The 70,069-nt window shown below is 39.0% G+C and overlaps 2 protein-coding genes across 2 annotated transcripts in view; both read left to right on the top strand.

Moving 5' to 3' along the window:
• The first annotated feature begins 17,483 nt into the window (after positions 1-17,483).
• LOC109052085 (mucin-5AC-like) lies at positions 17,484-41,849 on the top strand. The gene is given in 6 exon segments (XM_019069557.2): positions 17,484-17,788; positions 28,144-28,816; positions 29,205-29,286; positions 36,002-36,198; positions 36,398-38,929; positions 38,932-41,849. Coding segments are annotated over 5 exon segments (5,196 nt in total). The 5' UTR covers positions 17,484-17,788; positions 28,144-28,245; the 3' UTR covers positions 40,746-41,849.
• Positions 41,850-60,985: 19,136 nt separating this feature from the next.
• The window catches only part of LOC109102421 (serine/threonine-protein kinase N1-like), a 29,088-nt gene continuing 20,004 nt past the window's right edge, over positions 60,986-70,069 (top strand). The window contains 3 exon segments of the mRNA XM_042734735.1: positions 60,986-61,231; positions 66,981-67,278; positions 68,229-68,374. Of these exon segments, the coding sequence (XP_042590669.1) occupies positions 61,070-61,231; positions 66,981-67,278; positions 68,229-68,374 (606 nt within the window). The 5' untranslated portion in view covers positions 60,986-61,069.

Here is a 70,069-nt window from a genome sequence, read left to right as displayed (position 1 = left end):
AACATAATATGAATAATTAATGAACGATTTGACTGACAGTAATGGTCTTGAGGCAAAGTTGTTGCATTATGAGGGAGATCTTTCAAATGATATCCATATTGCATGGATATGTGAAACTCATAGTGATTACATGAGCCAAAAAAAAAAAAACTCGTTAGCGCCAACTAGTGGCCGATTTCTTTCAAAATTCTTACAGACCTTTCGGGCCATGAGACGAACATGCCCACCAAGTTTCGTTCCCGATCAACCTCCGTTAACCTTGTCTAATAGTTGCTTAAATTTCATTGGCCAATGGCGGGGCCATGTTTTTTGAGATACGCGAATGTCCTCATAAACAATATTGCCCCTTCAGACAAAGAAACTGCATACTAATTTTCAAGTCGAATCGGACCAACCGTTGCCTAGTATAGCTATTTAGGTGATTTTTTTCTGTCTTATAACCGCCCCAAGTGGCAGAGGTGCGCAATTTTTTTTATTTGACCAAAGATTGAGCCTTATACAAACTGTGTACCGAGTTTGATGAAAGATATCTCATTCCGTTCAAGGTTATAGCTAAAATAACATTTTGGCTAACGTTAGCATTAGATGCTTTTTTGGCAGTACTGTTTCGCGTAAGAATCAAAATTTCAACTTTTTTTGATAATTATTGATAGTGAGTGTCCAGAGAATATTTTCTGCAGTGGTGTTGGTTCTGATCGTGGGTGAAAAACCTAGGACTAGTTCGCAAAAGTAGGTTTCAGATATAACTCAATTTTGCGAGGAAACGATGCGCCGTAGACACGCGGAAAAAACCAGCAGAGCAATTTTTTTTGGGCTAACCCAAGGATTGCAATGATGCCATGTTTTTGAGTCTACGACAAACGGTTTACGAGCTACAGCAAAAATGTCTGAATTTTTGTGTTTTTTTGCGCGGTAGCGCCCCCGTTAGGCCGATTGGGCCGGTTCTTTGCGCCTGAGTAGCGAGCAAGACTACTACCTTTTTGACCAAGTTTCAGCTCTCTAGGCCTTACGGTTTGGGCTGCCCGTTCAGTTTTAAGGCGGAAGAATAATAATAATAATAATAATAATAATAATAATAAAAATCCTAACAATTACAATAGGGTTTCAGCACTGCGTGCTTGAACCCCTAATAATAAAAATCCTAACAATTACAATAGGGTTTCAGCACTGCGTGCTTGAACCCCTAATAATAATAATAATAAAAATCTTAACAATTTCAATAGGGTTTCAGCACTGCGTGCTTGAACCCCTAAAAAGTCCAAGATGAAGCGCATGCATCACTTTCAGGTAACTACGTTCATAATCCTGTGAAACTTTTTTTTCCAACTTTTGGAGCTATAGGCAGCGGCGGTTCTACACTGAATTACACCCTGGGCCAAACCTTAACCCAACTGATGGAAATAAATAATAACTTAACTTGTAACAGTTTTGTTTCAAAACACAATATTATGGTTAAATTAGATCCCAAAACAATTGTGTATCATTCACATGTAATCCATTCATATGAAAACATATCAGAGATAAACATCACTGCTAGAGGATGTTGTGTAGATGTTAAAGGGTAAACGACGATGTATTTAAGCTTTCATCATTTACAACTAATCACACAAATTAGACACAAGACATTTATAAGAAATAAGACATTTGGTTATGACATACACTGAAAACAATCAGACAGATGATACAGAAGCTTTTAATGCTGGGTGGTATAAAAATAATATTTCATGCATGCTGTGCTTGCAATTTAGGGCTAAAAAAAAAATGATATTAATGGGGTAAAAAATAATAATTACCCAAACTTTTATGAGGAGAAGACAGAAAAATCCATAACCATGGAATGATCTTCTCATGTGTTCCTGCTGATTTTACTCAAGAGAAATTAGAAACACTGAAGATGATTGAAGACAAAGAAGACTATCTGGGGATGTTCATCTTAATTCTTCTTTATTAAAATTGTGTTTAATAACGGAGGACTTCCTGATGAAGAACTGCATTACAGACTAGCCCACAATATCATTATTTTCTGTGTTAAGTATCCATGTTGCACAGTTGTTCCTTCCAAAAAAAAAATATTGATGATCCTGCAGAGAAAACTCATGCTGTTCACTCTCTTCATCAGTATTTGCTATATGGACTTAAACAATCATGACCCAAAACAGCCTTCAGTCTTCATCAGCTCCTCATAGGCCTTGAGAGCAAAGGAATAAAAATGAGAGAACATTGATTAGAAAAGGCATTTAATAAGAACTGATAATTCAATATGAATACAAATAGCCTACATCAAAAGGAAATATTTTACACTTGCTCCGATTATGAGGTTAAGAACATGGCTTTCTGATGATGGAGTTCTGCACAACCTCTGACGAGTTTTTCCTTATCCAGCGATTTCAACGTTATGCTCAGCTGATGCAAGTATTTACAGTCTTTCCTGCAGTTTGGTGGAGCGCAGGTATCATTTTACCAGCCTTTGTTTGGAACTATTTTTGTTGTCAATCATGTAAAATCAATATCACATTTGCAATCGTGCTAATATTTGGAAGACAATATTCTTGTTTTGCTTAACTATATCCTGTTATAAATATTTTTTAAAAGAAGTCATACAGGGACATTTTTTTGCCCCATAGCTTGAATTTGGGGGTCATTTTTTAAATTAATTTTGGTGGCATTTTTGCCCCAAGCCTCAGTTTAATTTCAGAAATAATGTGTGCATGGCGTGATGGTGGGGGCGGGGCTCTTTTTGGAGTGCAAGCGGTGGCCCCTTCTGTTGCGAGGCCCATTTCAAATTAAAACAGGAGAAGCAAATCAAAGGCCTCTACTGGTCTGAAGTACCAACTCAAGTCAGCATGCGGAGCTTGTGCTATTTCACGTCCTTGAACCTATTGCGTTGGAAGTTCAAGTACTTACAAGAGTTTCCGGCATAAAAACAAAATACTCAAAGAAGCTACTGAGAGCTTGTTTCTGTACATCTAATGGAACAGAGACTCTTACATCTACTGGATTCTTCTCAGATCAAACAAAGAAATGAGTTTCTATTTCATATAACAGAGAATGAAGAGATGAACATCTCCACAAACATACTGGATACAAGAGGTTGTCAGGAAGCACCTCCAATATTTACACAATTTCACTGGTTTTGCAGCCGATGGACAATGATTTCAATTAGAGAATGAAGCACAGCAGGAAGATTTTATTCTTTGAACTTCCATTTATTTTGATTGCCAGGCAGTCGATGCCATTAATTGTCAAGTAGTTTAGTCCTGGTCTGTAAAACAAATGAATGAATTAAAATTACAATGTATCTATAAATATTCACTGCACAATACAGTCAGTAAAGAGCATTAACAATCAACTGATAAGCAAACCAGTATACACTATATATACTGTATATACACTATATACACTCCAGAGCAGTATTCAAGGCTTATTGTATCCCATCATGCATCATGTTGTGGAAAAAAATTGTGAGACTTTTTGCCGAGATCTTGTGAGAGGAAGAAACCTTTTCAGGAACTAAAAGAGCTTTAAATCTTTTAAATCTTTATTTTTCATGTGAAGCTGTTGAACCATATATATTATATATAAAACGTGAATTAAGGCAATGGTAGTTTTTATGGAGTCCACAGAACTTAACTAGATTTCTTACCTTTGTCTGTCCTCCAGAAACAGAAAATCATGTAAACTTCAGTATTATAAATTATATGATAAATGTCCAGCAACCTTTCCAATGAATTCTGTTTAGTTTCCATACGCTGTTTTACAGAAATATCACTTGTATTTATGTGGTCATAGTTCAACAACGAGAGTTATTCATGTCTGTTCTTCAGTAAATGACAATGGTGATTGAGGAGCGTTTTAGTTGTGACACTTTATCAAGTTTAGGCTGTCATAAGGATGAATATACTTTATGATCTTTATATCTTTATACTTGACTTGTCCAGTTGTTGTGAGAAAATCACTTTGAGTCACTAATGGTGCTGACTGTCAGTGTTCGGAGACGAGAGCAACACTTACAGAGACCAAACCAGTTTCTGTTCTGTGTCATTCCTTTGTGTTCATCTTGTGTTTCATGCCTTTTTTGGTCACTCTGTACTTTCATTATCAGGGTTGGACTCTTTGTTTGCAGTGAGTTTTTGATGACATGAGCTGGATCAAATTATATTAACAAATCAAATTACCCAAATACTTCACATACTAACATTGTACTAGATGTGCTTCTTAAAAACCGTACCAATTAACTTTCCCATTGTTGCTGGTTAGCTAATATTACCAGCTAAACAGATTTCCTGCCAGCTAATTTAAATAATAATAATTTTGTATTATATTCATTTTGTGGCAAAAGGTGTAGAATGTAGATGTCAAAGTATAAGTCATATAGCTTGTGTATCCTCAGTTGTACAGTAATGCACAGTTTTAAAAAATCACTAAATTATATGCACTAATCAGTGCCTTTTTATAAAAGAAAAAAAAATGCACTTAAAACACCTGGATGATGCCCTTACTTAACCGGAAAAAATTGTAATTTGTTTTTTTTTTGTATATGTACAGTATATGTATATATAAAAAAAGAGAAACCAGAAGCAACATAATTAATAAACTTCAAAATAAGAGTTTCTGAACAAAAAAAAAATATATATATATATATATATTTTTACAATACTATTATGTCCTGTGTTAGTGTTCATAGACTGTAATACTGTGTGTGAGTGAATGTTCTGCAGTGAAATCACTGAATCATCAATGAACTGACTTTAGCTGGAAAATGACTCTCTTTTATTGTCGTCTTGCATTATTGACAAACTATTTTCCTGTTTGACACTGTAAAGCTGCTTTGACACAATCAGTATTGTATAAAGCGCTATAGAAATGAAGGTGACTTGAGTTGACCTGACTAGTAGAGTAGTGGGGAATGAGAATAAACCAGCTGCTTTGATAATGTTGTGAAATGAGTCGTCCCCTTTTCTTTTGATTTCATTATTCACAAATACTACTACTTACTACTAATCTTTATTCCTATCACTGGTTTTATTGTGTGTATTGGTGAGGTGGCAATATCAATATTGGTACATTGATATTAAAAATGTAAATATTTAAAGTCATTTAAAACCTAAAAGGGGGGGGGGGAGTGATTGCAAATGTAAAAATGTATATTCTTCCTGTAAATGACATAATTACACCAGTAGATGGTGAACAATGTCTGTCTCTTGAGTATGATGAGGAGCTGATTCTCATCCTTCCTCTAACATCAAATCTATGTCCAAATGACAATAATTTAAAGCTCTCTGTAAAGTACTGTGTACTTCCCTCCATTGCAGGGGTGGACTTAGTGAATTGGGGGCCCCAGGCAAATATAGGAATGGGGCCCTATACATTTGCACACATTTACCTAGATCAGCCTTGAAGTTCCTTTTTTGTCGTGAGGCTTGCTGCTCCACAATGGTGCCACATTATTGTGTCCAATGTTTCTAATTTTTTTTATGTACATGTCATAATGGGATTCTTTCATTTACATTTACATTTACATTTATTCATTTAGCAGACACTTTTAATAACTTAGATGTAAGCTCTGAATTCAGTGGAAAAAAATAATCGTGAGATGTTAAGTCAGATTTTGCACAAAAAAAGAGAGTCTGAATTGCCAGACTTTAACTCAGAATTCTGTGGGAAAAAAATTCAAAATGTTGAAATATTAACTCATAATTCTAAGAAAAAAAATCAGAATTGCAAGATATAAACAGTGAGATGTAAACTTGGAACTGTTTATATTTTGTAATTCTGACTTTTTTTTTTTTTTTTTTTTTTTTTTTTGCCAGAAATAAACTCAAAATTGCAAGATACAAATTTTCTGAGAAGAAAAGTCTGAATTCTGAGACATAAACGTGCAAATGTGAGAAAAGTTAGAATTGTCACAATTACTTTTAGTTTTTATTCCGTAGTGGAATCAAAAAATAAAAAAATGAAACAATTGCGAGGTATAAACTCATAATTCTGAAAAAAAAAGTCAATATTACGAGAGAAACTGAAATGTAAACTCAGAATAGTTTATATCTTGCAATTCTGAGAAGTCTGAAGTGTGAGATAAAGTCTCAATTACCTTTCTTATTTTTTTATTTTGTGGTGGAAACAAGCCTGTCAGATATGTAAATGTTGCTGTTTTTGATGGGTTTTCTCTCTGTACGTGTGTGTTTTGTGTTCAGCAACAAACCCAGGACGTGCCGCCGGTGTCTGAACTGCACCGGTTCATCTCCGAATGTACCGACACACCGACCTCTGGAAACTTCCACAGCCCAGAGCCGTCAACGTGCTCGCTCTTCTGCGGCTTCAGCTAGAGAGACTGGGTTCGTGAAGGGGATTCTGGGTAAAGCTTTGTTTCTCTGGCACACGGGAGAGGAAGGAACGGACACTTCTTAGTTTGTTTGGTTGTTTGTTTACAGGTAAAGCTGTTGTAGCTGCACTGATAGAGGCGATCTCAACATGCAGCTTTTAAACGCGTTATGATTAATAAGCTGAATGTGTTTTGCATATTCATGAGAATCTTGGCTTTGTGATCAGGACTTGATGCACTAGACCAGCTAAAGGGAACTGTGCCCTCTAGAGGCGTGTAGGAGTTACAACACACAAAATAACAGAAAAACAACATTATATTTCAGGTAAATCTCAAAACCAAATGTGCAGGTGACATTTCACCTAAACAAAAATTGAGAAATTATATTTTGCTTAAAGAAAATAAAGCCTTTTTTATTACTATTATGATGTTTAGCATTGGGTTAAAATATGACCTGCACATTGAGGTTGAGATTTAGTGAGTTACAGCACACAAACACAAATGAAAATATATGCATTATATTTCAGGTGCTTTGGAGAATCTCACAACAAAATGTCCAGGTCACATTTCATCCTAAAATTGAAAATAATAATAATAATAATAATAATAATAATAATAATAATAATTTATTTATCTATTTATTTATTAATTTAAAAAATGCTTAAAGAAAATGAATTCTGTTTTAGCAACATATTATGTTTTGCTTTATGATATTATTTTCATGACAGTTAAAATGTATTTTTTTGTGTGTTTATCATCTAATTCATATTACTGTAGTACAGTAAAAGCTATTGGAATTATTTTTTTTTTGTTTAAATCTGCATAAATTTTAAATGCAGATTCAACAAATACGACATATAAATACTTTGAGAAAAAAAAAATCATAAAAATAATGTCACAATGCAACAAAAACAGGGTTTGTTTTCTTATATGCAAAGCAATATTATTTGTTTCTGATTTATTTTAGGTTGATATACGATCTGCACATTTTCCGGCAACATTTAACCCTAAAAGCGAAGGCAGGAAATTAATTATATTTTGCTTGAAGAAAAGTAAGCCTTTTTAGGACCGTTATAAAGTTTGCTTTGTGAGATTATTTTCATGACAATTAAATATTTTAATTGTAATTAATACTACTGTATTACAGTAAAATTTATTTTTCATTTTAAATCTGCTTACATTTAAGATGCAGATTCAGAGTATAATAATTTCCCGACATATAAATAATTTGACAGAAAATGTGTTTGTCATCAAAATAATGTCACAATTTAACAAATATTAATTTTAATTTATAATAAAAATACTGCAAAAAAATGCAGTTTGTTTTCTTATATGCTAAAATATTTCTTGTTTCTCATTCATTTAGAAATGAGACCTGCACATTTTCTTGACTGATTTCATGAGATTTGCCTGATTATTTTTATTCCATTTATATGCATTCATACTGATGAGTTTATATCTCCCAATTTTGACTTTTTTTCCCTCCGATTTCTGAAATTACATCTCCCAATTAGGACTTTATTTTTTTATTTATTTTTTTCCTCACATTTCTGAGTTTACGTCTTGCAATCCTGAGTTTGCATCTCTTGGGGAAAAAACTTGCAATTGCAAGATTTAAACGTGCAATTCTGAGAAAAAGGCCAGAATTGTGATATTACCTTTTTAATATTTTTACTCTGTGGCAGAGATGAGCTTCCATTTCCCTGGCTGAGACTTGCTGATCTACAATGTAGATAAAGTGCATGCACTGACACTGATTGTCCAGTAGATGGCGCAGTGAACATCATGAGATGGCTCTGCTGTGCTTCATTTACTAAATGTCTGGAGAGAGAAAAGAGACTACATTTGTAGGAGGAGCTGTGAATCTAGAGCCAGACTACTGAAGAAAACAGACACAATAAAAATGACATTGATAAATGAAAGCTGGCAAACCATTCGAATGCCTCTACGCTTCAGTCACAACACAAGCGCCAAGAACACATTTCAAATAGAGACACAAACTGAAGGCAAAGCCAACTGTGAAGAAACCTTCACAACATCAGCACAAGAACACCAGTAACCAAACCTTCTCATGGTGGGAATAATGAGATTTAAGATGCTGTGGACGAGTGATGTCATCAGATGTGTCAGTGGGACACAAGCGTCGTCCGGTTCTCTTAACGCTCACATGCATTATTCAGTGCAGGATGCAGCCACAGGAAGCACAATCGACCGTCAGATGGACTGATAGACTGAAGACTCGAGCCCAAAGGAGACAAGAGAGCGCAGTTCCTCCGTGTCCTGCGTTAAAGGTGGCCTCTTACCTGTCAGTCTGTCACCTGAGGCCTGAATATTTAATGTATACGCCATTTGTTCCAGGCGTTTTGCTGTGCTCATGTGGAGTGAAATTGAGGAGGCTTTTAAAAGCAGGTGAAGGATCTTGACTAAAATGGACCAAAAAGTGAGCCGAGTGAAAAAAAACAATCCAGTTTTCTCAGTATTCACACTGTCCTTGGCCCTAAAAAGAGTGAAAGTGAATTGAGTGAGAATGCATTAATGCATTAATAACTATTGTGTATAGTGAAAGCTCATTTAAAACAATAAATATAAAATAACGTTTTCCTTTGTATTTACAGTACATAAGCCTTCTCAGAAATGAATTGTATCTAATGTACTGAGACATCATGATGTAATTAACGCAGCGCTATCATGTTATTTAATCATTGTATTTCGTGCTGTTGGAGGCTGTTTCGGGCGTGATGCGTGCACGAGCGTGCTCTTCATTAGCGTTCATAAGCTGAATGTTAATCAGGTGCAGTGCCGGCATGTTCCTGTCTCCAGGGTAACCGCGCTGCCGCTCGCACGTGCCAACTCATCGGTGTGTGTGTGCGCGCGCGCGGAATGCTGAACGCTAGATTTGCATGTGCTGACATCTCCACCCGTGCAGAAGAGGCTGTGGGGTTTGTGTGTGTGTGTGTGTGTGTGTGTGTGTGTGCGCGTGCGTGCATGAATGCCGACACACTCATCTGCGTGCTTGCTTTGAGTGTGTTTCTGGTATTTTTCAGAGTGTTTTGCGTTTCAGAGAGGTGCTTCTTTTTGTTTTATTGCTCGAGGACGGCATGCAATGTTGTTAGGACTTTTCTCTGTGATATATATTGAGTTGCCTGAATATTAGGACTAGCATGGAATAGAGCAACAGTGACCAAACACCTTTTCCATACCCGGCTTGGTTCAAGAAGTATTATGTTGTCTTCTCCGTAAGCATTTGGAAGAAGAAGAAAAAATAAATAAATAAACAGAAAGTTCTCATTGTGAACCAGAGTCATGAACCAACCCAGCCAGGTCAGAGATGAATCACTGAGTAAAGATTTTGAAACAAAAAGACAAATATGTACACTTAAAATGATTTATGAACGTTGCAATATAAAACTTTTTATTTAAGGCCCGTTTACACCATGATCGATCTCTGTAGGTACTAGCAATGCATGGTGACCTTTTGTTTTAATCCTTCATCAGTGGAAACAAAATGGCTGTGAATGACATTGTCCCTCTGTGTTGTTATCATTATAGTTGTGCTGTGGTCTCCAATAGATCAACATAATGACTGAATAATTATACAATAATTATTTCTGCCAGAATTATTAACAACCAACATGTTAGTAATAAGCGCTATTCGGACGTTAATTGTTTTTCATGTGAATGTCTGTAAAAATACATTTACATTGCACCTCAGTGATAAAAAGTAATTTGGATGGCGATTTATTCACATTGGAGATCTTTAATAAACATAAAAAAATCTAAAAGGTGTGTATTGAAGAAAAATAATGACAAATGTCATAGAAACAAAAAAGCATGTTGAATTGCACTAATTGAAAAAAAAAAATAATGCATTGTATTAACAGTACTTGATTTTTAATGCCTTGTATTTTCATGGTTTGCACTTTAAGGGTCTGAAATTTAACATAGTTGTTTATTTAAACTGAATATTTCAATTCAATACATTTCGGCCTCCAGTGATTGTGAAAATACAATAATCGAGATAGACAATTATTGCACCCCTTTCCAGTGATGTGCTTTTGCTCCTCCATAAAAGCCCAATTTCACGTGCAAATCAGTAAAAACATAACTAATGTGGCTTTTTCGCAAAATGGGACATGCTTGATTTATCAGTTTGTTTATTATTCATGTTATTAAAAGCATGAAAGAGAACTTGTGCTGTTCCTCAGGAGGCTTTCTGTGCATGCGCTCAGAAACTGAACAGAAGATGGACATGTCAACTTTTAGCTTAAGGTGCGTACCTAAATGGTCAAATACATGCAAAAATGTGTCAAAATGGTGATTATTCACGTATAATAAGAAAACATAAACAGTTTAGGATGGAAATACGTGCACAACAGTAAATTGGATCCGTGGGCCTCTTAAAGTGACAGCAGCCTAATATCCCTGCTGCTGACTGTGTGCTTAATATTAATCAAACAACAAAAGACAGAGAAAATCACTCACTGCTCTTGACTGAAGGCCTTTTTTTTAGCTTTCATAAGAAACAAAGAAAGTTTAATTCTTACAGTGAAGACTATGCTATTTTATTTTACATTCAGTTATTCAAGGCTGTTATCTGAATACAGCATTGAATAACTACCAATTACCGTCCGAATCGGGCTTAAGTATTAAACAAAAAAATTGTGAAAAAATGCTGGTAATGCTTAACTCGCGCTCATAGTTTTGATTACAATAAATCACATCTGGTTGAATAGGGATGATTGCATACCCTGATAGCACATCACGGAGATGTCTATTTGACGTCTGTTATTTACATCTGCAAGACGTATTTTTTAGTGTGTTGCTCATCTGCAGTACATCTATAGGACGTTTCTTATCAGATGTCAAATAGACGTTTAAGTCGTGACATTTAAGTCCATTTAGTTTAGAAGATGTCTTTAAGATGTTTATGATTTACAATGTATGTAAAACTTGCGTCTGAAAGATGTCTATCAGATGTTTGTACACAGCAGATGCTTTCCAGATGAAGCGATCTTTAACAGACATCTAACAGATGTACGTGTGCTATCTGGGTATAGCCACAGAAATTCAGAATCAGAAGAGCTTTGTTACCAAGTATGTTTACACACACAAGGAATTTGACTTGACGACAGGAGCTTCCAGTGTAGAAGAAAGTACAACATAGTGCAGACATACATAGGAATAACACAGTAGGGATGTAATATAACCTTAATATAAAAAATCAAATCAAAAATTAAATAATGTACTATATATACAGCAATAGAAGTATAGAAGAAAAAAAAGATAATTGTTTAGATAAATGTACAGGTATGTTATTAGTGTGCAGATATGCTATTTACAAAGTGTGCAGTTTAATATAAATATGTCAGATAACTATGTTAGCTGTGATGGACGTTGTAAGATTAATTGTTCAGGTTGAATAAAGCCTGCGGGGAAAAAGCTGTTTTTGTGCCTGGCTGTTCTGGTGGTCAGTGCTCTGTAGCGCCGACCAGAAGGCAACAGCTGGAAGAGAGAGTGGGCTGGGTGTGAGGGGTCCAAGGTGATTTTTTTAGCACTTTTCCTCACTCTGGAGATGTAAAGATCTTGGGGGCTGGGCAGAGGGGCACCACTGATCCTTTCAGCAGTACTGACTGTCCGTTGTAGTCTCTTGATGTCTGATTTGGTAGCTGAACCAAACCAGACAGTTATGGATGAACACAGGACAGACTCAATGATGGCAGAGTAGAACTGTTTCAGCAGCTCCTGTGGAAGGTTGAATTTTCTTGGCGAAGGAAGTACAACCTCTGCTGGGCCTTTTTTGCAGTGTCCCACTTCAGGTCCTGAGAGATGGTGGTCCCCAGGAACCTGAATGACTCCACTGCAGTCACAGTGCTGTTCATTGATGGTGAGTGGGGGGAGAGCAGGGGGGTTTCTCCTGAAGTCCACGATCATCTCCACAGTTTTGAGAGTGTTGAGCTCCAGGTTGTTAAGACTGCACCAGAAAGCCAGCTGCTCAACCTCCTGTCTGTAAGCAGACTCGTCTCCGTCCTTAATGATGCTGATGACTGTAGTGTCGTCTGCAAACTTCAGGAGCTTGACAGAGGGGTCCTTTGAAGTGCAGTCATTCGTGTAGAGAGAGAAGATCAGTGGGGAGAGCACACATCTCTGGGGGATGCCAGTGCTGATGGTGATAGTCCTGGATGTGAGTTTGCCCAGCCTCACTAGCTGCTGCCTGTCTGTCAGGAAGCTGGTGATCCACTGACAGATGGAGGTGGGCACGAAAAGCTGTGTGAGTTTGTCAGAGAGAAGGTCAAGCATGATGGTATTAAAGGCCGAACTGAAGTCCACATATAAGATCCTTGCGTAATTCCCAGGTCTGTCGAGGTGTTGCAGGATGTAATGCAATTCCATGTGGACTGCATCCACAAAAGTAGGCAAAGAGGATCCAGCAAGGGTCCAGTGATGTCCTTCAGGTAGGCCAGGACCAGTCTCTCAAGTGACTTCATGACCACAGACGTGAGAGCGACAGGTCTGTAGTCGTTAAGTCCAGTGATTTTGGGCTTTTTGGGAACCGGAATGATGGTGGAGTGTTTAAAGCAGCAGGAAACTTCACACAGCTCCAATGATCTGTTGAAGATCTGTGTGAAGATGGGGGCCAGTTGGTCAGCACAGACTTTTAAACAGGTAGGTGAAACACCATCTGGGCCTGAAGCTTTTCTAGATTTCTGCTTCCTGAAGACCCGGTTCACGTCATCTACACAGACCTTAAGCACAGGTTGAATGGTGGGGGAGGGAGGGAGGGGGATTGCAGGGGTGGTAAGTGAATGTGTGAAATGCAGATCGGAGCAGATGGGGGGTGGTTGACTATCCTTTTCAAATCTGCAGTAAAACACATTCAGATCGTCAGCCAGTTGTTGATTCTCCACAAACTGTGGTTAAATGTGATTAAATTAAAATATTTAATCACATTTGAAGCTCAAATCAAATCTGAAATTTCCACATTTGCATACGGTCATAACGCCACACAGCTCCGGTAATACTCTACATTGAAAACGAATGACTTCTGGTCTGTTTAACCTGAAAATGTCTGATTTATTAATATAAGAGGTATGATTATTCATCTGTGTCAAATCTTTTGTTAAGTTATGACGCTTTGACTGTCGGGTAGAAGTCTGCTGCGGAGCTTGTGTCGTTGTTGGGTTTTGAGTGTTGGGCATTGAGGGTGCAAAGGGGGCACTCACGAGCACCCTTCTGAAAGCTAAAATGATGAATGGGACACCCTATGGTCTCATGGACTTAATGAACATGCGCACGCGGTGGCCATTGTAAGACCGCAAGTGCACATGAAGTGTGCCATTTGGGACAGGGCCCCTGTACCCAAAATCGCCCCCTATACCCTGAAATAGGGCACTGTTTGAAGGGACAGCCATTTTAAGTGGTGTCAGAAACCTTAGTGGACATTATTGAGTGCACTCATTCAATCCCACAATGCACAGCAATAACAAGTTTACAACTTATGTATGCTCAACCGTAAGAGAATACCCATAATGCACTGTGAGAGTCACGCTCCGAATAAATTCCTACGCCTTTCCAGAAGATGGCTCCCGCAGCTGAATCATCCATCATTCATTAATTTTACAAAGTGCTTGTCCACGGTGTACTGCCTAATACAATAAAGGTATAAATTCATTGCAAATTGATTATTAAATTGTTTAATTAGGTTTTATACATAATTTCCATGACAGAGTTCATGATAAATACTACTGGAGCTGCCAGTTTCAAATGATTATTAACCTGTTGAGTGCTAGGTCCAACATATGGGATTTTTATTTCCGTTCACCTGGAAGTACGGTCCCACATATAGGATTTAGTACGTTCGGTGACGTCACATAACCACCAAATTCAAACTGCTTTTTTTAGCACTTTGGCTAACGCCAAGACGGCTGCACTTGTCATATAATCACAACTATGCAGTGTTTTCAACCACATAATGTTTATTTTGGGTTTCAGACATTTAAATACACGTAAGTGCTAGTAAAACAATAAATTTAGAGTTTGTAAAATATACATGGATGTCTAAGGAAGCAGCAATAACAATCTATTCAAATATAATTTGGCGACGTGTTCCATTCATATCAGATATACATAGAGTAAGTAACTATAAAGTTTACACTTTTCTTCTCCCAGTTCACCAGCCACTTACTTTCTTGTATTTCAGGATAAATTGTTTAATTTATGTGCTATACATCCGACTGATGAGACTCTCTGAACTGCAGTGCGAACAAACATGGCAGCGCCCATCTCATGTTATCACCAAGATTATTTATATAGGTTTTTAAAAGACAAAAGACACAGACTTACACGTATTTGTGTAACGAAATATCAGATAGTTGATGACATGGTAAGCAAGTTTGAATATTTTCATTCACTCCATCTAGTGAACTGTATTAGTGGCATAATGTAGGGAATAGTGAATGAGGGTATAGGGGGCGATTTCGGATTCGGAAGATGGTGGACAATATCTTTGATATTTGCATATGATTGTTGCATTTCACCCCCTAGTGGTAGTCGCGCAGAACTTTCCCATTGGGCTAATCAACATAAATAATGATTAAGTAAATATAAAATAATTATTTGTCATAATTATTCATAATTCATGTTAACAGAATAACATTAAAGTGGGAAAATACTGGTAATTCTCACCTCATGGTCAAAGGCTGCTTTAGAATTAGAACAATTAATCAAACTTTATAGTTTTATATTTATAATTATCGTTATCATTCTTGGTGTGAAAAGGCATTCACAGTCATTGTTTGATTTAAAGTAATACATTTTTAATTTGCTGTGAATTTAATGAGGATTCAGCTATTAAACAACTGACTGTGACTTCAGAACGTTTATTTGTTATCACACTGTTTATATGCCAAAGTCAGTTAATTTGTGTAGAAAACAAATAGGATTTTACTGCTTTACTGCTTAGCTTCTGCTCTGAAGTTTCTGAATCTGGGCTGTTTTTGTTTTAGGGAGTGTTTGTTCCTGTTATGTTTCTAGCTCAGGCTTGTGTTTTTGTGCGAGTGCCAGTGTTTTGCCCAGCTACAGGGTTGAGCACTGGCATTGGGGAAAAAACAATCAAATAAATAGCATAGGAAGTGAGTGACGGCTCAAATGCCCAGCCCCTTCCTGCCGGTTCTGCACCGTCCCCTACCGCAAGTGTCAGGATATTTCCTCCCTTTGTGTGCACTCCTGAAGGGGGCCAAAACGTCTGTCAGCCAACACACTCACGTTTGAGCACTCGGAGGTCTGGACTCTCTAAAACATCACCCTTTATTTTGCCTGGATGCTCTGCTGTTGCTAAGCATAAGGTCATCGCACCACTCCAAAAGCTCTATGATATCATAGTTGAGTCAAAGTGAAGGTTCTATCAATCTGCAAAAAAAACCAAGCCTGGTTCTTGGCACCTGTTTGCGCAATAAATATTCTGTAATATTTCTATGTGGGTGTGTACAGGAGCCTGTTGAGATTGACATGTGACTGTATTAAAATCAGGAGGCTGGAACTTAAACAGAAAAATAGAGAAAACATGAGCTAATACAGTACCAGGGGTGGGAATTGCCATAGACATCTCTATTCAGTAATGCAATGATATTGTTGCCGATGCAACTGATGTAAAAACTGAGTGAGAGAGGACAGGTTTATACTGATAGGTCTGTGCGACCGTGATCTATTAGAGAGACTCATGGTAGAAACTGCAGAGAATAAATATAACAGGAGTTTTTTGTATGCTTTGCTGCTCAGAGATGCATGGGCTTCTGCTAGAGGAACATTTACATGCAGCTTTGTTTGTCTGAAAAGGAGAGCGCTCGCGAGACGAGAGGCAGACAGACATGTCGAAAGCCCACCCTGTGTCCCGCCGTCTCCACAGTGCTGGAGAGAAAGGAAGACAAAGACTTGTATGAGAGCAGCAGCAGTCTAGAGGCTTCTCCAGCGTGTCTGGGAAAACTGGCTTACAAGCACACGCTACTAAAACACATGCAGATAGGACAAATATGTATCTTACATGCTTATGAACATGCATGCAAACCGTCCACTATATGGAGCAGTTTAATGTGCTCACAGGTGTCTTTAAGCTGTAAGCCAAATAAACCTGTCTAAAATCTGATCCGAAATGTCCTTTGTGTTCAAATACACCTCTGAATGCAAAACTTTTTTGATTTACTATTTCACCCCCGATCCTATTGAGGTTTTAAATATTATCTGTATTGGCATGTGCTTCTCAATGGGTAGGTTGCAAATCGAAAAATATTGTTCAAGGAGAGTAAAAAAAATCCCAAGTGTTAATAATAAAATGTGGTTAACAATATTTTCATACATAGTAATGAAAGCAAAGTAAACAGCTGTGTCAGCTTTTTAAAAGGAGGCGAAAATGCTGCCAAAATAGATCAGTTGTCAGTTTTCTATTTAGATTATATCTTTTAAATAATTCTGAATATTGCAGAGCCAAATTTTGCACTGGTCACCATATTATATACAAGGTGTAATCCGTGCCCTGCAGTAAAACCAGCTGTCTGCTAAACTCAGTGCTATTTTAATATCATTCACATACTATTATAGTTTTCATAATGTTATAATATAGTTTCATAATAGATATATTTTTAGCAATATTTTACATTTTTAATGTGTATTTGTTTTCAGTTTTATTTTTTAAAAGTTGAAATATATTTGGTATGTTTTAGTCGTTTTTATTGCTTTAATATGTCATGATAGGTTTTATTCATTTTTATTAGTTTTAATTGTAATAATTTTAATACTTCAACTTAAACTAAACGAAAATTAATTATTTATTATATATTATATATTATTTATTTATTAATTATTTCAGTTAAAGTTTATTTCAAGAAACAAAAATGTTGAGTGTTTAAGCTTTAGTTGGCCCTGATGTGTCTCTCTGGCTCTCTTGTGTGCACAAGTGAAAGTGAAGAGTGAAAGTGAAAAGAAACGGCGGGAACGCGGGCGTGGGGGTGGGCACATGGGGCCAGGGGATGGGGTCCGATGCGACAGAAAAGAAGAGGGACGGCGCGTAAAGAAAGGACGCGGGGTGGCCTGTGCAATGACATCATCCCTCATTTGCATAAATCTCAGTCTGAGAGCTGATTGGTCACGGGCGGGAGAAACCGAAGCCGCTCGCGCTTTTCATCCTTTTCAATGCTCCCTCTCGCTCGTCCCCGACCGCAGAGTGTGTGCGCGTGCGTGCGCGGATCGCCGAGCGCCGTTTCATTCTCTGCTGCCAGGAGACACGCATCTCTTTAATCCCCGGTAGACGGTCAGTCTGCTCCAAAACAGCCTCCGCCAGAGCTCCAGTCTACCTGTTTTTATCTCAACTATTGCTGGCGGTTCTTCCCGAGTCACAGCCGGGCTCCGCTTGGGAAAAAACGGGAGGAGACGCGAGTACCGACTGGGCGTTGCTGGAGGAAAAGCGCTATAGATTTGGTAAGATTATCTGCGTGCCAATCCTAAAATAACCAACGATTCATTAAAAGCGTTTTTCACTGTGTCGCAACTAATTAAACTAAAGCATTACCGTCAGTGTCAGTTTAAGAAATGGTTTTCATTCACCAGCATGATTTACGACTGCATGCATTGATATGTAAATGAATAAATTCTTGTTCACATCGGTCATTATAATAGAAGTACAAATGAGATCATCAGATGAAAATGCCGCTGAAGCGATCAGGTTTCACACCGGTTTGATTTATACCCTTAAATCTAGCATGCGCAACCGGTTTAGTTAGTTTAGCGTGTTTACTGCTTGTTAACCGGTATATTGTCTCCTTTTATTCCGTGTTGCCTTGTTCATCCTTTGAGTCCGTTTCAATGGTGGATGTTTGGGCGGTGACGGCAAACCCAGTCATAACTGTGACCGATTTTAATCACGGACAGTCGTTCCAAAAACATTTATTGCGCTGACAAGATGAAAGAGAAGAAATTAGAATACCGTTTTTCTACATGTTGTGTTTTTTGTGTGTTTCGCAGCAGTGAAACTTTCCGCTAGTCCCGAGTCTTTTGTTCTGCGCCTCCTCCACACGCCCGGCCGCCCCACCGCCCTACATTCAATATATTCACCCGCCCGGTTCCTATAATATATTCACCCTTTCGGGCCATTCAGTATTGACCCGGTCTTTTGTTTGGTCTATAGGCGTATATTGTACTGGATCGTATTGGCAAAATATCAGAATGTAAATATATAAAATACAGTCCCCTACTCATTCCATATATATAAAAACGAATTATATATATATATATATATATATATATATATATATATATATGTGTGTGTGTGTGTGTGTGTGTGTGTGTGTGTGTGTGTGTGTGTGTGTGTGTGTGTGTGTGTGTGTGTTTTAACCGCATTAGATGTGTATCAGACCTCATAATGATACCGCAGGAATTAATTAAACGACCCAACCTGCCAAAATACTCGCCCGCTGGTGCAGTTTATCTGTCCAAACCCTGTCCATTTCTAAGAGATACAGACCAGCAGCTCGATATCATCCAGTGGTCTACTGTGAAGCATTGATGTTTCTCCACATAAAAAAAAAAACCGTGACAAGGGCAATTAATCTGAGTGGATTTTTAGTAATGTACTTTGAGTTTAGAGAGGATCCCGGGTGAACTCTACCCAAAGGTCCTGTGGGGTCATTTTGATTAGTTTTATGTTGGTATTTTCTTCTCCTCATGGTTTAGGGACAATGGAAATCAACAGGGTGGTTTCTTGGCTTTGCTCCCTGCATGCGCAACTGGAGTCAAAAGATGCATTTCACAGCAGGTGCGGCTTGGTTTGGCTTCTCCTGCTGCTGAATCTTGGCTTTGTAAGTCAGTTCATCCTATTGTCTTGCTTAATAGTTCTCTTCTCGGCAAACAAAAGGTTAAAGACTGATGCCTAAACCCCCTGCAGCCACCATCTCACCGCTCCAGCGAGGGTTCTTCAGATCTATCTCTTCTGCTTTTGTTTGGTATATTGTGTATTATTATGGGAAGAATTAAATATTAGTTTTATGTATATATAAATGAGAGCAATACAGAATATTTTAAGCTGTCGGTGTATATAAATTCTGAATATGCGAGTCACTGCTAAAATTCACAGCAAACAAATCTCTCTAATTATTTCAGATCCATTTTTGTTTGACTTTCATTGTTCTGTCATATTATGATCCTGATACAATGCTGTGGCTGTCTAACTCCATCCTACAGGGATTAGGCTTTTGCAGGAAGGCATTGCCAGCATTTACAAATGTGTCATGGCATGATGGGTAGTGACTGTATGAGGAATGGGGGTGGGAAATTACAGCAAATGGCATCAAAAAGGTCAGATTTTGTTTATGATTATCTGAAGTGACATTAGTGTATATGACTTTGCATTATTTGGCCCACTAACATTTGCTTGCTCGCTGTAGTCTCTTAACAATAATGGTTCCTTATTGGCATCAATGGTTCAGTGACGAACAATCCATGGAACCTTTTCATTGGACAAAAAGTTATTTATAGTAAAAAAAGGTTCTTTAGATTTTTTTAAATGTTCTTGACACTTCTTCTTTTGCAATGCTACAAAAAAAAAACAAAAAAACATTTTGATCCTTCATTTTTAAAAGTGCAGTGAATGCCCGTTGTTGTCCCAAGATGCAGTTAGAGTGGTTTTCCTGTGTCATCTGTCATTTTCTGATAAGTCTCTCATATTGAAGCGCTCCCTCCTCCAGTAAAGATAGCACCCTAGGGGCTGAGCAGTTGTCGCAGTGGACAGTTGGCTCTTTTAGGATGGGATATTGTGTTGCAGTTGTGGTAATTTGAAGGGTTTGTTGCGTTCTGAGTTCTTTTTTTGGAGAGTGTTTTGTGGTTACACTTCTGCTTTCTGTAAACATGTCTGCTGTGCAGTTGTAGCACTCTTGCTGTGTTAATCTCCGTTTGGAGCAACAATATATCAGAGCAGGCGTGCAGTCCTGTCTTGGTGCATTTTGGTTGAGTATCCTTTGTTCCAGTCTTGGCAGATGTCACTCAGTGAATGGTGTCTGTGAGGGTATTACAGATTGCATTTGGGTACTGCGGTTTACTGATGGATATTGACCTGCTGTTTTTATAAAGGTTAAAGTTCATATGCTGTAAGAATCACTGCAGTGTCTGAATTCCATATTAAAATAATCTGTCCTGAAAACTAGGTGTCATGATGCCGCAGGCCTCCATGCAGTGAACAACGCCAACCTACATATTTTCTCTCAGCATCAACTTCAATGTGTTCATAAAATCTGCAGTTTGTCAGCAATTTATGATGCATCCAAACTCGAAATGGAAGTAAAAATAAACTAGATTTTTACATTTCTTGAAGAAAAACTTGTGTGTTGCTATGCAGTTGCTGAGTGGTTTTGAATGTGTTGCTATATGGTTGCTAGAATGTTTTGACGGTTGCTTACTGGCCATCCAAAGTCGCTGTATCATTTTGGTCATTTTGGACCTGGCCCAGCTCCTTTCCTTCAAAGTAAGTCAATGGATCTTTAAAATAAATAAATAAACAATAGATTGTAGCAAAAATAGCACAGTAATCTCACTTGTCTCACATTTCAAAAGGGATCTCAATGTCTCAAATTCAGATTTGCTTATTCATTCATTCATTCATTTATTCATTCATTCATTTACCAGGAACTCAAATAGCTATTTATCATATTTCAAGATCAAATTATCTGAACTTCTGTCCATGTTTTTGCCTTTATAATTCTTAAAAGTATTCCAGGAGTAACTAATTTCTCTTTAAAATTTGTTGGAGAGAAATTTGAGACATCAGAAAACTCTGAAAGACCAACCTCTGACTAATATAAATCCACTCTGGGATATTATTATTTAGTAGATTCGTCATCTAAAGCAGCTTACATTATTTCAGCACAGTGACAGTCTGTTTTGAGCAACTGGGGGGTTGAATACTTTTGCTCAAAGCCACAGCAGTGGAAGGAAAATCACTTCTGCAGGAGTGCAAACCATTCTTTGGATTACCAGTCTAGATCCTCAACCATAAATATTTAATACCAATATTTGGTTGTATATAAGTTAAACAGCTTCATGTAGATTTGCGCTTCACCAGCAGGCATGTTATGAAATTTTCTTTTGAGTCAGAACAGAGACTCAAGAGTCCATTTGAAAGGTGCTGGTCAGCTGTGGGCAGAAGGATAATCCTCTTATAGGTACAGTCAGTTCCTGTGGAGTGTGTGTGTGTGTGTGTCACTTCCTCATGTTCTTGAAGGGCATGTTTATTGTCTGTTGCAGATGACATTTGTGGCCATGCTGTCACAAACAAACGCACACTATCAGATGTCATTGATCAAACCCCACCAGCTGGTTTTTATCAGCTCCTATGTAATTTGGCTTTTAAGCTTTTTTGGGCTCCCAGTAGATAATAGAATCAAGCAGCTCCTTGAATTACAAATGAGTTAAAAGGCCCCTTTACACCTACAAAACCTACCAATTTCAGTGTGCCCACATGCTCTGCTAATGCACTGCTCAACTCTCCCATCTGTGCTGTGACCCCTGCACCTTCTCTCAATGATTAATATCCATCTTATCTCACCTCGTCTCACCATTTCTCCTCTTACTCTCTTGGCCAGGTGGCATAGCATGCTGGCTGGTGCCCGTATCTGGCCCGTGTCCAGTGTGCATCCTGTTCTGTGGGTGTCCATCGGAGGATCGCACAGGATTAGCATCATGCTTTGTGCTGAGTTAACGAGCTCTGTCATGTGTTAATCTCCTTGTCCCCAGGGGACCATGTTGGTCTGCCTCTGGTTGTGATGTTTCCTGCTGCTGTTCAGTGAGAGAACAGAGGTGCTGGTATCAGCTCCTTCAGTCATGCAACCCTACTCTGGCACTGCTTAATTGCATTTAAGCAAATTATGGTGCTGTTTTAGGGGCCGTTTACTCTGGATGTGCTCTTGTGTTCACAAACCACTAAACCAGGGATGCCCAATTCTCCTCATGGAGATCTATCTTCCTGCAAAGTTCTGATCAAGCTCTGATCAAACACACCTGAACCAGCTTATAAAGATCTTCAGAAGAACTTAATAATTACAGACAGGTGTGCTGGAGCAGACATAGTCATACATTACTGACAAAAAAACTGCAGAAAGTTTGTTTATATTTATTTATTTCTAAATGCCGTGGGTTTTTGTGCTTAAACTTTATTTGGTCATGTTTCTTTGGTCAGGTTTATGTTTCTTTATTACACTAACATGTCAATGACTTTTAGTACTGCACTGTTTATTTTGTGGTTAGATGACAAAAAATGGGAGTTTCTTGCAAGGAATGCAAATATTTTACAAACAAATGCAAAGTTTCTTGGGGAAAGGCAAAAATTAGTGAGCAAACTCAAAGTTTTATTGGGGGAAGGTGAATGTTTTGCAAGAGAGTGCATAATTTTTTGAATAAGTGCAAAGTTTTTGGAGGAAGGAAGAAGTTTTACCAGCAAACACAAAGTTTCTTGGGGAAAGGAAAAGGTTTTGGGAGCGAATGTGAAATTTGGAGAAGGCAAACATTTTGTAAGTTTCTTGGGGCAAGGCGAACGTTTTGGAAGACAATGCAAAGGTTTTGTGAGGGATTGCAAAGTTTCTCGGGGGAAGTGAAAATATTTTCAAGCGAATGTAACATTTTATTGGGGAGGGCAAATGTTTTGCAAGAGAGCTCAATGTTTTTGGGGGGAAGGCAAAATTTTTGTGAGTGAACAAATTTTCTTGGGGAAATGCAAACTTTTTGCATGAAAGTTCAATAGCTTTTTCTGTCACCATAAGACAGAACACCAAGTATGTATCCGGTGCAAATGGCCTCTAAGCGTTCTTGTGTAGGTCACTTATCTTTTGCATCCCAGAGAGTTGTCGAGTGTCTCACTCCCTGGAGTAGCATATGTTCCAGAAAACTTATGTAAATCTTCCTTACAGTACAAGGATTACCACCTTGTCATCTCTGGATGCTGTCCAGGCATCTGCCACACAAGCTGTTAGTGCCTTAGGCAGGAAAAAATTATTCTATCACAGCTAGTTTAGTCTCAGTTTACCACTGGTTTTGTTTCCATCGTCCCCCTAATGGTAATGGTCTCAGAGTGGTTTCTTACAGCCTGACGCCACTACCTTCCCTTCCTCGTTCTGCTTGTGTCCCCTAGAGATTATTCTGTAGAATGGGCCGGTCACTTTGTTTTTGTGAGTTGGATAGAGCAGCTTCCTGACCTTTGGCCAAGGGTGTTTTGGGAATGCGCTGGCCATGATTGCAATCTCGACAGTGGGGGCACTAAAGTGGCTTTTGTCAGCTTGGACAGCAAGCTGACAAAACTCCTCCGCAAGGGCCGCCACCCCAACAATCCCTTCTTTGGTGACTTGTTTCATTACCATGCGCCTCGAGCCATTCGACTTTATCTTGGCGTGTGTGTGCTGTATAATGGGCCGTTCAGAGAGTCATGTGATCAGTATGGGGACAAGTATCAACACAGAGATGCGTTTAAGACGCTGTCCGCTGTTGAGTGCTGTTATGTAATTTTGTTTGTGTTATGGACACCAGCGGCCAATGGGCTATTCATGGCGGTTCTGTGACAAAGAACTCAGTCACACCTTCAGTCAGTCTTTTGCTTGTACTGCTGTAGAGAAGGCTAGCATTATATGATGAATAGAGGGTTTGAAGTACATTTTTGTGATTAATTTTGTACTGTAGACTGCATTGTTACTGATACTGATATTGCAACAAATACAACTTTTACAGTTTTTAAGGCAAGACACTACAGGCAAAAGCATTTAATTCTTACATTTAGCCTGGGCTACATAAGACAATAAAATAAAAAAATGGACAAAGAATTTTAGTAAAGATTCAAATGAGCCTTTTTATAAAAAGACTTCGGACATTCGGAGGAGGAAACAAAGGACTCTTAAGTAACTGACAGTGAGCAAAGCTATCAATTTAAATAGAACTGATCATCAAAATACATTTGATATTAACCACTAATATGCCCTGCAGATCAATTTATAGTTGTATTTGGTTCCTCACTGCTGTGGTTTTTAATGGATTTTATTAGCTTATGGACCTGAGGTGAGGTTTATTCTTGCTTTATTCTTAGGGTTTAGAATCAGGTGCTTGATGAATTTAATTGCCGTTTCTCTCTCAAACTTGTTGACCTTTTACCTTTCAGAGCAGCACAGTAGTGTATTTCTTCCTCAACCAGCAAACTGTGAATCCCAGTGGCCCTTTTTGGTGGTGGTCGTCTCTGAATAGATCCAGTGTTCCCTTGTTTTAGAGTGAGGGACGGGGGTGGATGGAAACTTCTGAAACCTCCGGAGGGTACAAGCAAAAGGGGGGTTTGGAAGGGTGTATAAAGATGCTGCACTCAATATATTTAGGTCAGAATTTAAGATTTATGCATTTGAAGTGCATTTAAAATGTAATTTTGATTACAGAATAAAAGAAATAAATAAAAAAAAACGAGTAAACTTAAAATGATGCATATGCATTATGAAAAATATTTAATACATTTTTTTTGAATGTGCATTATCTCTGAGGAGGCACAATGGGGTATTGGCAAGACAGGCTTAATATGTGAAAGCCTAAACTGTGACAAATTACCACTGATTAGTCAGTACTCTGACCAAACGCCAAATCAGAGGCCAACAAAGGCGTCCCTAGTGTATGCAAATGACCCGGGAGAAGCCATGAGATTCATGCAGCATCTCTGTGGTGTGCAAATTTGCACTTCCCCCTGGCACAGTCTCTCCATTGATTGCAACTTGAAGGGGAAAAATGATTTCTTATAGTGAGCCATTGAGATTTTGTTTGTTTTCTTGTTCTCCAGTTATTGTACATGTCGGTTTGGCCACAACTGGCTAAAGCTAAGATGGCATTAGCCTGTTAGCACCTGCTGTGCCGCTGTGGTTAGCTGATTGTGAGAAGCAAGCTTTGCACACAGGGGACAATTTAAGGCAAAATGCAGCACTTAGATATGCATTTATGCATGCATGCACAAGGCCGTGTTGAGCTTGCACTTCGGATAAAGAGGCCAAAGTGCATTTTGCTGTTACAGTGACCCCCATTAGCATTGGGGTTATCCGGGGTTCTGTGACAGGACAATTTAAAGACTCTGATGCACCGTCACTGGAGTCTTCGCAGAGTCATCCCTTCAGGAACATTAGGCTTCTGCACGGGGATTGGCTACAATAATTGGATGAGGCATTATAATTCTGTCCCTGAGAGTGACGGAGTGCCAGTAAGAGGGTTTGTGGGTAAGAGGGTTTGTAAGGTCACAAAGCCTCCACACCTATCTTTTCTGGTCTCTTGTGCTTACTAAGGCTATAGATATGTGTGTGTGTGTATGTGTATATATATATATATATATATATATTTGCATGTGTACAATTATTAGGTGACATTTTGAATATCACCTTGATTTTGTTGCACTTTTTTATTTGGACATTAGGTTTCCTAAAGCAGTAGTTCTTAAATTAGTTTTTAGACATTTTTTGTATTTCTGCTGTAATTATGACAAAACTGGTGGTTTTCAAACATAAACCGGGAATATTGACTTGTTATATTAAATAACCTCAATTAGCCACTGTACATTTTGTGATCCAGAGGTTGCAGGAACTGTATGTTTAAATATATATTTAAACATACAGTTCCTGCAACCTCTGGATCACAAAATGTACAGTGGCTAATTTGTGGCAGATACATTTATATGTAAATCCATTGCCCCCTGTCCACTTGCCTCAAACTTTGATTATTTAATTTTCATATGCTTTTTTCATACTTGCCTGTTGACATCAGCCACTCTGTAGAATAGAGGTCATCAGAGGCCAGATCTTCCCCCCAGAATAAGATGGACACCATAGGCTTCTGACCCCCCAGGGTTACTGTTGTTAACATGCAGAAAAAGCAGTCCATAACCCTCAGTAGGATCATTAAGGTCGTAAGGCCGTGTGACGGTGTGTGTGTTTTCTTCTCGGAAACAAGGCTGTTTTACCCTTCTAATCTCATCAGCTCTCCACCACCTGACATTCTCACAGGCCGATTCTCATCTATCTTTCTAAACAGGATCAATCGCAGATGAATAAAAAGAGTCAGGAGGGGTAAAGCGGATACAACAAAGCCTGTATTTCTAGAGGAGTTGTTTTTCATAAGAGAAAATACCCCTTGAGGTCTCTGAAGTGGAAGTGATGTTGCATGTGGTTGTATTTGCCTAAAAGACTTAAATCTTTGATAGTCTTCATTACTAACTTTAATCTGACCATATAATTTATTTTTATGACTGCAGAATATATAACTAAGCAGGAATTGTATCCCAGAGTATGTAACTTTTTGTCTTGAGCGGCTCAGATTCTTCCTTCTCTAAGAGCGTTTTCACATCTGGCTTGTTTGTTTCAGACATTGGCACATTTTCTCCCTTAGTTTTGGTTCATTTAGGCACATATAAACATGGCAATTGCACTTGAATCCTAGCCAAAATAACCAGTCCAAGATCACCTGAATAAGGTGTCTCAGCCTGATTGAAAATGACTGGTTCAGTTTTGGTGAGAAAGCAATCTCACCCAAAAGACCAACGAACCAAGCTGTATCGTAATTCATAATGGGGATGTGTTACATAAAAACTTTATTTATCATAGTTGAAAACTGAATTGAACCAAGAAGAAACAACTGAACAGTTAACAGAACGGAACAAATGATCTGCAGGTCTGAAAAAAACCCTAAATGTCCAGAGTTCCCCCATTTGGCACAAATACTATTGTTCATTTACCATGGGAACAGTTATTTGCAAGTTAATCTGGTCATTGTTAATGTTCTCAAGTGCACAATTCCTAACAGTACCCAATGGCCATAGATTGATCTCTGTCTAAGACAATCCATCTTCTCATCTTTATTTTCTCATATCTGGCAGCATATATGGAATGGGTTCTTTCCCCCGGGCTTTCTCTCTCTTTTCCATCACTCTCTCTGTCCCCCTCCCCCCAGCTTCTCTAATTTAAGATGCTCAGCTGCCTGGACCATCTGTGTGAGGAGTAACTGAGGAGATTTTGTAATGGGCAGAATGAGTCCGAGGGGTGGAGGAATGAATGTTGACCTCAGAAAGAATCAGCGAGATTTTGCAGCTCTGGAATATTATGTGGACGATGTGTCCTGTGACACTGACATCCACTTTATGAGCGAGCATTTTCAGTGTTTGTTGACTTACTCCATTGTTTTTTTCCCCATGCTTCCTTGAGCCAAGCCACTTCCTCTCTTTGGCCTCTTCCACTGTATGAACTTTGCTGTGGAGCTGCTGCTCTTAAATCATGCAAACAACATCTGCTTCAGTAAAGCATTGTGGGTAATGCATCTGGCATTGCTGCTTTGCAAGTAGTTGCTCCAAAGAGTTTTGAAAACCCAGAGAATTTTTTTTACATAGCACCAAAATAATCTTATGATAGATGTCTTTCCAAGTGTAAAACTGCATTTGAATCCATAAAACTGTATTAATGACAGCTGTAATCTTACACCAACCATCATTCTTAATAGCTGGCAACTACTTCTTATGTGGCTTTAATTCATTTTGGTTACAGTTTAAACAGATCTGAGCTCTGAATCAGCTGTTGTTTTGCCTCTGCACAGCACGCTCTTTACTTCATTCCTAATCTCGTTCTTGAGCATTCTCTAAGCGTTTGCATGTTAACCAGACCTGATTTTTTTTCTGATTGTTCTCTTAGGTCTGTCTGCCAGTGAGAGGGGGTACAGACGTCTCTCTTGGTCATACTTGTTGTTTTTTTATTGTCTGAAGTCTCGGATCAAACTACAACTCTTGTTACTCTTGTTTTCAGGTCAACCATAGCCATTTGATAGCAGTAGACTCCAACTAGTGGACTGAATCCTGGGTTCCTGATTCCTATTTTGCTGAGACGGACCTCTAGGACTAGGACAAGATGAAACCAGATGGTGTTGACACGGCAACAATGGAGCCAATGGAAGCATTAAATGCAGGTCCTGCGGTCGAAGTGGCGCCAGGGGGCGAAGCTCAGGACCAGGCTTTGCCTGCAACACAAACAGAAGGTGAACCACAGCAAACAGAGGCAACCAACAAGACTGGAAAGGACAAGTCTGGGGATCCCAAAGCTAAGACGAAGGCTCCTGCCAAAACAAAGACACCCACCTCTGGAACCAAGACATCTACAACCGGCTCCCGTCCCACCACTGGCCAAAGCCATCTGATAAATGGGGCACAGAAGTCGCAAGCTAATGGCGTCAACAAAAAGACCACCACAGCAGGCCTGGATAAGAAAACCTCAACTACTGCTGCCACTAAAAAACCAGTCAGCTCTACTTCTGCACCCACAACCAAGACCCCAAACAAGGTGGCTGAGAAAAAGCCTGTGGGGACGGCGAGACCTGCCAGTGCTCCAGCCAATGGTGTGAAGACAACAGGGGCAGCACAGCCCATCAAGAAAGCCCCTGCTGCACCAGCTAATGGTCTGAAATCTAAACCAAAAACTACAGGTAAGTCAAAAGTATCATCTGCGCTTATTGATTACAGCAGTGGTTACCAACCACATTCAAGAAGTAGTAGTGCCCCCCAGCATTAGTTCAGTGTAGGGCAGGGTCAGTTCCTTTAGACTTCAAACCCTTTTCCAACACACCTGTCTGTATTTTTAAAGTAATCCTGAGCACTTTGATTAGCTGGTGTGTTTGACTGGGGGTGGACCTGAACTCTGCAGGACAGTAGCTCTCCAGCAACAGGGTTGGAGACCCCTGATGTAGGCTATATTTTAGTGGCATTTTCAGGAGAGAAATTCTGATGTAGCATATTATCAAAATTTCAGATTAACTGTCTGTATTTTCTTGTTTTAATACTCTTAAAAACCCTTCACATCATCCTTCACTCCAGCTCCAGCTCCAGCTCCAAGACCTGCCACTGCATCCACCACTAAGACCAGCATCACTGGCTCTCCTGTCACCAAAACAACCAGGTGAGCATCTCATTGGGTGGGAATGTCACAAACAGAAGCTCCCAGACTGTGTATGTTGATGAGAATTCTGCAATATGAGCCATTTCAGTAGCTCATTCTTTTCCGATGTCCTTAATGCATTGCTTATACAGCCTCACGTTGCAGTCCACGTCTCTCAGAGACAATCACTACTCCTCATTCACTACATACTTAAAGCATTAGGCATCAATTCTAAGTCTGAAAGGGAAAGCATTTCATTTGCTGGGAAATGAACTGGCACAGTCGTAAAATTCCTGATTACAACTAAATGTGAAGAGAAACTCTCTTCCCAATGGGAGAGAGTTTAGACTTTCTCCATTGAGTTAAAGACTCTCTTCTGCTGGGAAAAGTTTGTACTTTCCCCATTGTGTGGGAGTTTAGAAAGTCTCCACAAGCAGACCAGCAGTCTCAACAGCCCCCGCAAAAGTTTCACTGGGCAAGATGCTGATATAATGCAGCTTTCCAGATATCCTGGATAGATACAGAGAGATTTTAGCATGGTTATCGAGCAGGGAGAACATCTGAGTCACATTGGGAATCACAACATAGAACTCACAGGAGCTGATTTGAGTTGCCTGCAGTCAGCCATGAACGGTGAAGGAGTTTTTTGTTGCTTGTTTATAGAGGCGATAAGGGACATTCTGAGGCCTGTAAAGGAGCTCAGACTCATGACGTAGGGGAGAAATGTTTTTATGAATTTGTGAACATTTGTAATGTGACATTTGGTCCACCAACCATACATTTTGGACAGATTTTGATTTTGACAGACATTGATTACCTTCTTTCCTTTAGCTTCTCTTAAAAGTACAGTACCTTTCTTCCAGTGCTTTTAAAGAAAGTAAAATGGACAAAGGTGGCTCTTGTGGCTCTGAATGTTTTAACAATAAAAAAACTTCAAGAATGACCTGGCTAAGACAACAAAAGACAAATAGACAAAAAAAGAGAAGAATTTGATGTTGTTCAGTCCCTGTTAAAAAAGTCCAAACAGAGCTTTGCCATGACATGTAACATCTCTCCTCCCATGTCATACAGCTGAACAGGAAGTTTATTTCATGATTAATGGTGTTTAAAGTAGGAATGTTGCTATCCCGCACACAGACAACATCACATACTGCTTGAAAAAGGAACACAGTAGACACTATTAGTACTGCAGTATATTCAAGGACTGGGTTTAGGAAAGATAATCCTAAGCAGAATGTTTTCTGCTTCTGCTTCTACTTCATTATGAATTAAAGCTCAAACACTAAACAGCAGTGAAAAGGCCTCTTGTCATCCAATAAGTGCAGATATGAGTTTGTATTTTCCTTGTTATTTTGACCCGCGGGGTATCTTTGATCTGACAAATATTTAATGCTACTTTGGTCAAAATTTGTACAGCTGAGGAGCATAACAAAACTGTTGTCTTAATATCAGTATCAATATCTTAATATTAAATGTAACATTTGCTTCACAGTCCAGTAATATATGATTCCGTTTTGGGTGCGGCATATTTGTGTGCATGTGAAGAGTGTAGTGTGCATATAAGCATCCAACCATGTGTGTCCTGCCTAGAGCATTAGAGGTTGTACTGCAGGGAATTCTGCATCTGTTGAACCTACTGGATTTGAAATAAATAAAACATACCTGTGGCATTAATGGTGCATGTTTGCCACCTCAAGCTTTAAATAAAATCTATTGCAGTTGCTACTAGTGTAACCAAACGGAATTATTAAAATTATAAAAGCAGTGCAAGATGTGTGTGAGTCCTACATTGGATGCTAGCTGCATTAGAGTTGTGCAGACATGACAGAACTGGCCAAAAATATGAATCAATTTGATTAACAGAATTCTTAGGGCAACCTTAATGAATAAGCGTTTTCCTGATGATGAATGCGTCATACTGATGTAAGAACTATGGGCTGGTCGGTAAAGGGCACGCCCGGCAGCCAACGCTTAACCATCTGAGTCATTTCTCATAAATGAATTGCTCTCTTTCTGTATCTTTATGTCCCACTTTCTCTCGTTCATTAGGTCATGGTAGAGTTCAGTCCTCCAGAGAGATGTTTTACTGCAGCCACGGCATCTAGTCTCCAAATGGAGCTTGCGTGTTTCCCAGCAGCCAACTTGATGGATGCTTTATAACACTTCAGTGATTCTGATTTTGCTGCAGTGCTTCACGAATTTTTCGCTTGTCAGATTTCTGCATTTTTATAGGCTGTGCATTTTCGCTGGTGTCCCACTCAAGTTTAACGTGGCTATACTTTGGACTTGCACTTTTGTCTTCACTATCTACAACTCTATCTGTGGCCTGTTGATGATTTTTATTTTTGTCAGAATAGTTTATTTCATTGTATTTTTAAAAATCTTAAAGAATATATAGTTTCCCCCCAAAATAAAAAAAATTCTGTGATCATTCACTTCAATTCATGTCATTCTAAATCCGTAAAACTTTCATTGCAGGTTTTATTTCATGGCAGGTTTTTCAAGCAGAACCTCCAATAAGATGGCATTGTCTATTTACATTTGTTTATAATATATAAATCCTCTCTGGATATTTATGATTTTTGGTCTTTTGGTCTTGTATACAGGCATCTTTGATCTGAATGACTTGCCACTGCAAGCCAAGAAATCACTGCACATTAAAAATGTTTTATCTTTGCTGTTGAGGTAAAGTAAATCAAATCTTGTTCAGGTGAACGACTGTTGGCCTATATAAAGCTAACAAAGCAAATTTACATGCAAGTGAGTGCCAGCAGGTAAATCCAGTTTCATCCATTGCTACCAAATCACAGCTTTACCAATGCATTAGGATTCATCCTGAAAGGACATGAACCTCGTTATTGAGGTCAAAGAGTCTCTTCAGGCCAGAGTGCCTTATTAAAATCTCATCAGCCATAGTCTGTCAGTCGCTGGCTCAGGAGGAGGTCGTCTTCCTCACTGCTGCTGTGGCTTCAGGGGAAATTTTGCCACTCTTAAATGTAATGGCAAGTTAAACTCTGTTTATTAGCCAATCAGGCCACAGGCTTCTCCATTGCTCACAAAACATCAAAGAGCTATCTATAAAATGCTTGAATGGCATGGCATTAGCTTGAAGCACTTAAAGCAAATGCACGTGTAAATGTGCTTGGATTGTTTTTAAGTTACAGTGCATTTTTGGGTTTTAAAGTGCATTAAATTTGCCCCCAACCCTGGCACAGATCTGACAGAAAAATGCTTGGCTTGCGATGCAATGGCTTGTTGTTGATGATTTGTTTGTTTTTTCTATTAGAGGAATAGTAAAAAATTAATGACTTTGACCATATCACTTTCTTTATTCTGCAAAACATTAAGTTATTTGACAAAGGCTGTTACATTTTTGCAAGGACTATAATGTACCACCAATGTTCTATTAATGTACCATAAAATAATAATATAAATGTACCAAATAATATAATGCAGAAGTCATATGAACTAATGGCCTTTTTGAAGCTTCATGGCACTGACCACCTTCACTGAATGCTAAAAAGGTTTTTGTTTTTTTCAGGGTGCATTCACACCAGGAAAGTCCACTAGTTCACTTGCTTTGGTCCGGACCAAATACAATTTGATTTTTTTTTGTTTGGTGCAGTTCGCTTCCACGCTGCCCTTTTTGCAAGTGAACCAAAATTGTAAACAAAACCATGTGTGCTAAGGTCATCCATTCATTGGACAGAAATTCTCAAGCAGGGAAAATCAGGAAGTTAGAAAACAGGCTAATCATGGAGATTTTTCATGGTGCAATTATTATTACTTTACTGATTTTCTGTTATTAGCTACAAACGCAATATGAAGACACTTATGAACATCAGATGAGACAATGTCATCTATACGATGTTGTAACAAGGATTTTGCTGCAAGACGGTTCCAGCAGAGAGAGCATGCTCTTATGTGCGCCTACCATGGCATACTGACCATGGCACTGCGCAGAAGACGGATTAGGTATATATATATATATATATATATATATATATATATATATATATATATAAACAGCTCGCATAGGAAAGCAATGGCAGGCTTTGGCAAGTGGGGACATTCTAAAACGCTTAGTGTAAACACTGACCAGGGAAAACCAAATTTCTGTCAAACCTTACTTAAAAAACACTAACTACCATCAAAAGAATGAGCCCTTATTCCACAGATAAAGTGAATAATTTCACGTTAAGCGTTTTCTCCCCCATAGAAGTCCATTATAAGGAAACAGCCTAACGTGGTTTAACATAGCCTACCTTAACAACGACCGTGGAAAACCAAACATCTGTCAAATTTTACTTATAATAATCACTTGCTACTGTCATAAGAACGAGCTCTTATTCAGCGTATGAAGTGAATAATATCTCGTTAAGTTAATATTAAGTTAATATAACTTTCTTCCCCACGGGTGTCCATTATATGGAAACAGCTTAACGTGGATGCAAAATAGTGTTTATTATAAGTAAAATCTGACAGAAGTTTGGTTTTCCTCGGTCGTTGTTAAGGTATTTTAAACCACGTTATGTTTCCTTATAATGTACTTCTATGGGGAAGAAACCGTTCAACGTGATTTGTGGGAGATCCCCTCTCCTTCATCCTTTCACTGAACTTGCTGAATACATCCGCATTTTTATGCGTCTTCTCCAGACTATTAACTAAAAAGGCGCAGTGCTTTCTGCAGTTGAGTCGGATCGAGGTCGGATCATAATCACACCTTAAACGAACTGTACCAGAGTTCGTTTGGAATGGAACCGAACCGAGACCACCTCTTCAGCTGGGTCTAGGTTTGGTTGTTTGGTGCACACCAGAGTGCGATTGCTGTATTCACACCTGCCAAAAAGATTCGCACCAAAGGGGGAAACGAACCAGAGTTCTTTTCAATCAAACCAAACAAGACAGGTGTGAATACACCCTCAATCTCTCCCGCACTCTCTTTAACTCGCTCTCTGCCTCTTGTGTTGCAGGAGAACGATGTTTGTGCTAATCTTTGTTTGCTCGCTTTCAATACTGAGTCATCCTGTCACTATAGATTATTCATTTTGGTTTTGTTCGAGATTAAGATGAGGTGTTTTATAGAATCTCATTCACTCTCTCTCTATCGCTGTCATTCTCTTCTCATCATCTAATAGCATGCTCTCCTTTGAAGGTTTAATTATAATGCAAATCTGCATTCTAGAAACAATAAAAATTTTTTAAAAAAATAAATAATCTGTCAATTCATTCCTTTCCTTCTACCTAGTGCTGATTGACTCTTTGAATGTCCCTTGCTGTGTGCCTTTACTGTGGTCTACTAAATATGAATTTTTTTTTTTTTTTTTTTTTTGATGTTAGTAAAATCATGGCATTAAACATGGGAATAGATGAAGTGAAGGAGAAAAAAATAGATGATGGTGAAGGAAAAAAAGCATAAAGAACATGGGTACATTTTTTGTGGCTATAGCTCAACCTATTTTATGAAAATGATTTATATTTTATATTGCCAACAAGACAATATAGAATATATAATATTATATATATTGGCCAACCTTTAATGTTAGGTTTGGATATGTGGTGAAAAAAGAACTTCAAAAACAGCTTCTTTATGAACTGTAAACAGGTCTAATTATCAAGTTAGCTCAAAGACTAATGTCCTAATCCAGGTTGTGTGTATTTGTTTTTGTAAAGTGAAACTAGGTTGAGGAGCTACAACACACCACTGCATTAATTTGTGTGGTTTTCTCTGTCGGGTTTATTTGTTTATAGACTTGGCATCTTTGTTCCAGAACTTTCACTGCTGGATCTCTCTCTCTTGCTCGGTTGTTTGCTCTCTCACCTGATGTGTAGGACACAAGAAATTTTGTAGATTCTCTCCCCCGCCCATCCCATGTGGGCTTTGCCTAGACAAAATGTGGAACTTACGGAGCATGTTTTTTAGCAAGATCCATACTGTTTGCCCGAATGGGATTTGCATGGTTATTTTTACTCAACACAATGAAAGATTTAAATGGTGCTCACTGTGTCTTCTGAACTGATATGCACCCTGCCTCATGCTCATTAGCTCTTTATTTAGAACAGCAGAGACACATGCAGTGGAGCGTAGACAGAGGAAATCAGAAGCTCCTGCCAGGCCAACAGGATCTAGGTTATTTTACTCAGACTTGACCTGGACATGTACTGAGTCACTGCCGTGTGCTAAGCTGAGCTCATACTAGACCAGAGTGGACAGGTACTAGACCCCATCAAGGTAGAACATGTGTATTACCACTGAGTCAGGCACCCCAGGATAGAACAGAGGCATTATGGGTATATAACTGAGGGAAGGGGATTTCTTGAAAAGAATGTTTTTGCAAGTATTAACATAACTCCATGTTATGTTCCTGAGCTACCTGTCTGTCCTTCAGGCATTCTGTGCTGTGACTAATCAAAGTTTTGACTCATGAGTCACTGCTTTAAATGGGATATATGACCTATCACCAATAACTGAAATGTCAGAAGAAGTGGAGAGTGCAGTTTTAACCCATACACATTAGAACTTTTCTTCCAGCTTTCTTCTGCTTTTTAAATGCAGGAGGTCCTTGTCCTAGCTGGATATGAAAGCTCAACAGAAGTATCCTACCACAGAGTTGCACAAGCTAGGAGCAGCCAGACCTGAAAATGTTTTAATATCTCACCATACCTGTTATTAGGATTTGACACAGTCTTCCTCTGTAATGATTTCTCAATTTCTTGTCACATCTGCTATGTGCAGGTCTGTTGGCTCTGCTCCTGCTGCCCCTAAGCCTGGGACACCAACATCTGCCAGCAAGACATCTACAACCGCATCCAGGCCAACTACTGCTACACCCAAGACACCAGCTACAACTGCTAAACCCTCACCTGCTAAAACCACAGCTCCCCCTGGTGGCCGCACTCCCACTCCTAAGACCACAACACCTGTCAAGAAAGGTCGGTACCTCATGGAACATAATAAACACATGGATTTAGTTTATTTGTAACCATTTTAACACTAATATTGCACGGTAATATGTGAATACAGATATTTTAAGGATGGTAAATATTTATATTTTTATTTTTTAATTGTAATTTAATTTTATTAAAAGAAGCTGTGATATTGAGTTGGAATTATATGTTCTCTTTTCACTAGATGTCAGTAAGCAGTCATCTGCTCCAGCAGCCAAGAAGCCCACTTCTTCTCCGCTTACCCGGCCAGCACCAACTAAGTCCACCAAACCTGACACCCCTAAGCCAGCCTCCACTGCCAAGGCAGAATCAGCCTCCAAAAAATCCACCACCTCCAGTAAGGCGGCAGATGTTAAGATTAGTAAACCCAAGGAGAGCAAAGCAACACCTTCCAAGGAGGTCAACGCAAGCCCCAAGACCACAGGCAGCAAGCCTAGCACTAAAACAAGCAGCCCAAAGAAGTCAGTTGGCAGTAGCACTCCAAAGCCATTGAAAGGTGGCCCAAAAGCCTCCCAGCCTGCAGACGCAGCAGCCACAGAGGCCGAGAACAAGGACATGGTACCAGCTATGGTTGCAGCCACTACTGCAGCTGCTGCTGTTGTTTCTATGGTGACCTCTGAGGCAGCACCTGAAGACTTAGCCATATCTTTTGTTCCTGTTGCCACTGAAGAGGCACCTGAGGACTTGTTTACCCAGGTCAATCCTGCTGCCTCAAAGGTGAAATTAGAAGGCTCATTTACAACTCCAATTCCTGCTTCCTCTGAGGACTCTAAAGATGATTCAAAAGAAATGGCCAAACCTGTCATTGCCCCTAGCACTATGAAAGCACCAGAAGACATAGTTACACCTGTCATTCTTCCTGTCTCTGAGGGTTCACCTGAAGATTCTGTTACACATTTCAGTTCTGAAGAAACATCTGAAGACAGAACTATGTCTGCCATTCCACCTACCTCTGATGAGGTACAAGAGGAAACTGTTTCACCTGTCATTCCTTCTGAAGAAACACCTGAAGATGTATCTACATCTGTCGTTCCTCCTACCTCTTATGAGGCACAAGAAGAAACCGTCTCACCTACCATTCCTTCTGAAGAAACACCAGAGGATGTAACTATATCTGTCGTTCCTCCTACCTCTTATGAGGCACGAGAAGAAACCGTTTCACCTGCCATTCCTTCTGAAGAAACACCAGAGGATGTAACTATATCTGTCGTTCCTCCTACCTCTTATGAGGCACGAGAAGAAACCGTTTCACCTGCCATTACTTCTGAAGAAACACCTGAGGATGTAACTACATCTGTCGTTCCTCCTACCTCTTATGTGGCACAAGAAGAAACCGTTTCACCTGCCATTACTTCTGAAGAAACACCTGAGGATGTAACTACATCTGTCGTTCCTCCTACCTCTTATGAGGCACGACAAGAAACCGTTTCACCTGTCATTCCTTCTGAAGAAACACCTGAGCATGTAACTACATCTGTCATTCCTCCTACCTCTTATGAGGCACGAGAAGAAACCGTTTCACCTGTCATTCCTTCTGAAGAAACACCTGAGGATGTAACTACATCTGTCATTCCTCCTACCTCTTATGAGGCACGACAAGAAACCGTTTCACCTGTCATTCCTTCTGAAGAAACACCTGAGCATGTAACTACATCTGTCATTCCTCCTACCTCTTATGAGGCACGAGAAGAAACCGTTTCACCTGTCATTCCTTCTGCTTCTGAACAAACACCTGAAGATGTAACTACAGCTGTCATCACCCCTACCTCTTATGAGGCACGAGAAGAATCTGTTTCACCTGTCATTCCTTCTGCTTCTGAAGAAACACCTGAAGATGTAACTACAGCTGTCATCCCCCCTACCTCTTACGAGGCACGAGAAGAAACTGTTTCACCTGTCATTCCTTCTGTTTCTGAAGAAACACCTGAAGATGTAACTACAGCTGTCATCCCCCCTACCTCTTACGAGGCACGAGAAGAAACTGTTCCACCTGTCATTCCTTCTGTTTCAGAAGAAACACCTGAAGATGTAACTACAGCTGTCATCCCCCCTACCTCTTACGAGACACCTGAAGAATCCATTTCACCTGTCATGCCTCCTGCCTCTGACAAAACACCTGAAGACACAACTGCATCCGTCATTCCCCCTAACTCTTATGAGGCACCTATAGAAACAACTTCATCTGTTATTCCTCAAGCCTTTGAAGACGAACCCGAAGACACATTTTCACCTGTTATTTCTCCTACTTCTGATGAGGCGGAGCATGTCTATCCCCAGGATGTCCCACAGAGCATGGACACTAATAAAGATGACAATACAATGTCTCAGCTGGCTGCTGCAATGGACTTGGTCAGTCTGAAGGAGTCAGTGCCTGCTGTGTCTCCCCTGGGCACAACAGTACTGTCCCCACCATCCTCTCCCAACAGACCAACATCCGTGCCAGTTGAGCTCCCAAGTTCAGTTCCCTTCCTGAGTACGCAGGGTCCATCTGAACCATGGGCACAGAGCTCTTCACTGTACTCCAGCTCTGCAACCATAGAGAACCAGGAGCAGGATATGGAAAGAGAGCATGATGAAGAAAGTGAACAGGATGATGAAAAAGATCAGGATGATATACAGATGCCCTCTGCTGCAGAGAACGTGATAGAAGACGTTGATCTGATGGGCTCCACTAGTGGGAATCAAATCAGAAATGCAGCTCCTATCTCCCCCTTGAAAGAAGAGAAGAGGCAGTGGAGAAAGCTGAAGAAGAGATTAATGAAGACAATGATGAGGAGGAGGAGGAAGAGAAAGAGGAGGAGGAGGAGGAAGAAGAAGAGTTAAAAGAGATTGGCTTAAAGGAATCGGTGCCCCAAACAGAGAAAGAAGTTCACTTTAAAAAAGGCATGGCAGATTTTGCCAGCTCTGATTGGGGTATGATGCAATCAGATCACATGTACAGCAGTAACAAACATGACTCAGAAGTGACATCTCCTTTTAATGCTGAAGACAGTTGCAGTGCTAAAGATACAGATGACTTCACCATAACTGAGGCAGACAGGGAACAGCCATTCACAGGGCCTCCTGGAATCCAGTCATTTGGTAGTGAAGATGAGGAAGAGGATGAGGAAGCAGAGCATTTAAAGGAAGACATGGATCTGGCATTAGAGCATGATGATGAACATCTCAAACAACAGAAAGACTTGGAGGAAGCAGATGAAGATGTGGAGATGGTACGCAGAGGCATGGCTGAGAGTGGACTTGGGGTTCGTACAGATGATGGTAATGAAGATGAAGATGAAGATGAAGATGATTACAGACATGAGAGTGATCTAGTTCTCAACAGCATGGGTCACACTGCTGGAGCAACATCTATGCCTTTGACAGCAGCATGGAGTAATTCCATTCCATTCTCTGATTCCTGGGCCCAACCTTCTTTCGCCCTGTCTGAATCAAACCTGTCAGATTCAAGAGTTAAAGATCCAGATACACTCACCAAATACCCAGCCGACCTAGACATAATCACCACATTCTCAGCTGAACCAGATACACCACCCAAATCCCCATTTGAGGCTTTTCTGAACAAAAGTCCACCCCTTATTCAGACCTTGAAACCTCAATCTGACATCCAAGAGGAGACAGGTATCTCAGTCTCAGTGGAGTCGGGTATCTTGGCTCCTCCTACCATTGGAATGTCCCAGTCCAGCACCCTCAGTGGAACAGTGGCTGCCCATAGCAGCAGTGAGACCAGCACACCTGAAGAGCTTCAAGATTATGACAGCAGCTCAGGTGTAGAATCCCGATCAGACAAGCAGCAGACACCAGTCCCTGCCATGCATACAGACATGGAGCAGGACCTAGGTATTCACCTTGAGCGAGGTGATGGGGAGGAGGAAGAGGCAGAAACGCTGCCAGTTGATGAAGTACTGGGTGATGCCGCAACAGCACCAGCCTCTGTACCATCATCACCATCAATCTCTGGTGATGAAGCCAGTGATACAGAGGGTGAGATGCAAATCAATGACCCTGATGTTGCGGTTGATGACAATGCCACAGTCCCCCACAACCTTACTGCCCTGGAAGAAGATGGGGAGGCTCCTGAACAGATTGGAGAGGAAGATGGTGATACACCTCAGTCAGCCAACTCTGTGGCCTCCTACGGTTTTGACTGCTCCGCATCCATCTCTAATGCCCACTCTATGGCTGAAAGCTGTGGAAAGAGTCCAGGCATCTTTAGCCTGGAAAATGAAGAGCAGCTTCCGGAAGAGGCCAAGGATCCTTCTTTCATCAAGGAGCTCACCCTGCCAGCAGCTACCGCCTACAGTGATGACTTGATGGGCTGTCCAGTGGATTTGCTGCCTATCAGTGAGCCCACAGAGAGGGACACTGGGTACATGCTGTGTAGTAAGACAGACCCAGGCGCGATGGAGGAAATGGATCCTGAGTCCCCTATGCACCTATCACCCCAACATGGGGACGGTTCTGACGGTCAGCCACCATACTACTCTGCTATATGTGATAAGACTGATAACTTTCTGGCAGGTAACGTATAAAGTCCCTCTTTTGGAATGTACCTTGTCTACCCCAAACCCCACGCTCCCACCCTGTGTCCTTCATTTCTTCCAAATGTGGGATTAATAAGCAAATAAATGAATGGAAATATGTAATAGAAGGGGGAAAGAAAAGAAGAGCCATCAGGTGAGGGATAATAGCTTTGTCTGAGCTGCTCTCTGTTCTTCTATTACCACGGTGGTGGTTATGATTGTATGGCTTAAATTTCTGTATGTACAGTAGCTATTCTCATTTTCTATTAGAATGTACTTTTTAAATAACACTGTGTTTCATGGCACCCCTGAACCTGCAATGTTAGATTAAGTTAAGTTGATGTCCTTTAATGAAAGGACAAAAATGCAAAAAATAAACACTTGGTGGACTCCAACTACCTTTGTATTTATCCTACTGTTTTACCAATCAAATGTCATTTTTTTATACTTTGTTTTTTTCTTCTTTTTTTATTTGATTTGTTAAGATCCCTGTCTTACCTTAATGTTTGTACACACATCAGTTTTCCTGCACTGTAAAAGTAGCTTTACTGTCTTTTAAAACTTATTACAGCTTTCTCTTTTAAAACGTGTTCCAGCACTAACTCTTTTAGCATTAAATACAGGTTAAATATTCTTCAGAAGCTTTTCACTCTCACAGTGTTTGACATAGGGAGGTGAATGAGTGTTAGATGGCAAATCAAACTTCATTTTTGGTTGTCTTTTGTTAGTTTTGAGCTACTGCTGCCTATTTTTGTGAAGGATAACATAGATTCTCATTGGCACATAACTTAAGTCTTTTAAAGTATAGGGCTCAGATTGATCTGGATTCTTTCATTTACAGTTGTTAAACATTTGTACTTTGGAACAGACTAACTATTTCTGTTAATGACAATTGAAGTGTTTTCCTGCATTTGTAAATCTTAAAATGATGCTCGCAGGTCATTGTACTGTGAGTACTGGGACATTTCTACAAGAATTGGAAGTGCATGTGTAACTAATTAAGAAATTCATTTTGCTATGAATCCAGACATGATCCAGAGATGTTTGGACATTAATGATTCACAATAACTAAAAGGTTTTTCCAAAAATTCCATTAAACATCATTGCAATGCTCTCTGTTCCTGTTTGGTTTTTTTATTTTGAGTGGCTTGATGGTCTGTTTTCATCTGAGTGCTCCTGTGGTATTTGATTTTGAACAGAAATCTACAGAAATGGTGTTTATTCCAGATGTATTTTTGATGAAATGACAGTCAGTGCACATTGTCTTTGATCCCCCTTTACTAAAGCATATCATGCCCCCTTAACTCAACATCAGGACCCCACCCTGAAAGCCCTGCACAACAAGGTTGCATGGTATCTCAAGGAGTTGGTTAACGGGTTTCAAGAAATTCCTGTTGTCATCATACTGCATTAAAGCACATACACAAACTCAATACAAAAATTCCAAATCCTTTCTGAATGTTAATTTGGTTTTGTGTGTAGTGAATCTTCTCTTCTCAGTATGGAATCTCATCTCCTCTTCACTTCCTTCCTTGTTTCACCCACCTCCCATCAAAAATAGTCATTTTACATCAAAAATATCTGGAGGTAAATTAGCCAAAGTACAACTCATTCTTGATGTAGTCTTGATCAGTTTATCTCTTTGTCTCTGCTTTGAAACATATCTGTTTCAGGTCATTTGTCCTCTGAACTCTAGTTTATGCTGTTATAAAAATCATATGAGGCAGATGGGGAACGTTGAGAAAAATAATTTAAATTAAATTTGCAAGTTTAGGTCAACAACACTTTTTGTGGATGTATGTATTTATGTATCAACTACCCTTTGTCCTATATTAATGGAATTCAATCATTATTTATATTATTTTATTTTGTTTAAATTTGTTTATTTATTTACTATATTTGGCTTTTTATATATATTACCAATTTAAATTTTTTAAACACTATCTTAAATACATTTAATGTATTTGTGCAGTATAAAACTGTCAATTATGGATTGGTTCAAATATGACACCTCACTAAAGCCCCTTTCACACTGCGCGTTGATTCCGGAAAATTGCCGGAGTGCCTTCTGTGTGAACACTAACACATCCCAGGATTGTTCCTGGGAACAGTCCCAGAATGGGGACCTAGTAACATTGCCAGGATCAGTCCCTGAATGAGCCCCGTGTGAACAAAATCCAGGACCAATGGCGTAAAGGGTGTGTCGTAGTGATGATGCACGTTATCGTGCAACTCTTTTACCGGTGTTTTAAAGGCAGATTAATGTTCACAATGAAAAAATATGTGCAATTTGTAATGAAGCAGAGATCAGGGAGCTCCTCACTATCTGTGCTGAAGCTGAGAACGTTCGCCAGCTTAGTGGAGCAGTACATGTCACATTACACATCACATCGTAATGCCACGTGTCTTCACGGGATGTGTGTGAATGCACACACAGGTTCCGGAAAATCACTGGCAGTGTGAATGAACCAAAATCAAACGATCCCGGGACAAATCATGGGACACAAAATCTGTGTATTTTCTGGAATCTCTGTGTGAAAGAGGCTTAATTGGATGACATACCCGTAGGTCCCAAATAACACACAAAATCTGAAAGATTTGCTGAATCTCAGAAGTGCTGAACTATTCTGGTAAATATCACTGGTGAGCTCTCACTGGTTAAAACAGGTGATTTTCTGGTTTAACTTTGTAGACGGAATATTACTTGAAAGGAATATTTTAAGTTAAATACAAGCTTTTTCCACAGCTTCTCTGGCAGCAGTTGACCACTTGTCCCATATACTGTACATTTTTGTTTTTAAATGCCAGTAATTATTATTATTATTTTTTATAATCAACAGCACGCAACAGATACAGTAGTACACCCAGAATATTCTTTATGTGATAGTTTGCTAGTTTTTAAAAATATCCTAATGTGTTTACAGGAAAGGTGTGTGGGAAAACATGATTCCTTACTTCATTAAGAGTTTTGTATAATTTGTTCTTTGGTTTATGTTTTCTTTTATTGTCTGCATGTTCCTCTTTCTGTCTGTGGTTTTCCTCTGTTCCTGTTCTGTCACACCCTTCTTCATAACGAATGCCTCTGTCAGTAAACACATGTTGCAAGTGCTCTTGACTGTCCACAGGGAAACCCAGGAACACTATACAGACCGGTGAGCACCAGCTTTCACTGAGCCAACAGGAGAATGGTAACTCTCCAAGGCAAACCCAAGAGCTGTATGACAATAACTACCTTGCCCCTCTGCCAAACACCCACAGGCAACTGCAGCAGCCACAGCCTCGTATCAATGTTCAACATGTTGATCCTCCTTCGAGGGTCCCGCTGACTCCAATGGTGCCTAATGTGCTGCAGCGAAGGCTAGATCAGCACCAGCTGCAGTTGCGGCACATTTGGCAACGCCAGGAACAGGAACGGCTGCAACGGCTGTGTCTGGAGGAAGAAAGGCAGCGGCAGGAGCAGCAAAGGGCACTGGAGAGGCAACGTCGAGAACTGCTTCAGTTACAACTACAACAGCAGCAGCAGGAACACCGATTTCGCCGACAGCTCCTGCAACGGCAGCTTGAGATGGAGAAGCAACAAAGACTCAAACATCAGTCACAGGTGAAAAGGCAGGTGAAAGGGCAACCATGTCTCCAGTCATCTTCATATGGACTCTGCACCATCTATGAGGCCATGGAGACCAGCGAGGAGGAAGAAGGGGATGCAGAAAACGGATCTACCGCCAATCAATGTTCCCCCAACCAGACAGGCCATTCCATCCCAACAGACATACCCCTTAGAGTGGCCAATGGAAACCTTCGCCGACCACCTCCACAGGAACTGGACTGGAACACAAAACTGGACATGGTCCAGCAGCTTATTAACGAGGCTATGCTTCTAGCCGGGGAGGATGGCTGTCTTCCGCTCCTATACCTACCTGGACAGGGAGGTGGCATCCTCAGTCCTCTAGAGAGCAGCATGTGGCCAAACATCATGTCCCACTTTGACTGCTCCACTGCAACAGTGGCCTCTGTCAGTAGTTATTCCCCCAGCAGCCAGGCCAGTTCCCCGCAGGGTGACTGGACTGTGGTGGAACTGGACACACATCACTGACAGTCTGAGCACCATTCAACCCAGCATGTGCACTAATAATACAATATCAATCACCAATCCCAAACTATTATAGAAAACACTAAGCTCTCCAATAGCTCTACCTGCATTTTACAAATGTATCCTATAAGCCTTCTAATCGGGTCTCTTGTGTTCTAGCTTAACTTTACACATATTTATGGATTAATGGAATTTTATTAATTACATGTCTGTAGGATTTCAACTATTAGTCAACATGAAAACTGTTTACTTTGTTCTTCACATATGAATTGACTATTCTTTTTAGCTGATGTGGGTTATTAGTTAAGAGCTAATTAGGCATTGTTTAAGCTGTTTCCCAGCCCTGTTCCCCAATAGTTTGAGGAACCGTTCTCTGTATATCCCACTTTCTCACATGCCACGATTGGTCAATTATTGGTCAATTATGTACAATGCCTGCATGTTATTGGTCAAACTACTTTTTGATCATTACCTTCAGCAAGGCCATATAGAAATCCTGGCCAGGACACGTTGGGGAGCCTCAAAGAACAGTCTTTAAAATGGTTTTGAGCAATTATTGTAAGTAATATATTGCCAATAGATTATGCACTAATTTAACAGTGGTTAATGGTTTCAACAATGGAGTAGTTCCTCATGTTTGACTGCAAACTCACATTCAGGTCGGGCTCCATTTTGGTATGAAATGGACACTTTTCTCAGTCTAATCAATTATGTTGATTTTAACACTTTACTGAAGGCCCAAACAGGTTATCCTCACAGCCTATTGAAGCTCTTATTGCCAAACAGCTTTTTTGGTCCTGTTAACCTATATGACTGCATTTGCCAAATGATCATATTCAGACAACTTTCTGTTTGTCTGTTTTATGTATTATTAGGTTAGTAGAGATTTTTACATAGAAATAGGTTGTAATTAAATCATGCATTCTGTTGTGTTATGGATAATGTTTTGTTGTTGTCTAAGGACTGTTGACCTTATGTGGCTTCAGACAAAGCTTCTCTGTTTGCCATTCTCTTCTGGAGAGGGGGATTTCAGCTGTGGGGGAAACTCTTGTCTCCCAAAATTCCTGAACCATTACCTCATTTCCTGGGTCCTTCTTGATTCAATGGGTTTCCTGGGTTACTGATGATGTCTTGGCAACTTCAAAAAAAGATGTCTAAAAGACACATGAGGGAGAAAAGGAGTGAAGGAAGTGTATATATGAGAGAGAGTATGTTCTCTACTCTACTAAAGACACAAAGCTGTAGTAAGTGAGCTGCCATGTGACTTTTTTTAGATGCTGTGGAGGGTGTATTTTAATTTAGAGTTAGATGTACAATATCTGATGGAGGGGTCGGAGTGTGTGCCTGTTGGGAAGACTTACTTTTAGAATTAAAATAATTAGTATTTCTGTTATATTTTCTACAGCACTTTAGTAATCTAATTTCTGTCTTTTTGTTCATTTTTGTTAATGTGCATTGTGTTCACTTTTAGAAAAGTTACATTTTTTGGCTGAAAACTAGACCTGTTGCACTAGCCACTTACTGATGATGAATCATGAAAAGAAATTGATGCTGTGCTGGGTTTTTTTTTTTTTTTTTAGGACAAATCAATTAATTTATATATTTAGGAAACTATGATCACAGCCAACAGTTAAATGTACTTTCTGAGGTAAGTTGATATTAGTTATTATTATTACTGAAAGATATATTGTAATTGTATAATATAGAAAATGGTTGTAGTTTTCTTTTTCTCTATTAAAATCATAAATGCAGTGATGATACATGAATTAGAGACAACCACATATATAAGATTTATTTCCGTTTCCTGCTTCTTTTTAGAACAACAGTAATATTTGAACCATTTAATTGAGGATTTTAAAAAAATGGAGGTTAATGGAGGACTGGAACCATGTAGTATAATTTGTCTTATAAAACTATTTTTTGGTTTATTAAAGAAGATAACTAAGTCATTAGCTGCAGAGTTGATTACTTTGTAAGAAAAACACAATAAAGCTTCATTATTTAATGAAAGATATATTTCTAGATACATTTTCATTTATTTTTTTAAAGATATATTTCAGGAATTTATAAAGAGATTTCATGTTTGAAATATTTGGCATTATTCGTGAAGGTTGCACGTTTGGATGAATATTTGTTCTAATATTTCACCCATGTCATCTGTTCGTACTGTGCTCACTTTTTGTCCTCCAGCTCCATCTGTGTCCTGATTGCGAGTGCAGTAACGTACAGTAGTCATTCATCAATACTGCACTTCTCAAAAGTAGCTACAGTGAATAAAACATCTAGGCTATTTCTAACAATCATAAGAGGTTTACGCTAATTCTAGCCTGTAGTTTGTGCTTGCAGTAGGCTATTTTGCTATCAGCCAAAGCTAAGCTAGAATTAGCCTACCTTGTCGATAGTCTTGACTTGGCTGTATGTGGTGTGAGTTACAATGCTATATAGATGCTATAGATATGAACAAAATTTACTGTGGACAATTAATACCCCATTTGAGGGGGAAAAAAAAATCTATTTTCAGTAAGTCAGACGGTTTTCGCTTTGTGGAGCCTGCGCGCACAGAGCCCCACTTGACTAAAACTGTTAACCAATCACAGGGCTTAATTATTCACACAGTCAAGTTGGATGTGTTTTATCCGAGCGGCAACCTCCCGCTCTCTGGAAGAAAGTGACTAAAATTGTAATTCATCGACTGGCCGCTAGAGGCTGGCTTCAAAAGGGAGTCAATCCCATAGACTCCCCATGTTAAAATGCCCAACTTTACACCAGAAAAAAAAACATGTTTACAGCCTGGTGCAAAAAATAATTTTGGTCTATATAGCTAATTTTGCCCTTCATGACAACTGTGAGGGGGGTGAATTTTTCTTAAAACTCATCCGTTTAAATTATATTAAGCCTTAAAGTTCTGCATTTAAGGCTACTTTGGGGGAAGTTGTGGCCTAGTGGTTAGAGAGTTTGACTCCTAACCCTAAGGTTGTGGGTTCGAGTCTCAGGCCAGCATTACCACGACTGAGGTGCCCTTGAGCAAGGCACCGAACCCCCAACTGCTCCCCGTGCGCCGCAGCATAAATGGCACGGTGAGTGTGCGTTCACTGCTGTGTGTGTGCACTTTGGATGGGTTAAATGCAGAGCACGAACTTTGAGTATGGGTCACCATACTTGGCTGTATGTCACGTCACTCACTCACTCATAATTTAGGGGCGTGACCACTTGAGTGACAGGTGGATTGCCGCTGCTGACACTGCCGTCGCGCTAGGTGGGCGTGGCTTCAGCAACTAGCTCCTGCCTTTTTGCCCATTTTCAATGATCCAGGAGTGATGCGCGGTGACGCGCTGCCAAGATGGCGACTGCCGCCTCCGCCCACTTTGAGCTTCAAAAACGCTTTTCAGAAAATTACGGGTGATGTCACGGACACTACGTCCATGTTTTTATACAGTCTACGGTTTTATCATATTTAATGTTTTAAACAGATGTATTAACATATATTTTTAGGTTTACTATTGCTATATATTATTGGGCTATGTATGTGTTTGGATATTCAAGTTTCGGTTTGAACTACAGATAGAATATATATTTTTTTTTATCAGTTTAACTGTTTTAAACTGTCAGGTTTAAATCTGACTGATCAAATTATGCTTAATTTTGACTGGATTGTGTGCTATTAAATATAATTCACGCACACAAATAATAATAAATTATGTAACGTTAATCCCCTATAATTTGAAAATGTAAATAATGTGATTGAAAAAATAATAACGGCAGCTTAGTTGATGTGTGGGTATTTTAGCTCCTTTTTAAAAACTCTTAGGACAACGGCGTCAATGTGGTCCACAAGGGAGCGCATTTTCCAACTTGAACCCACAAGTAGACCTAGGCCTAATTGTTATTCAGTGTGCGAAGAGGACATATAAACAGCACTTGCATTCAAGGCCTATACCATCGCTGCTGTAATCTTGGATGATTTGCAGAATGCGGTAATAAACAACATTACAGCTCACTGGTTTGAAAGGAACATTTCAAGTCTACAACTCACCCAAAACTCTGCTCAACCAAGATAACAGGCGCATTTAACCAGATATTTATAGGACGACGATCTGACATAATTATTATGAAAGCAGTAATGTTATGTCAGGGCACTGTTGAACTTCACTTCACATAAAGCTCAACACGTGTGGTTAGACGATTAAAGTGAAAACGAAAGCGTTCTGTTCTACGCCGGACACAGACGTCCATCACATGACCGCGCTCCGGAGCGCGCCACCGAAACTCGAGATCACCGGGTGACGGTTCCTGCGCGTGCTTAAGTCTCATCACAGGGGGCAGGACGTTCCTGATGAACCTCTCTTCAGCAGTGAACCTTACCGGGATCGTTCAACCTATGGTTTCTTTCAGGTTTTGATTTGATCTTTAGAGTCCGAATATGTACTAGAGTTTAATTGTGGACTTCATCATTTATCCAGTGTATGAATATCTGTCCCAGACGCAGGAGAAACAACTTCACATTGTTCATCATGCTGCACATTCATGAACGCGATCCTATCTAAACCGGGCGACTAATAAAACTAATTCATCGAAGGAGTTCACGCGCGTGTTTTTGCAGAAGTGGCCCCGCGGATTTGATCTTTATGACCGAGCACAGCAGCGCAACGGGACGCAGTTCATCGCATCTGCTTCATTACTATAGCGGGTCTTTCACGCGCTTCACTGCTGTTAGGATGCGCTGTTAGTGAAACTGAAGCTGCTCAGGTGAGAAGCATCGGCATCTCCGCTCCCTGTCACCTGAGATGGCCATCAGCATCACCGGCTCCACGCGTGTAAGTTTAGACCATCTGTCGCTGTGAATGAGCTCTAATGCACTGCACATAATCTATTCTTTATTAGTGTGTAATGAGTGTTTTCAACTGTTCATCATTTTGAAACATTTAAAGTAGGCGGGGTTAACCTTACAGTAGTGCTCAACCATTACTGTCAGACTTTCACAGTCCTTCATCACTTGAATTGAGATTATAATCTAATTTCTAAAGCACAGCCACCATCTTCAACAGCTCTTTCTATACTTTGAGATTGTTCTGAGGTTAAATACAGATTTAAAATCATAACAAGAGATAGTTTAATAGCTCTGACAGGAAACACTGGCATCTAACAATGTCATGTGAAAAAAAAAAAAAAAACAATTAATATTAAAAAATAAAACATGTGCATAAACCCAAATAGTAAATAAAACAGTTATCAAATAGCTAAGCCTGTGTACAAAACTCCTAAACGCTGCTGTTTTTTAACTGTTTTAGATTCATTTTAAATAAGTCAATTTTTAAATCATTTCCAATGTTTTAAAATTGCTTGTTTTATGTTTTTTTTAAAATTGCTTGTTTTATTTTTGTTATTATTTTTCTTCATGATTATTTTACCTTCTTTTATGTAAAGCACTTTGAATTACCATTGTGTACGAAATGTGCTATATAAATAAACTTGCCTTGCCTTGCCTTGCCTTGCCTTGCTGTCTCATATTTTTGAGCAGTCAATGCAATTTGGGAAAGAAATCAATCAAATCTGGATGTGTGCAAATACCTTTTCATAAGTAACTGTTATTTAATTACACATTTTGTATCAGTAACTGTAACAGATTACAGATACATTTATTTAGTAATTAAATTATGTATTATGATATATTATGATATTAGGGTTGATTTATTTTAAGTCTAAAGCGCCAAAAGACAAAACTAAAGTGCATGCTTATAATAAACAGTGTGTTGGTGTGGACGCTTATTTATCATTCTTTGTGTGAACGGGTCTTTTAGTGTTCTTGTGTTGGATTATAGACTGTAAACTAGATAAAAAAGTTTGTCAAGACAAACTTTAAGTTGGCTTGAGAAAGCCTGAACAGAAAGTTTAAAAAGTTTGGAAAGTTTGAAAAGTTTGAAGTTTGAAGTTTGAAAAGTTTAAGAAGTTTAATTAAGCAAGTGACTAGCATGTCATTAGCATGATTAGCAAAGTTACTAGCATGTTTTCTAGCATGATAAGCTAGTTACTAGCATGTTGCTAACATAATTAGCATGTTACTAGCATGTCGCTAGCATGTTTCTAGCATGATTAGCAAGTGACTAGCATGTTTTAGCATGATTAGCGAGTGACTAGCATGTCGCTAGCATGTTTCTAGCATGATTAGCAAGTGACTAGCATGTCAGTAGCATGTCGCTAGCATGTTTCTAGCATGATTAGCAAGTGACTAGCATGTCACTAGCATGTTTTTAGCATGATTAGCGAGTGACTAGCATGTCGCTAGCATGTTTCTAGCATGATTAGCAAATGACTAGCATGTTGCTAGCATGTTTTTAGCATGATTAGCAAGTGACTAGCATGTCACTAATATGTTTTTAGCATGATTAGCGAGTGACTAGCATGTCGTTAGCATTTTTCTAGCATGATTAGCAAGTGACTAGCATGTCACTAGCATGATAAGCAAGTTACTAGCATGTCGCTAGCATGTTTCTAGCATGATTAGCAAGTGACTAGCATGTCAGTAGCATGATTAGCAAGTTACTAGCATGTCACTAGCATTTTTCTAGCATGATTAGCATGTGACTAGCATGTCACTAGCATTTCACTAGCATGTTTTTAGCATGATTAGCGAGTGACTAGCATGTCGCTAGCATGTTTCTAGCATGATTAGCAAGTGACTAGCATGTCGCTAGCATGTTTTTTTTAGCATGATTAGCGAGTGACTAGCATGTCGCTAGCATGTTTCTAGCATGATTAGCAAGTGACTAGCATGTCGCTAGCATTTTTTTCTAGCATGATTAGCAAGTGACTAGCATGTCACTAGCATGTTTTTAGCATGATTAGCGAGTGACTAGCATGTCGCTAGCATGTTTCTAGCATGATTAGCAAATGACTAGCATGTTGCTAGCATGTTTTTAGCATGATTAGCAAGTGACTAGCATGTCACTAATATGTTTTTTAGCATGATTAGCGAGTGACTAGCATGTCGTTAGCATTTTTCTAGCATGATTAGCAAGTGACTAGCATGTCACTAGCATGATAAGCAAGTTACTAGCATGTCACTAGCATGTTTCTAGCATGATTAGCAAGTGACTAGCATGTCAGTAGCATGATTAGCAAGTTACTAGCATGTCACTAGCATTTTTCTAGCATGATTAGCATGTGACTAGCATGTCACTAGCATTTCACTAGCATGTTTTTAGCATGATTAGCGAGTGACTAGCATGTCGCTAGCATGTTTCTAGCATGATTAGCAAATGACTAGCATGTCGCTAGCATGTTTTTAGCATGATTAGCAAGTGACTAGCATGTCGCTACCATGTTTTTTAGCATGATTAGCCGGTGACTAGCATGTCGCTAGCATGTTTCTAGCATGATTAGCAAGTGACTAGCATGTCGTTAGCATGTTTCTAGCATGATTAGCGAGTGACTAGCATGTCGCTAGCATGTTTTTAACATGATTAGCGAGTGACTAGCATGTCGCTAGCATGTTTCTTCTAGCATGATTAGCGAGTGACTAGCCTGTCGCTAGCATGTTTCTAGCATGATTAGCGAGTTACTAGCATGTCGCTAGCATGTTTTTAGCATGATTAGCGAGTGACTAGCATGTCGCTAGCATGTTTTTAGCATGATTAGCGAGGACTAGCATGTCGCTAGCATGTTTCTAGCATGATTAGCGAGTTACTAGCATGTCGCTAGCATGTTTCTAGCATGATTAGCGAGTGACTAGCATGTCGCTAGCATGTTTTTAGCATGATTAGCGAGGACTAGCATGTGGCTAGCATGTTTCTAGCATGATTAGCGAGTTACTAGCATGTCGCTAGCATGTTTCTAGCATGATTAGCGAGTTACTAGCATGTCGCTAGCATGTTTTTAGTATGATTAGCGAGTGACTAGCATGTCGCTAGCATGTTTTTAGCATGATTAGCGAGTGACTAGCATGTTTCTAACATTATTAGCATGTTGCTAGGATAGATAGATAGATAGATAGATAGATAGATAGATAGATAGATAGATAGATAGATAGATAGAGTCAGATGATAGATAGATAGATAGATAGATAGATAGATAGATAGATAGATAGAGTCAGATGATAGATAGATAGATAGATAGATAGATAGATAGATAGATAGATAGATTAGAGTCAGATGATAGATAGATAGATAGATAGATAGATAGATAGATAGATAGATAGATAGATAGATAGATTAGAAATATTAGATAGATGAGTTTGAATGAGTTTAAATGGATTAGAAATAGTACATAGAAGCGAAGCTTGATGGAGTCTAATGGGGTTTAGTTTGTTTAGTTTTGAATTTTGACAGTTGGAGCTTGGCTCATCTGAACATTCCGTCAATAAAAGTCTATGGGATTTTTATGATTTTTAATCTTCATTTTTATGAAAACCATAAGTCTGATCAGTTAGAAAAGATATAGCACACCCGGCGAGATCAGTCTGAAGAGCTGGGCTGAGTTTGAAGTCTGTAGAGTTAAAGCTCTAGGAGGAGTTAGAGTCAGAAATTTTAGTCTCAGAAAAAGAATAATAATAATAATAATAAGTTTAAATAGTAGATCAGTAAGTTGGCTTTCTCAAGCCAACTTAATAAGAGTAAACAGACGCAGGTGAATGTTAGGGGAACTCTCCTTTGCCCTCAGTCACCCTTCTGAGGATTTACTACAGTGTTGTGATTATATAATGAGCTCTGTGAAAATGATTTCTCTTATTTAACATTTAGACTGCAGTTTAAATGACCGAGATTTGCTCTTTCCGTAACTCTTGTTCTAGAGGAGGTTTGTCATTTGAGGTGGTGTGGTACACAAGGTGATAAGCGGTCAGCAGCTGTTGTGATTCCTGTAAATATAACTGTAACGATGGTATGTCTAGAGTTTCAGGAGAATATCTCTGGAATAATTGAATTGGTTTCTCTCTGGTGGTCATCTTTTTTGCAGAAAGCTTTGGATTTAACGTTTAATGTTTGACGGTCTGTTGTGTTCTTTATTGTGGTCATCATAGGAAAAATACAGGCTGGATTATTCAAGCCCTAAATACGAACCATTGGGGCAGGGGTCTCCAAACTCTGTGTCTGAGACTCGAACCCACAACCTTAGGGTTAGGAGTCAAACTCTCTAACCACTGGGCCATGACTTCCCCCAATGACTTAAGACTGGGTCATATGTATTAATGTTTTTATATTGATGTTCTTTTTTATAGGGGCAAAAGCTTTTTTTTTTTCTTTTTTTTGTTGCTGTTGAATAAAATGGTGTTTAGAATGAGAATTACAATACTTTTATAATGATAATAAATGGATGACTGTAAAAAAGTCTAAAAATCTCACAGATGCACATTGAAGTAGGAACCCAAGTAGTGTAGGACTCTTACTGCTACATGCAACAGAAAATCAAGGCTTTCTGTAGCAGTGATGTTTCAGCTTCATCCAGGGAAGAATTAAAAATTAAACAGCTTTTCTGAGCCCATCTTGCTGTACCGTAGACGAGAATCTGAATCAGCTGGCTGGCTTAGCTGTTCTCTGTCAATACATGGCGAGCGTGATTTCACCAAGTACAGCATGTTCCTGGATCACCATCCAATCAACCAATCAGAACAGAGATATAACTTTTCAGGAAATATCTGTTTTAGGCTTACAATCAGGATTAGGTGCTTCTACACTCTTGTTAATTAGCTATCATTTCACACTGATTTTAGGAATAAATTATGGGTAGGGTTAGGTTTAGGGGTAAAGGTTTAGGTTTATTGGGTTAAGTCTATATTTTTGGACATTAAGGTTGATCCAGGATCATCAAAAGATGTTGACCTAGGAACATGTCTTACTTGGCAAAATCACAGCGACCGTCAATACTGTATGTCTACCAGTAAGGTTTTAGACTTGTTTTTAATGTTTCAGCACAAATGTTAAACTGACCTGATGGTCAGTTTAACAAATTAAAAATTTGTCTTTGATCTTTCAAGCTCTGTCATTGCAGTCAGCGGGTGTTGCATTGCTTCAGTCCAAAAGACGTGAAATAAAAAGCACCTTTCCATTAAAAAAAGTTTCTCACACGGCTCCGGGGGGTGAACAAAGGCCTCCTGTAGCGAATCAGTGCATCTTTGTAAGAAAAATATCCATATTCAAAACGTAATAACCACTTTAATCTAGCTTGCGCTCACAGTTTAAATGGAAGCAGTTCCAGGTGGATGATGTATGGGGTCAGCTTTGCGCAAAAAACTTTTGCTGTTTGTAAGTGCTGATGAAGTGGAGAAACAAACTCTTTTTGAGAAACCAACAATAAAGATATGTATTGTAATTGAAATCTACAGACGCAAATAGATGAAGTGTAAGATTTAAGTGTTTATTTTTTCCTCTAGTCTGAAAGAAGACATGTTATGGAAGCAAAATAGTCCAAAACCTCAAATAAATAAATAAATAAATAGGCTTGTACTGTCTTGCCTTAAAGAGATTTTAAGAGAGTTTAACAAAAATGTAACTATTGTAATTATTATTCACTTTCGTGTTGATCCAAACCTGTAGGACTTTCTATTTTTTCTGAGAATTTAAAATAATGTTCACGTTGTTTTTCTAAACAGCAAAGACTGGATGGTGGCTGGCAAAGGTCAAGCTCTTAAAATGACAAACAAGAACCTTAAAAGTATCATAACAGTAGTCATTATGAAGACGTGTGTTAATTTTGAATATGAAGAAAATGTCTTACAGGTTTGGTGCAACATAAATGTGAGTAAATGATCACAGCAGTGACAACAAAGTAAGAGCATCGTTTAAAGCAAATATTCATCATGATCTGGGTCAGAGATGATGTAAATGTAATCAGCTTTTCTTTTAATACAATTCAGTGAATTATTATCCCCTTTCTGTTCTGTTGTAAATCCTAAAAAGTCCAGAAGCATTCAGGCAGTCCTTCAGTGAGTGATCTGTTATTAAGGTTATAAATCTAACCCACAGGGTCTTAATAACACACAGGAAATGATGTCAGATGCTGCACCACTTCAGTTTGTTTAACGGCTTCAGGATAAACCCATGTTTTTATGTTTCTATCCATGTGTTTTTATGCATGATTTTGGGTAAAATACTGGATGGAAAAGCAAAGAAGTGCATAAAATCTTAAATTGCACATCAAAATTGTATGCACTCAGAGTTTATTTCGTAACATAGCTTCTGTCTGCCCTTTTTATCCACAGATTCCTCAGCTTTCTAAAAAGAGCTCAAGCTCTGCAATATAAATGAGGAAGGTTTTACTCTTTGGCTATTTTTGAGTCTTTGGTGCACTTGTTTAATGTTTACAGCACTTTGCATGACATCCTCAAGAGTAATATCAGGAAGGAATTCGGCAAACGAGATGCACAGAGCGAAAATATTAGCAATTAATCTGAAAATATTTTCAGCTTTTAACATATTTGAGATGTTGTGCTTCTTTTTTATAGACCCTATTTAAATTATATATATATATATATATATATATATATATATATATATATATATATATATATATATATATATATATATATAATATATTTATTTTATTTATTTTTTTTTTTTTTTTTTTTTGCTTGTCTTCTTTGACCTACAGTCTCTCTGTCTGACTGTATTAGTTGAGTCACTAATAAATCTGCAAAAATGCTAAAAAGTGAAGAAAGAGCTGAAGCTTTCCAGACGTTTGTGTGTGTTTGTGAATGCAGATGCTGACGGCAGTCGCACACACATTATTCATTCTGAAGTGACTCTTAATGTGACTCTGATTAATACATCTGTGTGCAGCAGAGTTTCATCTGAAATGTGATTTCACAGACAGTCATGATTGTGTCTGATTGCTTTCTGAACGCTGATGGTCCGTGTCTGAAACGAGAAGATTTTACATCTCAAATGTTCAAATGTTGAATCAGAATGGACTTTAATAAAATTGTATTGAGAGAGTAGTGTTAATGTTATTGATTCATCAGCAAAATTAAAGTTTTTTTATTTTAAATTTATTTTTTTCAAACAGCTCTCATATAGAGATGTTTCACCATTCAATCGATTCAAATCAAGTCCTGTCAGTTTTTTTTTCTTCAGTAAATATATGGTTTGTTTCTGAAATGTGTCACATTATGGAAGTAAAATGCATTTGCGTTTCACGTCGACAATAATTAAAAGGTTTGAAGCTTCATGCTAAACATAAACACACAGCATCTGATATTCAGAGCTTCTGGGTTTTATATATACATACACACATACATAAACACACACACACACACACACACACACACACACACACATATAAAGTACACACAGTATATATGTATGTATATACACATACACATACACACTAACACATATTACACACACACACACACACACACACACACATATATATATATATATATATATATATATATATATATATATGTTGTATGTTAAAACTGATGCACTGATTTAGTGTTAAGACAGATTTAGCATGATTTGATTTGTTTTCTGAGAATCCGTTTACAGGATTTTTGTCTTTCTCAGCAGCAAGAGTCCTTCTGCTAATTCAGTTTTTATTACATTTAAGTTGTTAGTTGTAGCTGCCAAAAGCACTAAGAGAAATTGATCAGTCCATTCAATGCTCACTAATGACTTCCTGTCTCTCTCTCTCTCTGTGTGTGTTTTGTGTCTCTCGTCCACACGCATCTTTCATTGATCAGGTGTAGTTTTCACTCAGTGAGACGTGTGGACTAGCAATTATTCAGATCTCTTGAAATCCGATCCTCTTTGCACAAAACCCATGATACACAATATAATAAACAGTAAAACAAACACTGATATTTGGAGCTTGTTGCTGGGGTTTCATTTTATTAAACTGGAGCATCGTGTTTGCGCTGATATGCAGTTGCTATGGGTGTGTGTTTAGGTGGTGCTAAGGCATTGCTAGGTGGTTGATTGAATGCTCTGAGTAGTTGTTAGGGCTTTGTTGTGGTTGCTATGGTGTTCTGGGAGGTTGCTTGGGCATTACAATATGGTTGCTGCTAGGCAGCTGATGGGATGTTCTTGGTGGTAGTTGCTAGGGCTTAGGCAGTTGCAAGCAGAGATATGTATAGGTAGACTCCTCATGTTTCTATGGACCGCTATGCTTAACCCGTCCATCATATTGGAATGTCAAGGCCGTGCATCTGCACTTCAACTGTAGTTATATGCATGTATGAATAATATATATCTTCAGTAGACTTCAGCAGATGCTTTTGCTAAACTAGCACAATACAACAAGTCAAAGCCGTTAGCTAACAAGGCATTTAAAAGGTACTTTAGTCTAAAAAGCTTGTAGTTGCTATGGTGTTCTTGGTGGTAGCTAGGCAGTTGCTAGGACTTCCCTTACCAAAAAGTAGTATACTTCAAGTTTATTTTATTAAGTATACTTAAGTATAGTTCAAGTATATTTAGACTTTTTGTAAGTATAAGTCAAGTATACTTAAATGTAATTTTAAGTATATTTCTGAGGAGTACATAAAGCCCATTTCTGAGAAGTACATAAAAAGTAAACTAAAAGCATACTTTCCTATTTTTAGTTTAAAAGAAGTATACTAATAGCACACGTGAATAAACTTCTTTTTCGTAAGGGTTAGGCAGTCACTATGGTGTTCTTGGTGGTAGCTAGGCAGTTGCTAGGTCTATGATCCTATGAAATTCTTTCTTTATTTTTTTCTTAAATGATTTTTTTTTCTTTTTCCTAAATGCTGTTTTAACTCAATTTTAATAATAATTTAAATTCAGGAAAAATAATAGTAATAATAATAACAATAATAAATGTTTTACATTTTTCAGAAATTCTATTGTTGTTTTTTCTGAGTTTGTTTTATGCATCATGGAAATCATAGGGCCCTAGGTGTTAAAGATGGTTGCTAGTAAGTTGCTAGGGTGTTTCAGGCGGTTGCTAATTTGTTGGTAGAGTGTTTTAACTGGTTCCTAATTCATGGTGGCTGCGAAGTCATTGCTATATGGTTGCTAGGATGTTTTTAGTGGTAGCTAGGCAGTTACTGGGTGTTATAGATGGTTGCTTGGGCGTTGCTAGGGTACTCCAGTCTTTCACTAAGATACCAAAGTTGATTTTTGGGTTAACTGTAGTTCTGTAATAATTTTTTATTGATAACCTCATTTTTTTATTTTTTTATTTTTGTTGCAGAAACAGTTGAAGACAGTTGTTGAAACAGTTAAAAATACAGTAAGTTTTGTGAAAGTGTTCAATCCTACATACAGATTAAAAATAATAATAATAATAATTATAAAAAAACCTGTACCTCAGTAGTACCAAAGCTTTGCATGATCTGTTTTTCAGAGAAGTGAACTCATTTCATTCGGTTCCTGTGTAATGTTGTCTGTAAACACAGCAGTCGGACGGCTTCTGGGAAACAGTCCCGGCCGGAATACCTGAGCGTTACGCTGTCAGTCTGATCTGTGGGCGGAGCCTTACAGACCCTGTGAAGCATTACGGGAAGTTTTCCACTGTCATTCCAGAATGTAGTCGCTCATTTAACCTGGTCAAATTTGGACATGAGGTGAAAGATGCATGACATTAAAGTGCTGATCATGTTTATATTCAGAACATAGATCATCTATTTCTTTAGAACAGCTTGATACAGTAATAACTCACTTCTCTGCTTTGGATCACTAGATGCTGCGGCCAGAACCATTAAGAACCTAAAAGTCCTGTGCCTTTATATGGATAAACACACACATTAAAGGAACGGTTCACCCAAAAATGAATATTTGCTGAAAATGTTCTCCTTTCAGACCATCCAACATACAGATAAGTTTGTTTCTTCATCAGATTTGGAGAAATGTAGCATTACATTACCAATGGATCCTCTGCAGTGAATGGGTGCCATGGGGGAAGTCGTGGCCTAATGGTTAGAGAGTCGGACTTGCAATCCAAGGGTTGTGAGTTCGAGTCTTGGGCCGGCAGGAATTGTAGGTGGGGGGAGTGAATGTGCAGTGCTCTCTCCACCTTCAATACCACGACTGAGGTGCCCTTGAGCAAGGCACTGAACCCCCAACTGCTCCCCGGGTGCCGCAGCATAAATGATACCCACTGCTCCGGGTGTGTGTTCACGGTGTGTGTGTGTTCACTGCTGTGTGTGTGCACTTTGGATGGGTTAAAAGTAGAGCACGAATTCCGAGTATGGGTCACCATACTTGGCTGTATGTCACGTCACTTTTTTAACACTTTTTAGAATGAGAGTCCAAACAGCTGATAAATCCAGAAGTAATGCACATCACTCTAGTCCATCAAAAAAAACTGTGTGCTTGTAAGAAACAAACCCATCATGTCGTTTTTAAAGGGGTTATCCACCCCAAAATGAAAATTTTGTCATTAATCACTTACCCCCATGTCGTTCCAAACCCGTAAAAGCTTTGTTCGTCTTCAGAACACAATTTAAGATATTTTGGATGAAAAATGGGAGGCTTGTGACTGTCCCATAGACTGCCAAATAAATAACAGTGTCAAGGTCCAGGAAAGTATGAAAGACATCGTCAGAATACTCCATCTGCCATCAGTGATTCAACCGTAACGTTATGAAGCGACGAGGATACTTTTTGTGCGCGAAAGAAAACAAAAATAACAACATTATTCAACAATTCGTCTCCTCTGTGTCATATCAGCAGAACGCAAGCAGCGTATGCTCAGCATATCCTTGTGTCGTGGCTGACACAGAAGAGTGTAAGCTGCTTGCGTTCAGCGGATATTCTCCAAAATGACGGCACCCATTCACTGCAGAGTATCCATTGCTGAGTGATGTATTGCTATATTTCTCCAAATCTGTTCTGATGAAGAAACAAACTCAGCTACATCTTGTATGGACTTTGGGAACATTATTCATTATGTTCTTTATTCTAGAAACAGTATTTCAGTTGCAGTGAATTTAAGACAGTGTTTGGATGATGTACATTTGTGTGTGTGTGTTGTGTTTTTTTTTTGTTTGGATGGTTTCATTTCCTCTTTGTTTCAGAACAGTCACAAGAGTTCACAAAAATATCATCCTGCAGATTAAAACACACACTTGTTGTAATGGTGCCAGTCTGCAGAGCTTGTCTCTGAGCAGGAAGTTGGTCGAGAGATTTCAAAAGCGAGCTATCCAACTGCACAAGTGTGTGTGTGTGTGTGTGTGTGTGTGTGTGTGTGTGTGTGTGTGTGTGTGTGTGTGTTCCTGTGCAAACGTCTCTTATGTGTCATGTAGAGATGAACAGGAAGCTGTTGCAGTCGTTCTCTCTGAGCGGAAGCCATGGCTTTATGTGGTGTCAGTGGCTCTAATAACAGACAGAACAGTGTATGGTCTGAAGAGAACGGGAGAGGAGAGGAGGTGATGGACAGTGAAGGAGATGCAGGAGATTGTTCGTTGGAGGAGTTTCCCTCCAGCCCAGCCCCGGCGGAGGCCGAACATGTGGTAGGAGCTCAAAATCTACTCCGTTCACATTGAACTGTCTGTATGGCACTGCTCTTCAGTTTGTTATTCACCTATAACTCACTATTAAGTCGTTCCAAACCTGTATGACTTTATTTTTATTTTAGAAGATACAAGAGGACATTTTAAAGAATGGAGATATTTTACTATCCTTATTATGTATTAATATTTTGAGTTAGTTTTTGAATATATTTTTAGTTTTAATTTTAGTTAAAGATTTAATGACTTTGTGATTTTGTCATTTGTTAAATTTTTTATTAGTATTTTAAATGTGTGGGGGTTTTTTTTGGTAACACTTCCATTTGTTAGCATTAGTGAACTATATTAAGTAACTAACAATGAAAAATACTTTTAAAGGATTTATTGATCTTTTGATGTCAGGTGATTTGAAATCAGAGTAGATTTCAACATTTACTAATACATTTTTTCAAATTCAGGCCTGAACTAAACTTTTGCGAGACAAAGATCGTGATGATGATGGTCTATATCTGTTGTGTTTTTGCATTTATGATGTTTCTGAACTGTTTGTAGTGCAACTAATGCTGCTCAGAGCTTAACACAAGCCATTCGACTTCCGTAATAAGACATGTTTCAGGGTGAAACAGGATATAGAGATAAAATTAGGACATGATGAGTGGATGTCTTTGTGTGAAGGTGGCTGATGAATAAGACGAATTGATGACAAGAGGGGAAGGAAAGTTCAAAGTATGAAGACAAACTTTATTGCATTAGAAAGATAGTCTGATGGATTATTCACAATAGACCAGTAATGTGTATTTAAACACACATGATTCAGACCCAAATGACTCACTAGTTGTCATCAAATAGGAATATATACTGATAATAATTTGGTTTAAGAATTTCAAATAAATTGCTAGTAAATTTCACAAATAATTATAAAGAAACAGCAAGTAACGTTGAATTAAACATGAGAGACTGAAATAGTGTTTTGTAAAACATACTCCTGATAATCTGTTTTATTCACAATTTTGACTGTGTAGAGCTTTGTAAGTAACATGGAGAGCAGCTCAGATCCATCTGATGAGAAATGTTTATACCTTTATGTGTTCACATCGAGATCTTGGCTAATTTTAGACATTGAGATCTTTTCTGAAACTTTAGAGGAGATAAATGTGCTATTAACTGGGTCCTTTTGAAAGGAGGAACATCTGAGAAGCAGGAAAGTTCAGCAAAACTCCACTGAACTATTGAGATTTTAAAGAGATTTCATTGGGGGTTTTCTTTCCTACATGTTTTATGTGTGTGTTTTGTAAGTGAGCTGCTCACAGCTGAACTTCCTTTTTGAGTCACAGTGTTCATGGGTGTCGTTTGCTCGCTGTCAGCTAAAATATAATGTGGCTGAATGTCTCTGCGGTGTCTTGAGTCTGCTACCTGCTCTCTTTACCCTGCCAGACGTGTGTTTAGTCTTTAAATGGCTGCGTGAAGTGTGTTATATTTCAGCTGGGCGATGTTTGATTACAGTTCAACTCAGTCTGTGCGATTCTCTGCGTCTCTTGTGTCGGTATCGGCCAACAAAAACAAAACACAAAAGAGACCTTCTGTTTGCGAGTCAACAGTCAGTTACATTATCCATGATTATAAGGTTTCTCTTGATGCTGTTGACTTCCTCAGCATGAGCACGGAACCGCAGAGTTGCCCTTTGCTCCTCACACCACTGCTGACTCATTACTGATCACTGACAAAGACTACAACAGGAGTTTCAATGAAAGTTGCAAAGATTCATTTAAATGCTCTTAATTTCACTGAAACTGTATTAGATCCTCTGTAGAGCCTTTTTGTATTTAAGAAATTATTGCTTGCTTTGTGACTCTCTTGTGATTAATTTTACTGTAAATCTGCTTTTCAGTCATTTGTATTGTATAAGGTTAGTGCTATATGAATGTAAAATGTAAAAACGGCATTAAGATAAAATTGAAAATATATCAAATAAATACACTACTGGATAAAAGTTTTAAAAAATTAAGGTGTTTTTTTTTTGTTTTTTTTTGGAAATGCACAACAAACTGTACTTTTACTGTAAACGGCATTTTATCGTTTACAGTAAAAACAGTAATACTGTGAAATATTATTACAAATTAAAATAACTGGTTTAATATTATTATTTTAAAATAATTTTGTGGAAACCTATACTTATCAAAAAAAAAACTTTTATTCAGCAAAAACGCATTATATTGTAATGAATAAAAGTATTAATGTTATTATTTATTTACTTATTTATTTATTTAAATTCTTTCTTTCCCCAAACTTTCCACAAAAATATGAATCAGGACAACTATTTTCAACATTATTAAATAATAATTAGACATGTTTAGAGCCACAAATCAGCATATTAAAGTGATTTCAGAAGGATCAAGTGATACTGAAGACTGGAGTAATGATGCTGAAAATTTTTATATGTTACTGTTTTTACTGTATTTTTGATCAAATAAATGCAGTCTTGGTGAGCAGTATATATATATGTGACCAATCACGGAAAGTAGGGACACAAGTCGGTTCTGGGGCATTTTGAAAGTGTAGTCTCCAAGCTTTTCAACGATTTGTAACACATGGAAATCTGATAATATTTGGAGAAGTTATGGCCATTTGAAGGTAGGCACTCAAAACAGCTCAAAAGGGAGAAAATGGCCTTAAGATTGTGCAGTTCTCACCTGTTCTCACCTGCTGGGAGTGACAATAGGGCTCATTTACATCTCATTTAGATAAGCCATACCCCCTGTAAAGCTGCATGGTTGCATAACAACGACAGACGCAACGGGAAAAATCGGACCGCATACTATGTAATAATAAAGGATAATGTGCATTGTAAATGTCAGTAATTTATCTTTTTTGACTTTTATAAAAAATGATTTAGAGGCTGAAATATGTGAGTTTTATCTTTTTATAAAACCTTTTTTGTCAAAACTCTATTTGAATTTGTGCATTGTAGATAACGTTGCAAGACACTCCTTTAAAATCTGGCCATCATTTTTAATTTTTAATTTTTAACACAAAACGACAAACTTTGATGTTTATGGAAACTCACCCCATAAGAAACAGAAAAGTATTCTTGCAGATCTCGTTGCCTCCAATGAAATAAGTCGGCTGGGCACACTTTCTCTTTGTCGGGGTCTTCTTTGTGGATGTAACCATCTCCGAAGTTTGCACTGTGCGTCTGTTTGCCTCTAAATGTCCAATAATTCACATGTCCTGCCACTCTTTTTCCACAGCTAAAGAATCCAGCCGTATGTTGTACATAATGTCTATATATATATATGTATGTATGTATATATATACAGGTCCTTGTCAAAAAATTAGCATATTGTGATATTTTCCATAATGTAATGATAAAAATTAAACTTTCATATATTTTAGATTCATTGCACACCAACTGAAATATTTCAGGTCTTTTATTGTTTTAATACTGATGATTTTGGCATACAGCTCATGAAAACTCAAAAATTTGCATATTTCATCCGACCAATAAAAGAAAAGTGTTTTTAATACAAAAAAAGTCAACCTTCAAATAATTATGTTCAGTTATGCACTCAATACTTGGTCGGGAATCCTTTTGCAGAAATGACTGCTTCAATGCGGCGTGGCATGGAGGCAATCAGCCTGTGGCACTGCTGAGGTGTTATGGAGGCCCAGGATGCTTCGATAGCGGCCTTAAGCTCATCCAGAGTGTTGGGTCTTGCGTCTCTCAACTTTCTCTTCACAATATCCCACAGATTCTCTATGGGGTTCAGGTCAGGAGAGTTGGCAGGCCAATTGAGCACAGTAATACCATGGTCAGTAAACCATTTACCAGTGGTTTTGGCACTGTGAGCAGGTGCCAGGTCGTGCTGAAAAACGAAATCTTCATCTCCATAAAGCTTTTCAGCAGATGGAAGCATGAAGTGCTCCAAAATCTCCTGATAGCTAGCTGCATTGACCTTGCCCTTGATAAAACACAGTGGACCAACACCAGCAGCTGACATGGCACCCCAGACCATCACTGACTGTGGGTACTTGACACTGGACTTCAGGCATTTTGGCATTTCCTTCTCCCCAGTCTTCCTCCAGACTCTGGCACCTTGATTTCCGAATGACATGCAAAATTTGCTTTCATTCCGAAAAAAGTACTTTGGACCACTGAGCAACAGTCCAGTGCTGCTTCTCTGTAGCCCAGGTCAGGCGCTTCTGCCGCTGTTTCTGGTTCAAAAGCACACGCCTGTGCACGGTGGCTCTGGATGTTTCTACTCCAGACTCAGTCCACTGCTTCCGCAGGTCCCCCAAGGTCTGGAATCGGTCCTTCTCCACAATCTTCCTCAGGGTCCGGTCACCTCTTCTCGTTGTGCCGCGTTTTTTTGCCACACTTTTTCCTTCCCACAGACTTCCCACTGAGGTGCCTTGATACAGCACTCTGGGAACAGCCTATTCATTCAGAAATTTCTTTCTGTGTCTTACCCTCTCGCGCTTGAGGGTGTCAATGATGGCCTTCTGGACAGCAGTCAGGTCGGCAGTCTTACCCATGATTTCGGTTTTGAGTAATGAACCAGGCTGGGAGTTTTTAAAAGCCTCAGGAATCTTTTGCAGGTGTTTAGAGTTAATAAGTTGATTCAGATGATTAAGTTAATAGCTCGTTTAGAGAACCTTTTCATGATATGCTAATTTTTTGAGATAGGAATTTTGGGTTTTCATGAGCTGTATGCCAAAATCATCAGTATTAAAACAATAAAAGACCTGAAATATTTCAGTTGGTGTGCAATGAATCTAAAATATATGAAAGTTTAATTTTTATCATTACATTATGGGAAAGAATGAACTTTTATCACAATATGCTAATTTTTTTTGAGAAGGACCTGTATATATATATATATATATATATATATGTATATACAGTAGTATTTCTTTTTTTAAGGAACTTAGTAGCAAGTAAACTAGATACTCATAAGCAGAACTGATTATTCCACTTTTCTTTCAAAGTCATTTCTGTGAAACCATCATTGTTATAATTGCACTGAAAATCAAATCTAATCAATCTATCTATCTATCTATCTATCTATCTATCTATCTATCTATCTATCTATCTATCTATCTATCTATCTATCTATCTGTCTGTCTGTCTGTCTGTCTGTCTGTCTCTGTCTGTCTATCTATCTTTTATTCTATACTATTGTTCTGTCTATCGTTTTATCGAGCTGTTATTCTAAATATCTCTCATTCTGTTTCTTTCTCATTCTGTTTCTCTCTCATTCTTTCTCTCCATCTATCTATCGTTCTATCTATCATTTTATCTGTCTCTCTCATTCTGTCTGTCTCTATCTATCTCTATCCTATTTTTCTATCTCTCTCTTTCAATCTGTCTGTCTCTTTGTCGGTTCTATCATTCTATCTGTCCGTCATTCTGTCTATCTATCATCTCTGACATTTTTCTGTCTATCAGTATATCTATGTCTCATTCTCTCTGTCTGTCAATCATTCTGTTGTTTTATCTCTCTCATTCTTTCTATCTTTTTCATTGTCTCTCTGTCATTCTGTCTATCTATCAATCTATCATTTTATCTGTCTGTCTGGGTCTTTCTGTCCATCTATCATTCAATCAATCTATCCATCATTCTATCTATCTTTTTTGTCTGTCATTCAGTCTATTTATCCTTCTGTCATTCTATTATTCTATTTATTGTTCTGTCTATCCATACATAACCTCAGTCTGCCAGCATTGACCCTTGACCCCTCCTGTTTCTCCCAGGATCCGGATGGCTTGTCTGTCCTGGAGAAGCTGGGACTGGACCAGAACTCAGATTTCTCAGACTCCAGCGTGCAGCAGCGGTTGGACGAGCAGCGAGAGAGGATCCGGAGAGAGATCCGGAAGGAGCTGAAGATAAAAGCAGGTGCAGAGAACCTGCGGCGGGCCACCACTGACAAACGCAACGCCCAGCAGGTGGAGAGCCAGTTACGCAGTTCCAGCCGCAAGCTGGACTCGCTCCACACTCAGCTGCAGGAGCTGGATGCCCACATCGTGGTCAAGGGTCATGATGACAGCAAAGGTCAGGGGTCATAATTATTATCTTACCTTTAAGGCTACATGTAAAATTTTGCATTATTGATAAGTGAATACGAATATTCAGGGATGATGTGATTTGTTGTGAACATACGGCAGATTGATGTATATATTACAGTTTTTCTCAAGTCACTTTGGTGCATTTCTCAAATCAGAAATGAAATTCTCAAAACTACTTGTACAACCTTCATATCATCTAGTAATTTATACACATCATAAAACCAGTTTCTCATTGTTTTGAAAAAGTTGCGATTGCTTTTGTACATTCATGCAATTGATTATGTAAATTTATCTGTGGTTTCCTACATTATCAGTTGCCAATGTCATGTTGCTCAAAATGTATTATATAGTTTTCTGTCCAATAGTCTTACCCCTCAAAACATCCAGTCTTTAGATCATCGTATAAGTCATTAAATGCAAAATGGTTCATCTAGTTCTCATAAACTTCCAAGCACTTTTTTTTTACACATTATTATTAGACTTTTTGTAAATTTGGCATGCATTGTGCAAATGAATCTTGACTAATGAAGAGAATGTAGATAAACCAATGATAAAGCATTTCTCTGAAATAGCTCAAAGGTTCATCGCATGAATCTTCAGTTGGAAAGCATATACTGTATAGACAGAGGACAACACAAGAGTTACAAATTCTGACAATGGACTTGTCATTCTGATGGCACTGACATGTTCATTGACACAGATATTTATTTTTGAGAGATGAACTAAGGATTTTGAGCAAGAGACTGGCTTTTGCAGGTAATCCATGGTGTTTTGCTATTTGTACGAGTTGTTTTGAGAAATGCACTTACTGTTTTGCAAATGTCAAGGATGATTCGAGAAATGTACCAAAGTGACTGAGAAAGCTGTGATACAGCCTTCATAATCCTGCTAGACCGTGACCCCAGATGAATATTTGACCCTGTCTTTGACCCCCAGATGACCTTCAGCCTGTCGGGACGCCGGGTCGCTCCTCAGCCAATCAGGACAGGATTAAGGCTCTGGAGCGACAGCTTAACATTGAACTGAAGGTCAAACAGGGAGCAGAGAACATGATTCCAATCTACGCCAACGGGGTTACAAAGGTAATGAACGTCTATGTATCTATCTAATGTCTATCTCTCTGATGCTCTTATGCAGATATTTCTGACTGTCTATCTATTAAGTGTGAAATTAATCGTTGCATCAATGCATTGCGATGTGGACATGGACGATTCTGCATCGATGCAGTAATAGACCATAATCGATTATAGCCTACTGACGTCATTCGCATATGTGCTTGTCACGCGAGTATTAAAAAATGCACCCACTATTTTTAAATCCAAGATCTGGGAACATTTTGAAAAAAAAAAAACAAGCTTAGTGCAGGAAAAAAAACCATGCTCAGAATTGAACATGCATATGGCACGTGTGTGGGCTCGAGACAATTGCTGCGGGCTTCGTTGCACATGATATGCGCTGTGAGACAAGATGGCGGTGCGTCCACACACAGCGACTTCTCTCGCTCCCATCAGAATGGTGTTTTCGTGTTTTTTTTCTTGTGAGTCGCAGCCTTTTTGTACGGTTTCATCGTGTCTACCTGTCTTTAAGCGCGCATACAGTCATGAGTTTATGCTCGATGTCGGCAGAACCACTTTTTTAGAGTTAAACTCCTCGCACGCCGAAGAGCTGCGGGATCTCGGTCTGCTCCGGAGGCCTTCACCGTCACAGACCCCCACTGCTGCGTCTCGCCCACAGCGGAGGCGCCACATTGCTGCGTGAAAGGAGGCAGAAGAGGGGTAAGTGTGGCGGTATCTGGGCTAGGCTAACGGCTAACCCACACAAGCCAGCTATCCCCACCATCGTACTTGCTAATGGACGCTCTTTGGACAATAAACTAGACTACATCCGATTACTACACTTAACTGAGAGGACTGTAAGAGACTGTTGTGTTTTTGTGTTCACGGAAACATGGCTCAGCAACAGCGTTCCCGACTGCGCCATCCAGCTCGACCAGCTGACATGCTATCGAGCGGACAGAGTCCTCGTCGCAGGAGGTAAATCACGCGGTGGCGAGCTTTGTGTTTACATCAATGATGCGTGGTGCCGCGATGCTGTTGAGGTCTGCAAACACTGCTCACCCCTGGTGGAGTTTATGATTATTAAGTGCCAGCCATTCTATCTACCGAGGGAATATACAGCCATACTGCTCGTTGCTGTTTACATTCCTCCCTGCTCCAACATCAACAACAGGAGTGAGGCACTGAATGAACTGTACCAGCACATCAGTGAGCAGCAGACAGCCCACCCTGATGCTTTTCTCATCTTGGCTGGGGATTTCAACCACGCAGACTTAAAGGGTGTGTTCCTAAAAATTCACCAACACATTAGCTTTCCAACAAGAGGTAAAAACATTTTGGATTTTGTTTACACCACCTAGAAATGAGCTTACAAAAAAGACTTCACCTCCTCCCGGCGACTAGGTGATGACGCTGTCCCCGGATAGCGTAAGGAGGTCCTTCAGCAGGATCAAAGCACGCAAAGCTCCGGGTCCTGACAACATTCCTGCGAATGTACTGAGAGACTGTGCAGTGGAACTCACTGATGTCTTCACAGACATTTTCAACATCTCACTTAGTTAGGCTGTTGTCCAGTTGCACTAACCTCTATTCTCATGAAGTGCTTTGAATGGCTAGGCATGCACCACATCAAGTCTGCCCCCCCCCCTCCCTGGACCCCTTCCAGTTTGCATATCGGTCCAACCACTCAACCGATAATGCCATCGGCACTACCCTCCACTC

Source organism: Cyprinus carpio, chromosome A3 (assembly GCF_018340385.1).
Source record: "Cyprinus carpio isolate SPL01 chromosome A3, ASM1834038v1, whole genome shotgun sequence".
Lineage (NCBI taxonomy): Eukaryota > Metazoa > Chordata > Actinopteri > Cypriniformes > Cyprinidae > Cyprinus > Cyprinus carpio.
The sequence above is the reverse complement of the archived record's forward strand: the minus strand, read 5'-3'. Positions and strand labels throughout refer to the sequence as shown.